Genomic DNA, 72,089 nt, shown 5'->3' on the forward strand with positions numbered 1-72,089 from the left:
TTGCTGTATCATCAGGGTCGCCTTCCATCATCAGCACCATCACCACCACCACCAATTAACAACATCATCGTCATCATTGCTGTCACAGGCGTCATTATCATGGATTCGGCAAAATGGTGAAAATTATCTCGACGTGAATCTAGCGACTTTCTCTCTTTACCACTCCTGACCCTGACCCGAACCATCAAAGCTAACCCTAACCATGCCCTTAGCCCTGACCCTAACCCTAACCCTGCCCTTAACCCTGACCCTATCCATGACTCTAACCCTGATTCGAACTCTGACCCTGAAAGTGGAATCTACCGAGGCGCGCCTGTTGCTCCGCTCACACGCGGCAGCTCGGCTGAAGGGACATCTGATCGGGAATTAACTCTTTAATCAATCTGGCTCTCCGCGATCAATGAGTCCATTAGTGATAACGCGACAACGAGCAAGCTTAATTCCGAAGTAATTAATTGATGGTTTGTAGCTTTGTGAGGGTAAAAAAGAATAGCGCCCTCGATTTAATATCACGGTAATTCTTCTATATCACGGATAAATACCGTAAGAGAATGGATTTGCACACAAACAATAACCAACGGTGATTTGTTTCCATTGAGTGTGTTAATCATTGCACTGGGGGTGCAGTATATGATGACAAATGCTTCACTGTGTATTGAAAGAGACATACGGATGCCTTCCACTTTTTATGATCAGCTGACAACTCTTGGGTTTACATAACAATTAAACGAAACATTTTACTGACGAGAGGGCGATTGAAGAAAAACAAACCTCAAAAATATCATGTCAACTTGTAACACGCCGCCGCTGCACAATATTCGCCCGCTCTCTAAGACAGAGGGCGCCACGGTGGCTCGGAGATGTCAACTCCCTCGCCTGGTATACAGGAAGTCGTGGGTTTGATTCCGATACTGACGCCTCCATATTTTGAGTTTGCATGTCTCTCCCCGTGGTGGCGTCCTCCGCCCCCCCCCCCTACATTTAGAATCAACCTGATTAGAGTATTTGGCTGCTATAAATTTACACATGATAAGCCATCTTCGTTGAGCTATCATTTGTGGCCAGGCCGCTTCTGAAAAAGAGCCACATAGCTCAGTGGGCCTTATCTGGTGGAATACAAAACAGTAGTAATAGTACAAGAGAACGAGGCGGGGATGCAAGGAGGAACCATCGACGACCAGAATCGGAATCTTTATTCATTCTGGAGGAATCCGATGAGCTATGAAGCCAGGCGGTGAGCTGGCGTCAACAAGTCACTGGATTACAAGCAGCCGCGTGCAGCGTAGCCACCACCCAGCTAAATCCTTCCAGCATATAATCGGGTTTTTGAAAATGGGATTTTTATATGATTATGTAAAGAACATTTTTTAACTGCACGTAAAATTAATACGGGAGGAACACGCGGCAGAGACAGCGTTTGGGATCCAAGAAAAACAAAGGAAATACAAACTTTACACATGTTTAATAATGACAGTCACTTACAAATTAACAGCATGGCAAGAATTCTTCTCCTCTGTTGCAAGGGTTGTACCGGTCCACCAGGTGACCCGGATTATGGTTTATAATTTTATTTATTTATACATTTTCAATCGGAAAAACCAATCCTGCCCGTTATTCATTCAGTCGGAGTGAAATCATTTGCCGGCTGATTGAAGCTGAGATTTCAGCTGGGCCAGTGCTGCGATGGCCCAGCCCGCGGGTCTGGCTTCCCAGGGAACAATTCCCGGCTGCCGGATGGCGACCACCTCGTTTTGCCTGCTTCCCGGCCCCGGATGAGAACTCCCACGCGCGGCCTGAAACGTCGTCTCCGCTGGGGTGAGAATCCGCTCAATTCCAGCCATCCCTCCAAGCCGCGATGAACCGTGAAATTATAACTGGGGGCGGGGGGGGACACAACCCAAAACTCTCGCAGCTCTCCTCACAGTAGCTCCACACCCAGGGAGTGTGTGAGGCCGGGCGTGATGCTCGCTAACAGCACTTGTCCCAGCAGTCTGGTACAGGCTATACGGGGATATTTGTCTTTGTTTGGTGCTGGCCATCCACCTCCTCGTGTGCCGTGCCCGCCTGCATAGGCGTTTACTAACAGCACTTGCCCTAACAGTCTCTGAAGGCTATACGGGGGATATTTGTCTTTGTTCTGGCCGGTTGTGGGGAACGTCTGAGTAGTGCTTAATGCACTGCGCTTACGAACCCGGCCACCCGAGTTCTCTCCCCGCTCACGATCCATAACGGTAGTGAATATTTGAACCAGTGCTGGGCCTCCCCATAGGTCGGCTCAGCCTCAAATGAGTACCCGGTGTGGTGTTTAAATATCAGCACTGGGGAGACAAAGGCGGCCGGGCGTGGTGTTGGCGACCCCACCCACTCGTGTGCCGTGCCGGCCTTCATATGCGCTCGTTTACAGCACTCACCCCAACATTTGCCCCACCATAGGAATGTGGAGTTTCAAACACTGCCTTGTAATCTGTAAACAGGGGATGGGCACCAATGTCTCAATGATAATTTGAGGAATTCATTTTTGCTTAACTCTCACCCTGGGGTTGGTTAAAGACCACCATCTCGTATCCACGACCACCACCACCACCACAGTGCATTGCGACTCTTGAAATAGACGATATCTCCTCGTGCTGCAAAGTCATGAACTTATTTCACACCATACGCAGCCAGCCGTCCGAATCGGAGGTGCGGGGGAAGGACAACTAAACAGAAAAATCAGCTCTAAAGAAATGAGTTTGTCAATCTCGATTATTTAAAAGTGCGTAGCTCCAATGGCTTTCTAACATTGGAAGGAAGAGCGCTCCCGACGACCGCGTCTGAAAGGGCGCAATCACTGGCGGAGCAAGTGGGGGTGGGGTGGCACGTGCCCCCCCCCAATGATCCGATCGAAATCCCTAATTTCGATCGGATCATTGGGGTTTATTAGTAATAAATCGGCATTTTGCGACCCCCACTGCCACTGTGTAGCATATTATTACGTGCCAGGGACTCTATGAGATGATAGGACAATCTGAGCCAATAATTGGCAATAAGTAGCGGCAAAGCAGTTATAAGTGACTTACAGAATTGTGCGCAGTTGCGTATCCAGTACACGACTTCCCTGAAGGAATTCACCTTCAGCGAGTGCGATGCCGATCACACAACACGGTTCGAATTCAACCCTTCGATCGATGGCTGCGCCATCGCCGCACATGCGTCGAATAAAAATCAAGGGACAAGTCCTTACTTACTAACAACTCCTTACTTACTAACAACTCCTTACTTACAAACAACTCCTTACTAACAACTCCTTACTTACTAACAACTCCTTACTTACTAACAACTCCTTACTCAATAACAACTCCTTACTCACCAACAACTCCTTACTTACTAACAACTCCTTCTTTACTAACAACTCCTTCTTTACTAACAACTCCTTACTTACTAACAACTCCTTACTCACTAACAACTCCTTACTTACTAACAACTCCTTACTTACTAACAACTCCTTACTCACTAACAACTCCTTACTTACTAACAACTCCTTACTCACTAACACCTCCTTACTTACTAACAACTCCTTACTTACTAACAACTCCTTACTCACTAACAATTCCTTACTTACTAACAACTCCTTATTTACTAACAACTCCTTACTCACTAACAACTCCTTACTCACTAACAACTCCTTACTTACTAACAACTCCTTACTTACTAACAACTCCTTACTCACTAACACCTCCTTACTTACTAACAACTCCTTGCTCACTAACAACTCCTTACTCACTAACAACTCCTTATTTACTAACAACTCCTTACTTACTAACAACTCCTTATTTACTAACAACTCCTTACTTACTAACAACTCCTTACTCACTAACAACTCCTTACTCACTAACAACTCCTTACTTACTAACAACTCCTTACTCACTAACAACTCCTTACTTACTAACAACTCCTTACTCACTAACAACTCCTTACTTACTAACAACTCCTTACTTACTAACAACTCCTTACTCACTAACAACTCCTTACTCACTAACAACTCCTTACTCACTAACAACTCCTTACTTACTAACAACTCCTTACTTACTAACAACTCCTTACTTACTAACAACTCCTTACTTACTAACAACTCCTTACTTACTAACAACTCCTTACTTACTAACAACTCCTTACTCACTAACAACTCCTTACTTACTAACAACTCCTTACTTACTAACAACTCCTTACTCACTAACAACTCCTTACTTACTAACAACTCCTTACTTACTAACAACTCCTTACTCACTAACAACTCCTTACTTACTAACAACTCCTTACTTACTAACAACTCCTTACTCACTAACAACTCCTTACTTACTAACAACTCCTTACTCACTAACAACTCCTTACTCACTAACAACTCCTTACTTACTAACAACTCCTTACTTACTAACAACTCCTTACTCACTAACAACTCCTTACTTACTAACAACTCCTTACTCACTAACAACTCCTTACTCACTAACAACTCCTTACTCACTAACAACTCCTTACTCACTAACAACTCCTTACTTACTAACAACTCCTTACTCACTAACAACTCCTTACTAACTAACAACTCCTTACTTACTAACAACTCCTTACTTACTAACAACTCCTTACTAACAACTCCTTACTTACTAACAACTCCTTACTTACTAACAACTCCTTACTAACAACTCCTTACTTACTAACAACTCCTTACTCACTAACAACTCCTTACTTACTAACAACTCCTTACTTACTAACAACTCCTTACTAACAACTCCTTACTCACTAACAACTCCTTACTAACTAACAACTCCTTACTAACTAACAACTCCTTATTTACTAACAACTCCTTATTTACTAACAACTCCTTACTAACAACTCCTTACTTACTAACAACTCCTTACTCACTAACAACTCCTTACTAACTAACAACTCCTTACTAACTAACAACTCCTTATTTACTAACAACTCCTTACTCACTAACAACTCCTTACTAACTAACAACTCCTTATTTACTAACAACTCCTTACTCACTAACAACTCCTTATTTACTAACAACTCCTTACTAACTAACAACTCCTTATTTACTAACAACTCCTTACTCACTAACAACTCCTTACTCACTAACAACTCCTTACTAACTAACAACTCCTTACTCACTAACAACTCCTTACTAACTAACAACTCCTTACTCACTAACAACTCCTTACTCACTAACAACTCCTTATTTACTAACAACTCCTTACTAACTAACAACTCCTTACTCACTAACAACTCCTTACTCACTAACAACTCCTTATTTACTAACAACTCCTTACTAACTAACAACTCCTTACTCACTAACAACTCCTTACTAACTAACAACTCCTTACTCACTAACAACTCCTTATTTACTAACAACTCCTTACTCACTAACAACTCCTTATTTACTAACAACTCCTTACTAACTAACAACTCCTTATTTACTAACAACTCCTTACTCACTAACAACTCCTTACTCACTAACAACTCCTTACTAACTAACAACTCCTTACTCACTAACAACTCCTTACTAACTAACAACTCCTTACTCACTAACAACTCCTTACTCACTAACAACTCCTTATTTACTAACAACTCCTTACTAACTAACAACTCCTTACTCACTAACAACTCCTTACTCACTAACAACTCCTTACTAACTAACAACTCCTTACTCACTAACAACTCCTTACTAACTAACAACTCCTTACTCACTAACAACTCCTTACTCACTAACAACTCCTTACTTACTAACAACTCCTTATTTACTAACAACTCCTTACTCACTAACAACTCCTTACTAACTAACAACTCCTTACTAACTAACAACTCCTTTTTTACTAACAACTCCTTACTCACTAACAACTCCTTACTTACTAACAACTCCTTACTTACTAACAACTCCTTACTAACTAACAACTCCTTATTTACTAACAACTCCTTACTTACTAACAACTCCTTACTTACTAACAACTCCTTACTCACTAACAACTCCTTATTTACTAACAACTCCTTACTAACTAACAACTCCTTACTTACTAACAACTCCTTTTTTACTAACAACTCCTTACTTACTAACAACTCCTTACTCACTAACAACTCCTTACTAACTAACAACTCCTTACTAACTAACAACTCCTTTTTTACTAACAACTCCTTACTTACTAACAACTCCTTACTTACTAACAACTCCTTACTCACTAACAACTCCTTTTTTACTAACAACTCCTTATTTACTAACAACTCCTTACTAACTAACAACTCCTTACTAACTAACAACTCCTTACTTACTAACAACTCCTTACTAACTAACAACTCCTTACTCACTAACAACTCCTTTTTTACTAACAACTCCTTATTTACTAACAACTCCTTACTAACTAACAACTCCTTACTTACTAACAACTCCTTACTTACTAACAACTCCTTACTAACTAACAACTCCTTACTTACTAACAACTCCTTTTTTACTAACAACTCCTTATTTACTAACAACTCCTTATTTACTAACAACTCCTTACTCACTAACAACTCCTTACTAACTAACAACTCCTTACTAACTAACAACTCCTTACTCACTAACAACTCCTTACTCACTAACAACTCCTTACTCACTAACAACTCCTTACTCACCAACAACTCCTTACTCACTAACAACTCCTTACTTAGTAACAACTCCTTATTTAGTAACAACTCCTTATTTAGTAACAACTCCTTATTTAGTAACAACTCCTTACTAACAACTCCTCACTCACCAACAACTCCCTACTCACTAACAACTCCTTACATACTAACTTCTTACTAACAACTCCTTACTCACTAACAACTCCTTACTCACTAACTCCTTACTTACTATCAACTCCTTACTTACTAACAACTCCTTACTTACTAACAACTCCTTACTTACTAACAACTCCTTACTTACTAACAACTCCTCTATAATTTTTCATTGCTGGAGAGGTTTCCCCCCCCCCTACCTGAAAATCCTGGCTCCGCCATGGGGCGCAATGCGGTTACCACCGTCTTTGTTCGATGGTTAGCTAACACCCATTGCGCGGATGGATTTCGCGTGATGGTTGACGCTCCTTGATGAGTTCAGCGAGGTATTTTGGTTCATTTGTGGCAAGCACTTTGTGTGTAATGAGTGTGACCTTATTAGGCATTCGTTCGGCAACCAGAAGCCAATGCAGCTCGGATCTTGCAGTACCCGTCACGAGGCGTGCCAGAGATATTTGGCACGTCATGTGGGGGGGGGGGGGGGACAGGTGGGGGGGGGGGGGACCGGTAGGGGGGGGGGACAAGTGGGGGGGGGGACAGGTGGGGGGGGACAGGTGGGGGGGGACAGGTAGGGGGGTGGAACAGGTGGGGGGGGGGGGGGGACAGGTGGGGGGGGGGCAAGTTGGAGGGGGAGGCTCTCTTCCTCTTCCCGGCCACGTGGTCTCTGCACCACCGTCCATTAGTGGCATCGCTCCACACGTGGGGCGTTGCACTTGTTTCTCCTCCGGTGGCCAGGACGGAGAGACACCGTGATGATGGGTACAGCTCAAGGATGCTCACGTGCTTCTTTGTGTGTAGAGTTTAATCACTCATGGCTTGGCTTCGCGAACGAAGATCTAGGAAGGACATCCACGTCTTCAGCAGGCACGCTGGTGGCTGACGAGGCCTCTGCGGGACAAGCAGGTCCTGCCACAACGGCTGCAAGTATAGGTCTGATCTGGGATAGGTGCTGAGGGATCATGGTTCTTCCTTCTCCTTTTGTCCTCCATACGGGCCCTGCGGGTATCTTCGAAGAAGGAGGTGGCCTGGTGGACTGTGTGCTGCCAGGAGTTGCGATCAGCTGCTTGTGTTGCCCACTGACGGTGATCGATGCAGAAAGCAGTGAGGGACTTCTTCAGGGAGTCTTTGTATCGCTTTCGTGGTGCCCCTATGTCGCGATGGCCAGAGGACAGTTCCCCATACAGCACAATCTTAGGTAAGCGGTGGTTCTCCATCTCTGTGAGTGTCAGTCTCTTTGAGTCTGTCTCTGTGAGTCTGTCTGTCTCTGTGAGTGAGTCTCTGTGAGTCTGTCTCTGTGAGTCTGTCTCTGTGAGTCTGTCTTTGTGAAGATGCCTCGGGCACTGCTTGCTGCTCACGTGCCGAACCGCACGAGCACAGCGAGACACACTTCCCGGCTCCGCAAATAGCGATGTCCCCAGTCTATTGCCAAAGCAGTCCCTTCGTATCCATAATAAAGGTTTTTATTTGGGTCAGATCGCGTAAATGTGTCATGAACCCACCACCACCCGACATAGCCAATTAGTAAGGGGAGCACAACAAAGACAAAGAACCCTCCCCTGGCCCCGCTCCTTTAGCCTTAACAGATATTACGGGGCAAGTGCTGGTCGCGAGTAGCGCCTACGAAGGCCGGACACTAAACTGGAAACTAAACTATATATTTTTCCACCAGCTAAGGCCCACTGAGCTATGTGGCTCTTTTTCAGAAGCGACCTGGCCACTAAAGTGGCTTATCTTGAAATATGTATAGCAGCCAAATACTCTAAACGCATGTTTCTAAATATCGAGGAAAAATCCCGGAGACAAATCCACGTGACAAAATGGGGAGAACATGCAAACTCAAAATATACAGCAGGCGTGACGGTCGGGATCGAACCCATGACCAACCTGTAAACTAGGCGAGGGAGTTAACATCTCGCCAACGTAGCACACGTGGAGAGGTGGGTGGACAGCACCACGCGCAGCCGCCTTGTTTCCCCAGTGGCGATGTTTACAAACCGCACAAAGTACGTACTCACTCAAGGCTGAGTCGGCCTTAATGGAGGCCGAGGACCCGTTCAGATTGAGCGTCAACGTTGTTGATTGTCATGAGCGGGAATCAAACCCGGGTCGCCAGGTTGCTAACGCACTGGCACTAATCATTGCGCCACTGCTCCCTCCAGACCACACAGACACGCGCACGCGCGTGAGCTTGTTCCAGCGTGTTTATGTACATTTTGTTTTTACATAAAAACCGGCTCCAAACACAATAAACAACGGACGAAAAGTTTGGGCATTCACGGTTCACACTATCAATCATACAAAACGGCACGCGCAGATCAAACGACAACATTTGTTTTAAAAGTCGAGTTAAAAGGATAAAAAATGGCCACCACCACACGGGCCACAAAGACTCTCGAGCCAAGACACCCGACCTCCAACCCGCCACAAAAAACCTGCCACAAGGCCGCCACGGTGCTGAGACCTCGTCCGGGGCAGCCGGCGTCCAGGGGATATGGCGTTTAGAAAGTTGTATTGGCCACTCCGGCTCGCCGACCTGCACGGACGGATTCCGTTGGGACGGTGGACACGGCAGACGCGTTCCTTGGCAGAGCCAATGGCAGGAAAAGTCCCGACGGTGCCTCCCGTTGAGCCGGCCATGGCCGGCAGGGTACAGCAGTACGAGGGCGGAGCCTGGCATGGTCCTGTCACTGTCCCTCCTCTTCCTCCGCCACCGCCACCACCGCGGGTTTGGGTGGCAACCGCCTTCTTCGTCTTGGGGGCTCGGTAATCAAGAGGGGCGTGAGAATCGACCGTGGGAGGTGGAGACGTCGCTCGACAGCGGGGGCACCGGGTGAGAAGGGAGAGGTGGGTGTAGCGGAGGGGTGTGCTGGGTGGTCGGCAGAGCGCATCGCGGTTTTAGCATCGCGTGATGTCCGGCGACGACGAGTCGGGCCGACCCCTGATCCAGCGTCACGGGCAGCCACGGGTCGCGATCGCTCCGTGGGCGAGAAGCAGACAACAGGTGAGTGATGGGGGGAGATAGAGGCAGCGGACATCTCCCAGCTCCAGCCTTTACACCGTGCGGGAACTACCGCAAGCTGCAGCGGCTGCCGACGAGTCGGGGGGGGGGGCAGCTCTGGTCCTGTTCGCCGACGCCCTCCCCACACGGTGAGGAGGAGCGTGCCGGACAGCCGGTTGGCTGGGAAGGGCGGGGAAACCCGGAGGGCCAGGAGGGCCGGGAGGGCAGCTGTAGCAGGCAAGCAGGAGGCTGTCCCAAATCCGTCTCAGTAGATGACCTCGTACAGGGTGGCCTTCTTGTCCCCAGAGCCCGTCACGATGTACTTGTCATCCAGGGAGATGTCGCAGCTCAGCACGGACGATGTTTCCTTGGACTGAAACGAAAACGACGACAATGACGGCGGTGAGAGGCTCGGGTCTGGACTGGTGTCGGGGTGTGCTGGACAGAAGGACAGATGGACAGGTGGAAAGGTGGAGATGCAGGCGGGTGGTTCGGTGGTTGAATGAGAAGGTTGGTGAGGTGGGCAGTGAAAATAAGCAGTGGGTGGGTGTGATTTTATTTGTGTGTGCGGTAACCAGGCGACCCAAGTTTGGTTCCCGCTCACGACCAATAAGTCACAAATAAATGAAACGGTCATGACCCTCCCATAGGTCGACTCAGCCTTAAATGAATAGCTGGCGTGGTGTGTAAATATCACCACTAGGGAGACAAAGGCGGACGTGTGTGGTGCTGATCACCCACCCCTTCGTGTGCCCTGCTGGCCTTTTTAGGTTTTTGCTAACAGCACTTGCCCCAAAAGTATGGTGAGGCTATATGGGGGAGAAGCACGGGCGAGGGGGGGGGCACGGGCGAGGGGGAGCACGGGCGGGGGGGCACAGGCGAGGGGGGGCACGGGCGAGGGGGGGGCACGGGTGAGGGGGAGCACGGGCGAGGGGGGGGGCACGGGGGAGGGGGGGGGCACGGGGGAGGGGGAGCACGGGTGAAGGGGGGGGGTCATGGGTGAGGGGGAGGCACGGACGAGGGGGGTGACACGGGCGGGGGGGGGGGGGCATGGGCGAGGGGGGGGCACGGGCGAGGGGGGGGCACGGGCGAGGGGGGGGGGCACGGGCGAGGGTGCGGCACAGGCGAGGGGACGGTAAGGGTGAGGGGGCGGTATGGGCACTGCGTCGTCACCTGGAAGATGCTGGCTCCGTACGGAGTCCTCCACGCGTTCAGCATGTTGTCCTTCCCAGTGGTCAAGAACCACTTCCCTGGTGAGGAAGGGGGGGGGCGGTTGGGTGGTTGAGAGGTCAGAGCGTTGAGATCCTGATTTCAAATCCAGGCACCGTAATTAACTGTGATGAGGTTGATGGTCTCGGCCAAGTCATCCCACACCCCAAAGATTGTACACATGTAGTGGGTTTTATTGAGACGCACTCTTGAGTATGGAGGCAACACATTTTATTCACTAACACAACACAGGCAAGTCTACACTCAAAGGGATAACGACTAAGGGTGGTGACCACCCTGGATAGCTACATGACACTCACGGCGCCCCTGCCGGCTTCTCTGTCCCGGCTTATATCCGCTCCGGCGTGGCCGGGCTCTGCCCCTGGCCGGGCTCTGCCCCTGGCCATACCCCATTCCAGATTCTTCTCGAGGGCTCTAGTTCCCCATCACGTGTCCCTCTCGCCCCCCTTGGGGGGTACCCCCTTCCACCTCATCCGGTCACGTGTCCACCCGAGTTCATCCAAAGGCCACGTCCTCAGGCGCTCTGTCACCGTTGCCAGGGCCATGCCCCTACAGCACACCCATCACTGGGTACTATGGCTGCCCTCTAGTGACGTCTAGTATGTCACTACATCACCCCCCCCCCCCTTCGTAAAATACAACCGTCCCAGCTGTCACCATCTGCAAAAAGATAAGAGTGTGCCTCCCAACAACAATTAAGAACAACCGACGAGCGAACAACAATAAATAACCACAATACACACAATAATCACAAATCCGAATAACAACAAAGCAAGGGAAAGTTAGCAATATACAAGGCCCGGTTCACACCCCCTCCCACTTCCAGCATGACCCTACGCCCGCATATGTGGCAACACCCATGAGCAGACGAAGAAGCAGGTTCAGCCAATGAATCCCCTGACTCGTGAGTATGGCAAAAAGCAGGCGGTGCAGGGGAAACAGTGGAGGAAAGTAATTTGAACCGGTTAGTCTTTGAACGAGTTCCCGTTGCCGGGTCCCCAAGTGACGTGGGCTTGAGCTCCTTGGAGGGCCCGGGGGAAAGTGAAGAATGGCCTAATGGGCGTGGCCCCTCCCGGGAATAAATGACGGCAGCAGGAGGACGAGTGGGCGATGGTTGCATCCCCCTTGGTGGTCCATCCACGGCCGGCGCAATCGGCGACGGCAAGGGCATCAGGTGCTTTGATCCTGGGGGTGGAATCACAGAACTTTCCTGAGGCACAACCTCAGCGGATGCCCACCCCAGCTCGTCAGACACACTAGACACTTGACACTTGAAAGGTGAAGATGAAGGGAACGCGCGAGGCACAACAAATGGTTTTAGGCATGACGGGTGTACGAACCAGCGTCGATGACCGAACTGAATCTGCACACATTGTGGCCTGTTAGCTTGTATCACATCGACCGGGCCTCGCCATGGCTTGTATAACTTTGGGGACGTACCCACTGGTGCCTGAGGACAGTGCAACCAGGCTCTGTCCCCCGGGGTCCACTCTGTCCCCTGCACACGTAGCCCCCTTAACCTCTCATTTCCCGATTGTTGTCAGGCCGAATTCTCTCTGGAAACTTCTCGTGCTTCCGACACACGCTGAAGGTTAAGGCGCATCGGGTCAGACATATTACTCTTTGACTTAGACCGTCCCGTCTCAAGCTGAACAACAATCGGAGGATCCTGTTCCCTCCCGTACATAAAAAAAAATGGCGAAAAGCCGGTGGAAGCGTGAGGAGCCATTCGATAGGCTGCGAGAACCCCTGGGACATGCAAGTCCCAATCACATTGTGATCCGTCAACCTGCTGACTCAACATAGACATCAGGGTCCTGTTTAGACTTTCCACCATCCCGTCAGTCTGGGAGTGATAGGGCGACATGTGAACCTTTTTAGTGCCCAAAAGATCGCACATTTTCTTCAGTAATTTGGACGAAAATGTTTTGCCCTGATCCGTCAAGAGGCGATCCGAAGCCCCCTTATCCAGTACATATCCATTAAAGAATGCCTCAGTAACAGCCGTAGCTGACCCCCACCAATAAGTACTGATTACCTCGCGGTGTGGTTGGAAACGGTCCCAGGACGTCATGCGCAACGAGTTCGTTTATGTGGGACACAGAGATCTATTGCAATGGTGGACAGCCCAATTCCGGAGGGGGTTTCCGATGTGCGCATTGCACACACCCTTTCAGCACGTTGTATACATCCCCCGACATGCCAGGCCAGAAGAAATCGAGCTTAACGGTCGCAAGCATTTTCTGCATGCCAAGGTGCATGAGCCATTCGTGCACCGTCTAAATTACTCTGCCCCTCAGGACATAATATTGTAGCGACGCAACCCGCCGTCCCAGTGCATCAACAGACCCCCTTTCAGGATCACCAGGACCACCCCGCGTCGGTCCACACCCTCAACAGCGTTTGTGACCCGTCACCTTAGCCTCAACAAGGAGGAATCCTCCACCTGGAGGCGTCCCCTTTCTGCACTGGTTAACCCCAGGGTGGTATCACCCGCGTCCGACATGGCGGAACCATCAGGGGGTAGAGCGTCCACCGACGCCACGACAGGGGTAATCCTGCATCCGCCAACTTACAGCGCCCCGCGCCCATGAGACATGCACACCCGATACCCGGCGGCAAGCATGACAAAGCATCGGCATTTACATGACGAAGACCCTTTCGATATGACACTTCAAACAAATAATCTTGAAGGACTTCCAGCCACCGAGAGAGCTAGCCAGACGGCTGATCGACACGCAGCGCATATTGGAGGGTTGCATGGTCAGTGCATACCTCAAAGCTCCGACCATAGAGGTACGGGCGGTATTGTTGGACAAAAACCACAATAGCCAACAACTCCCAGCGTGTCACACAGTAACACTGTTCGGCCGGCGACAACACTCTGCTTCCGTAGGCCACGACGCTCTCCACGCCCTCCACGACCTGGGACAACACGGTGCCAATACCGGTGTTGCTGGCGTCTGTGTCCAGAATGGAAAAATCGGGATATCGAAGGGGAGGTACATTTACAAGACCGTCCCTAAGTGTGACAAAAGCGGCCTCCTCCTCCGCCCCCCATCAAAACTTTTGCCCCTTGGCCATCAGAGCGTGAAGAGGTTTCGCGGTAGTGGTGAACCCGGGCAAGAAACGGCAATAGTAAGAGGCGAATCCAATAAAGCTACGCACGTCCCCCACCGACTTGGGTTTGGGCCAAGTGCGCACACACGCCGTATTTTTCGGGTCCATCGCTCTCCCTGACGCACTGACGATGTATCCCAAGTATCGCACCGATCATTGGAGCAGGTGGCATTTCTGCGGCTTAAATTTCAAGTTCGCGTCCCGCATCTTTAGCAAAACTGCACGCAACCATTGCAAATTCTCTTTGAATGTATGGCCAAAAACGATCATCTAGGTAAATCAAACAGCAGTCCCACTGGAGCCCCGCCAACACCAGCTCCATAAGCCTCTGGAATGTGGCTGGCGTGGAGTGGAGCCCCATCGGAAGCTGGTTAAATTCTAAGAAGCCACTCGATGTCCAGAACGCGGTTTTAGGTTTCAAATTATCATCCAACGGTAATTGCCAAAATCCCGACAACAAGTCAACGGTAGAGAAAAACCGCGCCCCAGACAGAGAATCTAAGGAATCATCCATACGCGGGAGTGGGTATGCATCAGCAACAGAGACCTTAATTCAGTTTGCGAAAGTCAATGCAAAATCGCAGACAGACTGTTCAATGGTGAAATAATGTCAGCGGCCAACATTTCGTCGACCGCCTGACAGACATGGTCTTTCTCTTTAGGACTTAATCTGTAAGGGTTCTGATGGATGGGGGCGGCATCTCCTGTATGGATGTGGTGGCACAGGAGAGTCGTGTGGTCAATGTCGTATTTCCCTTTACTAAAAACGTCAGAAAATTCCTTCAAGAGGGAGGCAATTAGGTTCTCTGAGTGTCTGATAGATCGGGGTTTTCGGAACAGAATGTCCATCCAACTCTCATCACACGACGCACCTTGCTCCGAAGCCGAAGTGACCCCTACCTCACCAATAATATTTTCGTCACAACTCGTAGCAGACGCATGTGCTAACACAGTCCCTGCCTGTGTAACGGACGTGACCAACCCAGTCTTGAGGACCTGAATAAAGGGTTCCTGGTCACAGGACACCAAGGTTTGGGTCCCCGCTAGTGTTAACCCCCGACTCACTTTATTTGAGGGTCCCAGTAGGATCCCTTCAGCGGTTGCTACACGATCGAGTTGCTTCCGTAGTTTCAGGGGCACTAGCATCTGCGCCCCGGGTAGAATTTTTACAGTCTTACTCGCCACAGCCTAGAGTGTGGCGTTAGTTGTGCGCAATCGAGTTGTGGAAGAAAGAAAAGCCAATTGGCGGCCCGATGGCAACTTGATGCAGCCCTGATCTATAAGGATTTTCAGGGACAATTTTCCTAAGAACCAGTAGGCAGGGCACGGCCTAGGATTTCGAAATTAGCACCGGTCCGGTCAACTGGAAGTCACCGATACCGATATATACTGTCATGGTAATTTGACCGGTGATCTTTAGGGATCCCCCCGTTCGCTGTGAAACACGGAACGGCGACAGGCTGAAGAACGCAAGAGTGTTTGGGCAAGATGTTAAAAATCAACTCAGAGATAATAGTAGCGGACACTCTGGTGTCGATGAGCACTCTAACCTTGGACTGTTCCTACACTCACCGATGAGCCTGCCGCCGCGGCGACAACCTTGATGTGCCTACTCCGACCATTGACGAGGTCGATGCGGCCAAGTATTAAACGGCAATCCCGGATGCCCACGCTCTTTGACCCGATCTAAGCCGACACCGCGTGAACCCGCACCGACGTTCGAATTAGATGAATGAGGTGGCGTCACGACTTGCCTGGGGGCCCGGTAGAGAGGAGGACGACCGGGTGGAGGACGATGGTGGTCCAGGGAGTCCTCCTCGCACAGAGAGGCATCCCTTCACGATGTGCTCCGGCAGGCCGCAGTCGAAGCAGATGACGGGGCTGCTCCTTGGGCGAAAGAAGGTCCCTCTCCGCTGGTCTCACCCTGTTCATTGCCCCGCGTCGACCCTCCATCGGTCATCATTGCTCGACGTGCATACTTGAGAATCTTCCACATCTTCGGGTGCATCCAGAAAGAACCGGTGCATGCCGCCACCCCCCACTCGGCGTTGAAGGCTAAGATGTGCTTGGAGGCATCGTGTAATATAAATAGAAGATCAATTTACGTCCTCTGTAACTGGCAGAACAACATGAAGTTCCTGAGCCAATGCCAGCAAGTGCTCCAGCACTAGTGAGTCCAACCCGTCCTGTTCCATTCTTGGAAATGCCGCCTGTGCCAATGATAGCAAAGCGCTGCAGAACGCGAGAGGCGTCTCCGATTCCCCTAGAGAATTTCTGACGAACGTTGGATGATGGATAAAAAATCACTGCCATCTGCATGAAGGCCCGCAGCAACGTGTCCCTGTCGGCGGATAGAATGGCATAGAACGCCGCCAAGGCGTTGTCATCTAGTGCGGTGGGGAGCGCAGGGAGCGCCTCCACCTCCGTCCAACCCGCCAACTCACAGTTCGTCATGAAGCGCCTCCTGAACGCTTCCCTGTCGCCATCTGACGCCATAAACTCTTTGATGAATGGATGTCGTCGCCGGAGAGGTGGAACCGCAATCGTCGCCGGTTGTGGAGATTCAGAGATGGCGGGAAGATCTTCCTGCCCGACCGCCAAAATGGCGGTGGCGCACGTGGGCTGCTCGTCCAAAGATTCCCACGCGTGGGAAATGGCGGCTCCGGCGTCAACCCCTCTCAGCTTCGGCGCTCCAGTCTCTGGTGGCGGCTCCTCGTAGCCCAGCTCAAAGACCAACACTGCCACAGTCTCTCCCCGACGGCGGCAAAGCTGCGGCGTAAAACTCTTGCCGCTGCTCCGCCGGCAGCACCGCCTCACTCTCTCTCTTTTCTGCAATATTTTGCTGTCTTTTCTTGGATTTTCTATTTGCACTTAGTCACATATTCACTTTAAGATGTTTTTTGTTCATGTTTTTGTTTTTTGTTTGTTGCGGTTGCACCCGATTGAAGAGCCGAATGGCTCACAGGGTTATAGCTAATAAATGAACTTGAACTCTCTAGGGCTGCAACAGCATGGGCTGTCTGGGGAATGATCCTTTCTTCATCCTCTTTATCTGACGAAGTCTTCGTGCATTGTCGTCTATGAGTAAACATTTTCTCCTCGTCTAAAACTATCACTTAGTATGGTTAGCCACTTCTGAAACCAAATGTAGTGGGTTCTATTGAGATGCACTTTTGAGTATGGAGGCAACACGTTTTATTCACTAAAACAACACAAGTAAGTCTACACTCAACGGGATAACGACTAAAGGTGGTGACCACCCTGGATAGCTACATAACACTCATGGGAGCACTATATAACCTGCCGGGGCAGCTAACACGTTGCCCGGATCTTGACGACTACTCTCATGCCCGAAGACCGAGGATCCAAGACTTGGCGGGCGGGTCCCATCTCTCTTCAACAGCACTCCAACGATGGCGCCCCTGCCGGCTTCTCCGTCCCGGCTTATATCCGCTCCGTCGTGGCCAGGTGCTTTGCCCCTGGCCACGCCCCATTCCAGATTCTTCTCGAGGGCTCTGGTTCCCCATCACGTGTCCCTCTCGCCTCCCTTGGGGGGTAACCCTTTCCACCTCGTCCGGTCACGTGTTCTCCCGAGTTCATCCAAAGGCCAGATCCTCATGCGCTCTCTCACCTTTGCCAGGGCCATGCTCCGACAGCACCCCCATCACTGGGTACTATGGCTGCCATCTAGGGACGTCTCGTATGTCACTACACACACGTAAAAAACCCGACCAAACAATATTTGGTGCTGAAATAAATTTTGTCAAATTCCAGCTCTCATCCCAAATAAACGATTCTTGGATGAGACGAATAAGTAAACAAGACAACAAAAAAGACGAAAGAAGTCAGGGATAGCGATGATAGCGACGACGACGCTCACCGCAGTGGGCAAACTTGAGAGACAGCACGCAGCTCTCGTGCAGGTGCAGCTGGTACTTGTCAGGCTTGCTGTTGTGCAGCACCTCCACGCTGCTGCTCTCCATGCCCACGGCCAGCCACTCGCCCGTCGGGCAGTAGCCCAGCGAGAAGATCTGCCAAGGGGTGGCCGGTGCCGGCGTGAGAGATTGACCGGGGCGGAGCGGCTGTGCCAGCTGTCTGAAAACTTACCGACTCTGCCGCTAAAACATTAGCAAACATCCGGCTGGGTGATGCCCCAAGGTTAAAGTGAGTGGGTGAGCAAATGGGTGAGTGAGTGAATGAGTAAACGGGCGAGTGAGCAAATGAGTGGGCCAGGGAGTGGGCAGGTTAGTGGGTAGATGAGTCAGTGGGTAAGCAAGCGGGCCAGTGAGTGTGTGGGTGGCTGGGCGAATGAGTGGCCGGGTGAGCGATTAGCCAAGTGAGTGTGAAAATTACCGAGTGAGTGAGTGGGCAGTCGACCATGACCCCGGTTGCCCCTCGTTACCCCGGCTGTCTTGGTTACCCCTAGATACCCTGGTTACCCTTGTCCATGGTTACCAAAGTTGTCCCTAGTTACCCTTGTTGTCCGTGGCTACCCTGATTTCCCTAGTTATTACTCATTACGATTGTCCCATTTACACTGGTTAACATGGTAACCCTGATTACTCCTGTTACTCCTGTTACCATGTGCAACCCAGTTATCCTGGTTGTCCCAGGTAACGCCGGTTACGATGGTCACACTCCGTCCCTACCACAATTACCCCCAGTTACAGTGGCTCCGGTTGCCACGGCGACCCCCCCCCCCCCTGCCCCGCCCTGCGGGCGCACCTGCGAGGTGAAGTCGTGCTGCTGCAGCTGCCGTCCCTCGCGCAGGTCCCAAGATCGCACCGTGTTGTCCAGGCCGCCCGTCCACAGCTTGGCGCCGTCGTGCGAGATGTCGATGCAGCTGGCGCCATCCGTGTGGCCCTGGAACTGCCTGCGGGGGACGGGCCGGAGGAAGCGGCAACAGGTGTCCGTGCGGACGTGACGGTCGTTTCGGCTGGTGTGTGGGGAGGGGATAGCGATGAGGATTCTGGCACAGAGCTATCACCACCATGGGGGTGGGGGGGGGGGTGCCTGACCCAACAACAAAACGAGTGAGGATCGTTTTCAGAATTTGGTTTCCGGTTTTTCAAAAGTCGGGAAAGCCCGAAATGGATTGAGGAGGAACGTTCGTAAGGAACGCAACCTCGAGACCCAGGAGCCTTCAAACGGTTCGTTGTTTCCCTTTGCGGGCGATGGGACACCAGGTTGAATCAGGGCGACTCAAGCGCGGTGGTGGCGAGATGTTAACTCCCTCACCTAGTATACAGGAGGTCGTGGGTTCGATCGCAACCCTGATGCCTGCTGTATATTCGGATTTTGTATATCTCTCTCTCCCCACGGTGGCGTGGATTTTTCTTCGGATCCTCCGTTTTTTCCCTCCACATTTTGGAATTAAATTCATTTAGAGTATTTGGCTGCCGCTATAAATTTCCACGCGATAAGCCACTTCGTTGAGCTATTATTTGTGGCCAGGTTTTCTTCTGAAAAAGAGCTACATAGCTCAGTAGGCCTCACCTAGTAAAAATAAAAATATTTTAGTTCATAGTTTAGTTCATAGTTTAGTTTTACCCGGTGGTGATGAAGGAGTCACACGCGCGGTCGCACTAGAACCAAGTTAGACCGTGAATCCTACCCTCTTTAGTTTGTTGTCGTCACCCCACACTTCCGATTAGCGCGGTTGGCTACATGCGGTGCGAAATAAGTTCAATATGCATACGTATTGCCCACGTATGCATGCATGTTGTGGGGTCGCGGGGGTTAGAGGTCATAGGTGGGAGCGGTGGGACAAACCTGACGAGTGTGTGGTTGTGCAGGTTCCACACACCGAGGTGGGGGAGGGGGGTGGGGTTGGGGTGGGGGGGTGGTCCTGGTCGCGAGAGGGGGGTGGGCAGAGTTGGGGGGCGGGGGGGGTTGCGGGGCCGGGGCGGGGGACAGAGGTCACGGGTGGGCGGCGGTGGGAGCGGTAAGACGAACCTGACAAGCGTCTGGTTGTGCAGGTCCCACACTGCGACGTTGCCGTCGCTGCAGCAGGAGAAGCACACCTTGGAGTCGGGGCTGATGGCGAGCGCGTAGCACGCGGGCGCCGACGACGTGAGCTCCGCCTTGATGCGCGGCGTCGGCGCCGCCAGGTCCCAGATGGAGATGGTGCTCGCCTCGCCGCCCACGATCAGTGTGCGCCCGTCCGGCAGCAGCTTGCACGAGCGGATGTAGTTGTCACGGTTCTGTGCGGCGGCCGGACGCAGTCCAGATTAGCGACACGTTCGCACCAGAATCGGGAATGATTTGGCCAATATTCGTGACTGATTTGGCCCAGATTGCTAACCGATTTGGCCAAGATTAGTGATGGATTTGGCGCAGATTACTAACTGATTTGGCCAAGATTAGTAACTGACTTGGTCCATATTAGCACAAATTCGACCAAGATTATAGCGAGCGAGGTTCAGTGAGCGGTCAGTTGGAATGGGGCTGTGGGTAGTAGTGGTGAGTGGGTAATGAGGGCAGCTCAGTAGCGAGTTGGGAATGTGGGCATGCGCGTGAGGAGTGGGTGAGCTGCTACAATGACGAGCGAGGGGGCACGAGGACAGGAGCGGTTGACTGGTGGACCAGTGATGCGGCCATGTTGGTGGAAACGAATGCCAGCACGTGGGTATTGGGGGGGGGGGTGGCAACAGGGCGGGTGTGAGAGTGAGTGGCGAGTGGTCACGCGGGCGGGGCGAGCGGGCGCGCACCAGGCAGTCGAGCTGCGACACGGGCGCTGCCTTGCCCCCGTGGTGCTGCTGCTGGGCCACGTCCCAGATCTTAACGCAGCCCTTGCCGCCGGTGAAGACGCTGCGTGCGGCGCTGCCGATGGTGACGGCGCACACCACCTCGCCGTGCGGCAGGGCGCTCACGAGCCGCACGCGCCGTGGCACGCTGGGGCCCGCCAACGCGTCCCCGGAGAACGCCACTGGCTGCATCTGCCCGTCGGTGCTTACGTGGAATGAGTAGGCCCTGCTGGTACCAGCAGGGAGTGGGTGGGTGGAGGGGGCAGAGGGCAGGAGGAGGGGGAAAGGGGGTGGAGGGCAAGGCAGCACATGTGTGGATCTAGAAATGTCTCAAGGCCGGGGGGTGGTGATTCATAAATATCAAATGAGTTGAGAGGGGAGATGTAGGAGGGGTGTAGAGTGAGATGAGAGGACAGAGGGAGGAGGGGAGTAGAGTGAGGGCAAGTCAATAGGATGGTGAGTGGAGTAAAACAAGGCTGCAGTGACCGGGCCGTGGCCATGGTGGAGGAGGAGTGGAGGAGGAGGAGGAGTGGAGGAGGAGGAGAAGTGGAGGAGGAGTGGAGGAGGAGAAGGAGTAGAGGAGGAGGAGTGGAGGAAGTGTGGAGGAGGAGTGGAGGAGAAGGAGTGGAGGAGGAGGAGTGGAGGAGGAGTGGAGGAGGAGTGGAGGAGAAGGAGTGGGGGAGGAGTGGAGGAGGAGGAGTGGAGGAAGAGTGGAGGAGGAGTGAAGGAGAAGGAGTGGAGGAGGAGGAGGAGTGGAGGAGGAGGAGAAGTGGAGGAGGAGGAGTGGAGGAGGAGTGGAGGAAGAGTGGAGGAGGAGTGGAGGAGAAGGAGTGGAGGAGGAGGAGTGGAGGAGGAGTGGAGGAGAAGGAGTGGAGGAGGAGGAGTGGAGGAAGAGTGGTGGAGGAGTGGAGGAAGAGGAGTGGAGGAGGGGGTACGCACGGCTTGGTGGAAAGGCCAGCAGTGAGGCCCGGGGTGGCCGCCGCGTGGACCCTCATGTGTGCGTGCGGATCAAACCCCATCTGCGTGCGACAAACGGGAGACGAGCACCAACGAGAGTCCGCGAGGGACCGCGCACCGCTCGGTCGCTCGCGACGACGACCTCGTACAACCGGCCCTCTGCCCCTCCCCGGGACACCGACCCCGCTGCTCACGTGGCCTATGGACGTGCTTGACGTTGGTGAATTTAAACGGCCGTGAGACAGACAAGGGAGGCCGGATCCGTCCGCCGTATGGACCGCCCCGCGACCGAGAGCGGAGGAATCGTCAGCGTGTGGTGGAGCTATGCGTGGGGCGAGGAAAAAGCTGCACACACGCACGCACACACACGCACGTGAACGCACGTCTAGACATGAGCTGGATAGATGGCGGGGTGGCCGCGGGAAGGGGGGGGGGGGGCGTCCTACGCCCCCAAAACTACACACCGCTCAAATACAGCAAGCAAAGCAAAGCTCCCCCGTATAGCCTCAACATGATGTTGGGGCAAGTGCTGTTAGCGAGCACAACACACGACGGGGTGGGCGGCCAGCACCACTCCCGAACGCCGCATTTGTCTTGCCAGTGCTGATGTCTTTACGCAGCACACCAGGTGCATTTTAAGACTGAATTGACCAAAGAGAGGCCTTGAACCGGTTCAATTATTCGTCGCTGATACAGGCTGTAAGCGGGAATCAAACTTGGGTGGGTGAGTTCGTAGCGCAGTGCGCTAACCACCGTGCCACTGCTGCACACACAAAAAAAGACAAAGATACCCCCTATAGCCTTAACATACTGTTGGGGCAAGTGCATGTGCACGCACACACAAACACACACACGAGCACCACCCCACATGCACACAGCAGCACACTCGAATGCACGCACGCTCAGACACCCGCACGCACGCACAAACGCCTGGGGTGCGATTTTTAATCTCACGCCTCGCCGATCAATTACAGCCTCACGCTCGGGAGACCTAAACCATCGTCTCCACCGCGTGCCCCCGCCCCCTCCCTCCCCCGGCCCCTCCTCCCCCCCATACCCCCACCCCACCAGAAAACCCATCGGTGCCGCGAGAATAACCACCGCTCGGCCTTGCGGGTGGAAACAGCGTGTTGTGCGATAAGACTCCTAATCGCACCGCCACGGGGGTGAGGGGTGGGCGCGGGGGGAGGGGGGGGCACCAAATAAATTATTCACCTCCTTAATTACCGGCTTCCAAGCCGGCGCTCTGGTACCGGCGGCACACGGAAAGAGGCGCGACGACGCGACGGTGGTGAAATTGCGCGGAAGGTGCCGGTCTCACCACGGGCGAGCGGCCGTAGGTGCCGGCCGTGGCGGCGGCGAGGGCGCTTGTGTGTGGGGCGAGGCCGTGCAGATGGACGCCGGGCGGTCCATAATGGCCGGGCCCCGGCACGCCCAGCTCCCCGTTGGCGCCCGGGTGGGGAGCAATCCCGAAGGGGGCGCCGACGCCACCGCCCCCGACGAAGGGGGGGCCGCCCCCCCCCGCACCTCCTCCTCCGCCCGCCAGGGGGACCCGGAAGCCGCAGCCAGCTGGGGAGGGGGCAGGAGGGCACGTGGGTCAGGGTCAAGAGGTCGTCACGGCCACTGCTGGCGTAAAAAATGCCCTGTGGTGAACACAAGTAGGTAGGTCCTTAATGAAGAAGGTCACGAAGGAGCGGCCCTTAAAGAGCCACCGCACGTGGCTCCGAAGCCGCAGGTTGCCGACCTCTGGGCTACGCCATTTGGCCACGTGCTGACACTGATGCGCAGCAGGCGTGCGATATTCAAGGTGTGCTCGTGCAGAATCGCACACTTGCATATTCACGAAGTGAATGACGGCACTGATTTCATAATGAATAATTAACGCAGTTATTTATTTATTCAGGGAAAAGACTCGCCGGAGTTTAATGATTGTTTTTTTTCAGGTGGGTCCTGCTTGAATTTCACCGATCATCTAGTTGTGAGCGACACGTGGCAACTTAGATGTTAACTTCCTCGCCTGGTATACAGGAGGTCGTGGGTTCGATCCCGACCGTGATGCCTGTATATTTGGAGTTTGCATGTCTCTCTCCTCATGGTCATGTGGATTTTTCTCTGCAGTCTCCAGTTTTTCCATCTATATTTAGAGTCAACATCACTCGTTTAGAGTATTTGGCTGAAATAAATTTCCACGTAAAAAGCCACTTCGTTGAGCTATCATTTGTGATAGCCAGGTCGCTTCTGACAAAATGCTATACAGCTCAGTGGACCTTACCTGGTTAAATAAAAATAGCTTAGTTTAGTTTCAGTGGTAAGTTTTAAATATTTTTTTATACCAGGTGAGAACTCAAAGAGACAAGGAGATAGTCTCATGTGCACTAGAGTGATCCGGGTCACTGAAACGACATATAGATCCAAATTTACACAGAGGAATACACAGAGATACAGAAAGAACCACAAACACTAAGAGGAATACACAGACTTTAAAATTGATTTTGTTGAACCAGGTGGGTCACCAAAAATGACAAAAGTAAAATAAAAGAAACAAGAACAGTAGAATACGATGATGACGTAAACATAGAAATCGGCACAACTGTATCACACGAGAAATCGAAAATATTGGACAAACATAAATTAACGTTGAATAACAATATTCCCTGCAGTGCAAGTCGGCTCAGGCAGATTAAGGTTAGACTGATCACAGCACAATTAGACTAATTGAGAGAGACATTCAAACAGACACGGGGCGACTGTGGCACTAACACATAAGCGGACACGGATATATGATGCCAAATGATGTTAGCGCAAAGAATCGACAGCTCGGCATTAAATTGTAACTGAGATGGGAGAGTAAACAATCCGCAAGTGGGCCAATCAGAGGGAATATTGGGCACTGGCCAGAACAGTGTAGACCAACACACATTCCCCCAACCGTATCTAATTTCACTTTATATTTATAGAGCGCCTTCACCGGAGGCGCTTAACACAGCTTAAAAGAAATGGCGAATAATTTAGACGGCAGGGGCGTGCAAGGATTGAGGAATGAGCGATCGAGCGGTAGTTAGAGGTCACGAAAGGGCTACAGAGGAGGGACGGGTTGGCGTGGAGGGGCGAGGGGAGGGAAGAGGATGGGCGAAGTGTGCCAGCCACCATTCGCCGTGTGCACTACCAAGCGGGGACTCAACGTCAAACTCCGCCGGGAGATCAGTGGTGGGGGGGAGGGGGGATGAGGTGGGCACAGCGGGGGTCTTGGTAGGGGCGGCCACGGCCCTTACCGAGGGGGATGGCGCCAGGCGGTTTCCCCAGGAGAGGCCTCAAGCTGACAGCGCCTCCTCCTCCGCCGGCGCCGGCGACCCCAAGGGAGTCGCCCAGCGCCGACACCGGCGTGATGGCCTTCTCCACCTGCCGGCGACGACGACAAAGCAGCCGCGGCCGAGGTTAACGCCATCGTGGGTAACGACATCATTGTCATCGTCACCATCACTGTCATCGTCGACGGCTCACATCCGGACTGCACCCGGAATGTAGCAAACGTCTCAGGGAGCAGAGACAACGCAAGAACCGGGAGGAAACCGGGAGGGAGCGAGCGCGGCAAGGAGAGAAAAAGGGATAAATCAAAGTTGTGGATGAAGAGGCCTAGTGATAGATAGATGACCAGAACGTTTCCTTTATCAACCCACACTGACCAGAATGGTCAGGTATGGTCAAACAAACCCCATGACCTCCATGACTGACAGGAAATGGCGAATTAATGGAGAGAATAGTGAGATAGGTGGGGGGTGGCGTGGTAGCGGGCGGCACCTGGCCAGCATCTTTGCAGCGTGACGAAGGGGTGCTGCTGCTGGATGCCACCGAAGCGGGGCTTTGGGGGGGCCCCCCGCCGCCACCGCTGCCACCGCCGCCCCCCTCCTTCCGGCCCCCGGGAAGCCGATCGAGGCCGTTCTCCTGCGGAGGTGCCACACTGACACCGATGCTGCCGGGTCCCGGGCTCCCCACCCGGGGAGAAGCAGCCTCCTGAATGGGCCGCAATCATGACGTCGCCACAACGTCGCCACAACGTCGCCACAACGTTCCCGGGCCCAGAGATGGAGTCAAGTTATTTTGGCGTAAGGTCTGGTTTAATGTGTGGTCCGGTCCTGGGCTTTGCTTTATGGGGAGGTGACGGAGGGGAGCACGGGAGGTGAGGAGGGTACCAGTATGGGAGGGGGCTACGGGGAGGTGGGGCATGGGGAGGCATCAGCTCACTTGGGCTGCATCCAACACCAAACCCCGCTGCTTCTCCACAATGGAATGTTACAAATTCAATGTCCACCGTGTGGATTTTGATCTCAAAACGGACTGTTCCATTAACATATTTTCGTGGGTCAGTGTTGAAACAAACCAGGCAGGTGTGTGTCCGGGTGGGTGCATGTGTGTTTTTGAGTTGGTTGAGTAAGTGGCTGTGTGGTTGGATGGTTGGCTGTGCAGTTAGGCGAATGACGAGGCAGGTGTGTGTTTGGGTGGTTGGGTAGGTGTGTATTCATAAGAGTGAGATTGGGTGAATGGCCAGGTGTTTGGGTGAGTGGCTTGGTGGTTGGGTGAGTGGCTTGGTGGTTGGGTGAGTGGCTTGGTGGTTGGGTGAGTGGCTTGGTGGTTGGGTGAGTGGCTTGGTGGTTGGGTGAGTTGCTTGGTGGGTAGGTGAGTGGCTTGGTGGTTGGGTGAGTGGATTGGTGGTTGGGTGAGTGTCTTGGTGGTTGGGTGAGTGGCTTGGTGGTCGGGTGAGTGGATTGGTGGTTGGGTGAGTGGCTTGGTGGTTGGGTGAGGGGCTTGGTGGATGGGTGAGTGGCTTGGTGGTTGGGTGAGTGGCTTGGTGGTTAGGTGAGTGGCTTGGTGGTTGGGTGAGTGGCTTGGTGGTTGGGTGAGTGGCCCGTCCCCACGCAGTGCCTCACCTCGTTAGAGATGTCCACCACGAGGTTGTCGTCACTCCTGGCCGCGTCACTGTCCTGAAATACACAGTGGTGGTCGCTCAACAACCACTACAACCGCTATTCGCCACTAATTGGTGGTGACATCCCCACGGCGCTTGTGCCAGGCTATGTGCTCGTTAAGGCGACATGAAGCGTCGAGCGCCCGCTGGCAGAAGGTCACAGTACAGACTCAGGTGCCTTGCGTCAACTGACCGAGATGACAGGCTGATGCACCACCTGTGTCCCCTACTGTGCCACACACGCACACACACACGTGCTCACACCCACGGACGTGCTCGCCATTCATCTTCCCGCCCAACACCCATACAGGGTAAAGGCGCAGCCCTGCAATTGCTTTCTCACGCCGCTGCACCTGGCAGAAAGGCTTCCACTCGAGAAGAAAGAAAGACTTTGGAGCCCCATGCAGACAGTATTTTGCCTACTCTTCCAAGCCGGTCAGACGCCTTGGAACTGTTGAAAGTTACCAACGCTTTACCCCACCGCACGCAACCTGCTGATCGCCTGCGCGTGCCGAGGCTCGTGAATGATGGTACCCACGTGACCGACCGTGCCGCGCTTCGGTGAGTGCGACCGATCGCCCGGGGGACGTTTGAACAAATCATCCGCTCTAAATTATTCTCTTTGTTTTTCGTGCGGGTGGAGGCAGCCCCCCGAGGTGCCGTGGAAAAAGCCAAGCACGGGACAGGCGCAACTATACTGAACTCCCCACAAGAAAACGGCCCATGTGGAGCCCCCCCCGGCCCTGCCCCCCGCACCACCCCTCACCCCCCTCAGCACCTCATCCCCTCCACTCCTCACCCCCCCCAGCACCTCACTCCCCTACTCCTCACCCCCCGCCCCTCACCGACCACCACCCCTGCCCAGTGCGCGGCAAGAAATTGGAAAGCGCGCCGCGTGGAAGCGCGAGCTGCGGGGGGGGGGTAATGGCACTAAGGGGGCGGGGGGTTGTAGGAAGGGGGGGGGGGGTTGCAGCCACTGGGTCAAGTTCCTGCCGCTTGTCACTGGGGTGACATTTTCACAGAGGATACGTTGAGATGTTCATCGCGAGCGAAGCGGCTTCAGCGGTGGCTGCCAAACTCAGCGAGGGGTGAGTTGGGGGCTCGCAAACTCACGGCCGAGCCGACGTCGAATCGTGCGCTCCGTAAACAACGACGATAGCAACAACAACAACACACAATCAACAATGACAACAAACATCAACAAGAATGCCGATGAATGACAACCGAACGACAACAACCATGATGACATCATCATCACCAATAAAAATTACGATTCATAATTCGTTTATTTAAAGTTAGATCAGAGTGAAGGTATAATGGCAATCTTTCAGCTGTACCCTCCAGCACCAGACGGAGTCAATCAAATTAATTGGAGGTGCCATGGTGGCGAGATGTTAACTACCTCACCTGGAATACAGGAGGTCGTGGGTTCGATCCTGGAGCTGTCTCTCTCCCCGTGGTCGTGTGGATTTTTCTCCGGTTTTTCCCCTCCACATTTAGAATCAACGTGCGTTTTGAGTATTTGGCTGCTATAAATTTCCACACAATAAGCCACTTTGTTGAGCTCTCATTTCTGGCTATGTCACTTCTGAAAAAGAACTATGAAGCTCAGTGGGCCTTACCTGGTAAATTAAAAAAGAATATACATCCATAAGAGGTTTTTTGGGTTAGATCGCGTAAATAAATAAATGTGTCATTAAAACCCGCCACCACCCGACAGCCAATAAGTAAGGTTTGGTCACGTAAACAGAACGTGGCCAATTCGTCACTAGTACAGCACTAACCGGTGTGTTGGAGAGCCAAGCCACAACATTTACAATCTGAGTACGACGTTTCGCCAGTAATTACAACCAGCTTCATCAGGCGACAGCCAGATTTGTGGAGAAGTTAACCAATTTCGTTCCTTAAATAGAGGCGTAGAAGCCTATCTGTTAAAACAAAAAAATATTATTTCGTTGGCGATGACGCCCAGCGTCACCGGGTGTTCACGGCAGTTCGGCTCTCGCCTTTTCACAAGGACAACAACAAAACAACAATATCAACAACAATGTCCTCAAGGGAACATGACCGCGGGTGGGCGGGCGACTCACATAATGGTTGGCCGCCGGGTCCTTGACGTCCACGCGGTGCTTCTTGGCCTCGCTGCCGTAGTCGGCCGAGAGCCGAAACTTCTCCGCGTCCCTCAGACTGCCCGACGGCGAGATGGATTTGCTCTGAGACGTAAACAAAAAGAACGCATGCACACGGACACAAAGACAAACACACGCACAAATAATTAAAACTCCAGTCTGCTTTCGTCGCGTCAATCGGGGCGGCTTGCCCTTCACGCCTGCGTCTCCCACGCTCCACGACGATTGGCCAGTGAATGAGTTGCCTCTGGGTATTAAGAGTTGCCTCTGGGTAATAAGAGTTGTCTCTGGGCATTAAGAGTTGCCTCTGATACGGGGTGAGAGTGTTGGCGCCGCCACGCGTGACTGCGAGTGAGGAGCGAGCGGTGTGCGACTCTCACCACGCGCATCTCCCGGTCGCTGTCGCCTTCAGCGGATGTCAGAGGCAGCGGCGATGCGGCAAGGGTGGGGGTGGGGGGATGGGGGGCAGAAAAAACAGTGGACAGGGTATAGACAGAATAGAACCACCCACACCATCACCTTGTCCATGCTGGAAGCCAAGGCTCAAGCTCCCCTGTCATCATCACACTCGGTCCACCCTTTCTCCCCCTGTTCAACTTTGTTTTTTAGCTGAGCAAATACAGTGACGTCATCACTTTAAATGCGTGCGTCCCCGTGCGTCCGACACGACCGTTTGGGGGATTCGAATTCACGACCTCGCCCCAGTTGGCTCGCCGATCACTTTGACTCCAGAACGGTCCTCGGATTTCCGACGGCGATCGCTGCCCACCCCCACGCCCCTCCCCCTCACCCCCCCTTTCATACTTCGTTTGTACCTCACGTAGCCAACCATGCTAATTAAATCCTGACTGCGGATCGATTGATGCGGCTCTGCCAGCTGATGTCCCCCCTCCCTCTCCTCCTCCGATTCCCCTCCAAATGTTTAATGCCATTTTACCGAGCTGCAATATATGGCAATGACTCTCCGTAAATATAGATGGACTCAAGTGTCATACTCCTATTATATTATACATATAATATCTAATTATATAAATAATCGATGCCTCGAGTTCACTAGCTGGCTTCTGGCTGGGCTCCTGTGACTCCGTTGTTGTTAGTGGCTGCTGGCGGGGCCGTTACCAGTGATGCCTGCTGGTCACCTGACGAAAGGAAATCGGCGGAAGAAGTTTGGAAGACGTATAATTGATTAAGTCTATTATGATTTGTTATGTGGATGAGCACCTGTTTAGCCAGTTGCCCGGCAGCAAGGGAGTCGACCGACATTGCCGAGGCAATAAACAGCATCACCGATTGGCACGGTTGACATCGCTACACCATTTCAATTTGTGCTCCTATCCATGTAATTATTTCACCAGAATATTCTTTAAATCCCTCAGAATATATATTTATAAACCCTCACAATGCATATCACCTTGGCATGTTATTGTGACGTAACCGAGTGGATTACTGTTCGTGCTCTGAGTTTAGGAGGGTCTCGTGAGAATCAGAATAAAAATATTTACTCATACTGGAGGAATCCTATGGGCTACAAAGCTCTTTTTCACAGATGTCCAGCAGAGCACAAACACGACAGCCGTGCCTTTGGATGCAGAGCAACAACGCAATCTCTACTCGTTGATATATTAAAAAAAGACTAGATACTTCGTTCCGATTATCTTCCCCCGCACAGGCCCCCCCCCTCCCACCACTGCAAGCGTTACCACCGTGCCACCGTCCTGCCGCCCGTCAAGGGTTATTTAAATGGCGCTGTCGCCCGATTCGACTTTATCCGCTAACTGAAGATGTTGCTCCAGCCTCAGGTGGCAACAAGGTCAGGATTGGGCCGGGCGCCCACAGACTAAATCCTCGGGTTTGGGAGCTCCTGTTCTCACGCTCGCGGCTTGAGTCCCATCTCGCTAGTCTTTAGCTTCCAAATCATACCTCGCTGGCCACGCTCTCCTTGCTGTTGCTGCTGCTGGTGGTGGTGCTGCTGTAGGTGGAGCTGTCCCTGCAGGAGGCCATGGTGGCCCTTGTCGGCAGGTAGCTGGTGCAACAACGAGGCTCCTAGCGGGCCCGACAGCACCATCAGTCCACCTCCGCCCCCGCCGCCACTTCCGGTACCGTTGGCGCCGGTGGGTGGCGTGGGCATCGCCGGGGGCGGCAGCGGCGACGCGTGGTGCTGCGGGAGAGCGATGGCGCCGTGGGCGTGGACCAGGTGCTGCGCCTGCAGCTGCTGGTGCTGCGGGGAGGGCGGGGTGGGGGAGGAGCCTCTTGAGAAAGAGCCTTGAGACTCAGTGGAGGCTTTCCTGGGCAAATAAACGACATCGTTACGACCAATTACTACCGCTGCGGTGAAAGGTGCTAGGTGAACGATGGCGGTGGAGATGGCGGTGGCAGGAACTGTGCGGTGGCAGTGGTGTTGGTGGTTGCGGCGGCACGGTCAGCAGTAGTGGTGGTGATGGCGGTAAGGGCGCTGATATTGATGGTGGCAGAGACAATGCGAGTGCAGGTGGCTAGGAGGCAGCGGCGGATGTTGCAATCGGCTTGGTGGTGTTGTTGGGTGTTGGTTGTAGGGGCAATTGCAGTAGTTGTGATGGGGTTGATGGCAGTGGTGGTGATGGTGGCGGTGGCGGGGATGATAGTAGTGGTTGTGATGAGGTTGACATTATGTGGTGACAGTGGTGGTGGTGATAGCAGGGACAATGGTGCTGTTTGTGTGCCGGGGTTGAAGGCAGTGGTGGCGATGGTGGTGGTGGTGTGTGCTAAGGGGGCGTGCGGGGAGCTGGGCACGTACTCCGATGGCGGTGTTCAGCTCCGCCATGGTCACTTGCTTGGCCCTGTCCACCGCCTGCAGCACCTGCTGCTGGTGCTGAACAACGCACACGCGCACACATCAGTACAAAGATCCACCAGTGTAGCCTTAACAGACAGCTGGGACAAGTGCTACTAAGCAAGTAGGCCCGGCCACCTTTGTCCACTCAGAGGAGATGTTTACATCCTGCACCAGTTACTCATTTGAGGCTGAGTCGACCTAGGGGAGGCCTAGGACCGGTTTAGATAATCGTCACTGGTGTTTGCTGTGCGCGTGCACACATGTGGATGCACGTAAATGCACACACACACAGAATCATCATGTCCCCATTATGGTCTGTGGTTTTCGTATGTCCATGGTCTGTTTGTAAACAGCAGTTCACGCCATGGCAGGTGCTGAATGCTCTGTGTGTGGTTCGTGCTGCTTGCCGTGTAAACTTTTCCACAATAGTCGGCTGGCCAAGTAAAAGGCTATTATAATTATGTATCAACTAATCAATATAAAAAAGACAAAAATCCCCGTATAGCCAACACTGGCTTTTGGGTCAAGTGCTGTTAATGAGCACTGATGAAGCCAAGAATGGCGCAACAAGGGGTTTGTGTGGTCAGTATCGTGCCCGGCCACCTTTGTCTCCCTAGTGCTGTTGTTTACACATTTTTAAGGTCGAGTCGACCTAGGGGAGGCCTGCGACCGGTTCAAATTTTTGTTGGCGATGTTGGCCTTGACCGGGAGTCGAACGCGGGTCGCTGGGTTTGAAGCGCAATGCACTAATCACTGTGCCGCCGCTCCTCACTACACACGCGTCGTGGAGGCAACCCCCACACACTTTCTGGTGCGGTGCACCAACTCCCTGCGCCTTCTCTCCACCTTCTAGCAGCAGACAGAGGCTCTCGCCTGTCCGAGGTGTTTAATGGGTGACAAAGAGCTGAGGGTGTTTGTGACCCATGAGGGGACTTGGGGGAAGGGCCTCTCTCCACAGGTCCTCACGAGAACTCGGCACTGGCGCGGTCCTGGCACAACAACAACCGCCATTCGCCACTAAGTGGCGGAGACGTCACCACGGTGCTTGTGCCAGGCTATGTGCCACGTGAAGTGTCGAACGCCCGCCAGCAGGAGGTCACGGGGCAGACCCAGGTGCCATGGATCGACTAACTGAGATGACTGGCCGATGCACCACCTGTGTCCCCTACTGTGCCACCTTGCTGTGTTTTAGCCGCCCAGCACTCTGCTCGTTGTTGTGAGCATTGCTCCTCTGCCCTCCGTTGTTGTTGGAGGGCGACTGCCTCCAATTGCCCAGGAGCATCCTTCACGAGCCTCCTCTACAGAGGCCGATCTTGACACCGCTGGTACCAGTTATTGGCAAGTCCACTCAGCTCCACCGCCACTTGTACCACATCACTCCACTGATGGGAACGGGTCCAGATCTTTCAAGGATTTGTGAGCTCCTCACACAATCCAGCCTGGTTAAACCCAGGATGGGTTGTAGGCAGGCCAGCCTGAATTTTCTCACCGGCGAAGATGTTCCATTAGGGGGGTCCACGTTTCACAAGCATAGAGAAGGGAGGGCATGACCGTGGCCGAGAAGACCCGAAGCTTCGTGTTGAGCGACAGACCAAGTAGCTTCCACACAGCATTGTGCAGCCGATGAAAAGATATTGCCACTCGACTGATTCTGAGTGAGACTTCTGCTCTCAAACTGGAGCTGGTCATAAGCACACTGGCGCGCACACGCACGCATGCATGTGTGTGCGTGCATGCACACACATGCACGCGCACCCACACACACGCTCACACGAACGAACACGCATGCACGAGCGCACACACACACGCACACACACAAAAACAGGCTGAGCAACCCACCCATCCCGTCGCTTGTGCCGCTGCCAATACCAGGGGCCCGACCCCCCGCTTCCCGCTTGTCAGAGGGAAAGCACTTACTTCTGGAGCGAGGAACGGCATTATCTGCGCACATATCGCGTTGAGCCTCTTCACGATCTCCATCTGAAAGAGACGGAGGAGGCGAGGCTGGCGTGAGTGCTCACGCGAGGCGACACACGACTGCCGGGGGAGGGCGGGGGGGGGTTCGTTTGTTTAACCAGCAGAAGGAGGATGATGATGATGATGCCGGGACTCAGGGAAGTAATGAGGTTGGCGTGACCCGTGCCGTGGCAAGCAAAGCCCCCCGCCCGCTCTCCACTCGTGATGACGTCCCTCGGGGATGGCTCGCCACCGCCGCTGCCGTGCCGTCGGGGTCATCACCGCGCACGTCGCGAAGCGACGACGGCTCGCCAAATTCCGCTCCGTGCTCTGGAGGCGTCTTATAGGAGATGAATAGGGTTTAAAAAAAATTGGCTCGGATCTAATCGGTTCACGAAAAAATTGTCGGCAGCAGTGCTCCGAAACGTCCGGGGCGTGCCGCGCGTCCCAACGAGGTGCGGTGTGACGGGAGAAAAAAAAAACCCCTAAACCTCTGCACGCCGGGGTCCGTAATGTGCGCCAGTGTGGAGGAGCCTAGGAGTGAGTCTGCGAGCACCAGCGAGGGGCGTAGCACTTAAGAGTGAGATTTCACTCTGAAATATCACTCCACCGCCCCACTTAACCACTTTTTGCTATACTACTGCCTTGCCACTTCACCCTATAAATGCCTTTTTTTGTATAACCCACACAAGACGATCGCGGAAACTATATTTGACCAATCGCGTGTTTTTCTATGCACGAAATGTTAATGACAACCGAGGATAAACCTACTGCCCGAAACAAACCCTAGGGGACCCACTCACCCCTCTTAGCGGGGAGACACCGACACCCACCCCACAGCCCCCACCCCCACAGTCCCCAGCCCTACTCACCTGCTTGTGCATTTCGATGTTGAGGCCGTAAGACATCTCGTAGTACTACCAAATAAAACACAAACACACACAAAGACAAAGATTCCCGGTGAAGCCTTAACAGACTGTAGGAGCAAGTGCTGTTAGCGAGTAGCACCTATCAAGGCCGGCACTGCACACGAGGGGGTGGGTGGCCAGCACCACTCCCGGCCGCGTTTGTCTTCCCAGTGGCGAGGTTTATACACCGCACCAGGTACTCAATTGAGGCCGGGCGGACCTAGGGTAGGCCCAAGACCAGTCCAGATAACCGTCACCGGTGTTGGCCATGAGCGGAAATTGAACCCGGGTCACTGGGTTCGTAGCACGAACCCTCCCCACACACACGCGCACACGCACACACACACGCGCGCGTTTGGCACACAAGGGGGGATGTTGCGGGCATCCCTGCAGGTGGCTGACACGGCCCCGGCCCCCTGAACTCACCCCAGACCCATGTCCTGTTTGCGACGCTCGCTCGCTCGCTCGTCTCCCGACACGGGACTCACGCTCCCTTCCTGCTTTGGCAGCAGAAATCGGTGCCGAAGTCAAAGGGAGCGCAGAGCGCACGCACCCCCCCCCCCCGCAGAGGACGGTGAAGCAAATAGGCGAATCAGCGTATCGCTATTTAACCGGCTGGGAGGAGTTCGTGCGAAGCTGGTTTCACTCACCGGCTGGAAGCCGGGCGGCCCATCAGTACCATCACAACCTCACCGCGCTTTACTTTTTGAAGATAATCATCATTTGAGCGCATTTTCATCGCAGCGGTTGATTCTGAGGAGGGGTTGCCATTCCCAAGGCCTTATGAAATAAATCACGCGATTTTATTTCACGTGGTGGTGAACGGTTTGGTCAAATCGTGCTGTGTCACATTTACCGCCCGTACCTTCACCGTGCCCATCTTGTTGTTTCACTGTGGAGCTGTCAATACTTTTTTTTCATCAAAATGCTAATTGCAATTGTTCAGCATTTTGAGACGTATACTGCACAACCGACACCAGAGTATTAAAAAAAACGTAATTATTCGCACGTAAAGAGTTTTTGTTTATTTTGCCTTTGCGAATAAAAGGGAACGGTTCATAATGGGCAGCAGCAGCAGCGGAGTGGCGCTGCTGCTGCTGCGCCGTGTGATAGCAGATACATCTCCGGCTCCAGGTCGACTCTAACGGCGGGTGACGACCCACAGGGTCAGGGCTAAGCTGTCCTGGATCAGTGTCAAAAGTTACAAATGGTCAGGAGCTGAATGCCAATGTCGAGGTCTGCTGGCCACCAGAGAGCTTCGGGAGAGACTTCGTGCAGTTTTGCCATTCCTCCTCCGTTTAAGGAGTGTAGGCTACAGTGATTTACTGTGCGGTCCACAGTTTGGGTTGTACGGTTAAAGTAGCACCGCTGTGGCTGGTCTTAATTTTTGCATTTTATTTATGAAGCGGATGTGGGCAGCGACCTGTTGATGTTCTGATGCGGTTGATGGTTCCACCACCGGAGTCTTCGAGCAGAAATGCAAGGCCCGGAGGTGCGATGTGTGGATATCGAATGAGGTGTTTATTCGGGACCTCCGCGTTATTCCGCGTTGTTCGCCAGCCTTCTTCCAGATCTGGGTTGAGATTCTAGGATGGTGACAGCAGCGCGATGCCAGCAGGGGGGTCGTGAGGTGTACAGTCAGTCCTCTTTGCGTTCCTGAAAGTGTCGCGTTGCGTGAACACGCGACGACTTGGCCTGAGCCTGAACATAATGGATTGATGAGCATCGTGCCGATTAGGCGTATGAGAGAAACGGCATCTGGTGATTTTTTGACAACTTCAGCAGTAGGCCACGACGATCAAACGGAGTCGTAGGCAGCAGAGGGCAATCGCTGCTGTTGCCAATCTTCTGTTTGTGACGCAGGAAACCAGTTTCTGAGGGTGGCGAAGGCAGCCATCCGTTTGCAGCAGCTATGGGCAATTGGGAATCTGGCTTGTTCGGGAGGCAGTTTCATCAGCTTGGAGGTGGAGGACCAGAGGGATATCGTGACCCTGTAGCTGGAGTGCAAGTCTTGTGGCTTTCTGCGTTTCAGAATTACGATGCCTTTGGCTTGCTTCCGGTAATAAAATAACATAAGAACTATATAAGCGCCAGAACCAACTATTGTGGCCGTGGCTTTGTGTGTCCTACGCTGCTGTAAGCTCACGTGAACACACGACAAGAGCCCTACAGCCAAGTGTTTACATTTCCTGAACTAGGCTCCTCCAAGTTGCACGCCGGCTTCAGGAAATACGTGTGAGCTGTTCTCCAACACGAAGGGTTGCTACCGCTCATCGAGAGATACGAAAGGATGCTTATGTCTTGTCACGTGATGGCGACGGTTCGATCGGGATTTAATTTGAGGAAGGGGGGTCGGGGGGGGGGGGAAGGTAAAAAAATAAAACGAGAATGTGCAGGGCTGGGCGATGGCACCCGCTCAGCGCGTGGCTCCGCGGTCTCTTGAACTCACGCTACAGCGACTATCCGAGCGCCGCCAATCTAAACTAGAAACTAAACTATGTTTTTATTTTACCAGGTAAGGCCCACTGAGCTGAATAGCTCATTTTCAGAAGCAAACCTGCTTATCACAAATGATAGCTCGACGAAGTGGCTTATCGCGTGGAAATGTATAGCAGCCAAATACTCTAAACGCCTGACATTGATTCTAAATGTGGAGAGATAGACCGGAAGACCCGGAGAAAAATCCACGTGACCACGAGGAGAGAGACACGCAAACTCCAAATATACAGCAGGGGTCAGGGTCAGGATCGAACCCACGACCTCCTGCATACCTGGCGAGGTAGTCAACATCTACCACGACCTCCTGCATACCAGGCGAGGTAGTCAACATCTCACTGGATAGAGAGACCCACGACCTCCCGCACACCAGGCGAGGCAGTCAACATCTCCTAGCCACCGCGGTGCCCAATCTCTCCGCATCCTGGCAGAACGCGACGCCGATCACGGCTGGATGTGGAACGCGTGCGTGGCGGTGGCGGCGGGGTTTGGAATCGTTTCTTCGTGCGACCCCACCGTGACGGCGAGAGCCGGAGGCACGACGGTTTGGGGGGGGGGGACGACGTCGACGGCGTGGAGACCGCGGCGGCGGTGGCAGCGGCGCCGGCGTGTTTGAAGGCGAACGTTGCCGCCTGAGCACACACGCTTAACGGAGCGTCATCTCGAGTCAACCCGCCCCAGCAAACACTCGCGGACGCCTTCAAAGTGCCCCTCGGGTCAACCCTCGACAAATGTTTCAAAAGGCAAACGGCGAGAACCGACCGCGACCCGTTGCAAATCTGAGTAAAATTTACGGGATAACGGCGACGCTGTTCAAGATACGCACGGCCAGCCTTCCTGGGGCACAAACAACAAAGATCGATTGGATACCAATAGAGGCGCTGCCACGCAGTCTTCTTTTGTTATGTCGGGTGTGGGGGGGGGTTGGTGGAGAGGGAAATAAAGCGGAGAGCAGCTCACGAACCTCACGTCGCCCTTGCAAAAAGGGGGCGGCGTGTCATGGGCCTGAGTGTTTAAGCTGATGTTGACTCGTTACGCAGGTGACGATCCCGTTTAACCGGTTGCCCGGCTGTGATTCGTTGGAGATCCGTGGTGCAGCAACAACAAAAACAAAACACATCGACGTTGCAGAGAATGGGCCTGTCATTTCATCTTCTGGTAAAGTATTGAGCACCACTACTACTTGTTGATATTTATTTTACTTTAACCGCATTTCAACCCAAGGGTTCGTTTACTCTACTGTGACAACAGTGTCCTATTAAACCAGGGGTTGTGAACCTTCACTTTACTGAGGCGGCCGAATAGGATATTTTAAAACCAATGGGGAGCCACACAAAGTCAGTCACTGCACGACGCTGCGCTTTTAGATACGCTTCTGTGGCCGTCTGGAACACTCTTCCTTCAGATATTTGGAAGTGACTGGGAACTATGCACTTTTAAATAATCTAGATTGAAAACTAATTTCTTTTGAACTGATTTTAGTTTGTTGTCCCCCCACTGCACCTCCGATAAGCATGTTTGGCTACGTACGGTGCGAAAGAAGTTCAACACACATACGCATATTAGTTGACACAAAAGTTTAAACCAGGTGGGGATTCGCATGCATTCACCGTGAGTGCACCACAACTGGGAACACGAGAGCTGACTGAGCGCAGCGCTGTCAACATGTCAAAAAATATTCCCCACCAGTGCCCGATTAGTGCGGCAAAGATGTGGTGATGGATAAATATAATTCTCGAGCCGTTTCAAATTGGATGGCCTCACGTGGCTGCGGGCCACGTGAAAGAAATTCGCGGTCCGCGTGAAATTCATTTGCGGTCTGCGTTAAAGGAATTTGTAGTCCATATGAAATGAATTTGCAGTCCATGTGCATGTGAAAATGAATTTTGGGGCCCACGTGAAATAAAATTGTGGGCCACGTGAGACGAAGTCACAGACCAGATGTGGCCCACGGTCCATAGGGTCCCCCCCCGCCACAACTCCGAACGCCCACACGTGGCCCAATGCGTTTGTAATCGGTCGCCATCCACAGAGCAGCGAGTTAGGCGTGGCGGTGGCAATGACGAGCCTCACGCAAGGGTTCACTGTTGGGTAGACGCCACGCGGGGTTGTGTGGATTGACGCTCTCACCATCACGTAGTGCCTCTGAATCTCCGTCTTCTCATTGCTGAGCTTCTCGCATTCGAGCTTGAGACTGCAGGAAGGACGCGGTCGGCAGGGGTGGGGGTGGGTCGGGAGGGGGGGTGGAGGGGGGTGCAGGACAGAGTGTAACCCCCCACACACACAATCACCGAGGCCACCAACATCGATCAGCATCCTCCGCCACGCGAGCGTCACCGCGCCCGCCGCCTTTAATTAAAATTAAGTGATTACGCGCCGTCCTGCCCATGCGTCTCTCTGGCACGCGGCTGTGCCGAGAATCTTAAACGGGTGGAGCCGCGGCAGCGCCCGAGCATGACCGACCCCACAGGGTGGCACAGGGTGGAACAGGGTGGCACAGGGTGGAACAGGGCCGCACAGGGTGAAACAGGGTGGAACAGGGCCGCACAGGGTGGAACAGGGTGGCACAAGGTGGAACAGGGTGGCACAGGGTGGCACAAGGTGGAACAGGGTGGCACAGGGTGGCACAGGGTGGAACAGGGTGGAACAGGGTGGAACAGGGCCGCACAGGGTGGCACAGGGTGGCACAGGGTGGAACAGGGTGGCACAGGGTGGAACAGGGTGGAACAGGGTGGCACAGGGTGGAACAGGGTGGCACAGGGTGGCACAGGGTGGAACGGGGTGGCACAAGGTGGAACGGGGTGGCACAGGGTGGAACAGGGTGGCACAGGGTGGAACAGGGTGGCACAAGGTGGAACAGGGTGGAACAGGGCCGCACAGGGTGGAACAGGGTGGCACAGGGTGGCACAGGGTAGAACAGGGTGGCACAGGGTGGAACAGGGTGGCACAGGGTGGCACAGGGTGGAACAGGGTGGCACAGGGTGGAACAGGGTGGCACAGGGTGGCACAGGGTGGCACAGGGTGGAACAGGGTGGCACAGGGTGGAACAGGGTGGCACAGGGTGGCACAGGGTGGCACAGGGTAGAACAGGGTGGCACAGGGTGGAACAGGGTGGCACAGGGTGGCACAGGGTGGAACAGGGTAGAACAGGGTGGCACAGGGTGGAACAGGGTGGAACAGGGTGGAACAGGGTGGCACAGGGTGGCACAGGGTGGAACAGGGTAGCACAGGGTGGAACAGGGTGCCACAGGGTGGAACAGGGTGGCACAGGGTGGCACAGGGTGGCACAGGGTGGAACAGGGTGGAATAGGGCCGCACAGGGCCGCACAGGGTGGCACAGGGCCGCACAAGGCGCACAGCAGCGCACGCGAAGCTAACGATCACACGTGTGGAGTTGTGTGCAGCCGGCCACTGAAGGGGGAGGGGGGTGTTGTTTTCCAATGGTGGGGACCCCCCCTCTGTTTTGTCTCCTTTGTACTTCATGCTTTGTTTATTTTGTGCTCCCACTCCCACCACAACCCCCGGGTTTGTGTATTTTTTCCCGGTCTTATAGGACACTATGCTGCTCGTGGTGCAATTACATGAAGAAAAACGTCCATACTGAACACTTGAGAATGGCCGACAAAAGTAGATATCACAGAACCACTTCTGAAAACCCGTCAGGTGACCTCTTATCCACATTCCTCACCTCTTGAATGGCAGTCAAACCGATATATTTTTACAACTCTCAGAACTTGTAATTTTGGCCAAGAAAGTGAAAAAACTAATTTAGGATGATGGTTTTCTTTTGGAGCTGATGGCCATCAACTCACTCCACAAAATCCGGTGCAATCACAGGCTTAGACCTGGACTCGAGCCCATTGTCTCAGTGGTGCCGGCTCAGCGTTTTATGAATTGGAGCCACTCGCTCATCTCGTGCTCTTTAATGTATTTAAAAAAAAAGAACATACGGTGATATGGTTGGCGCCATGCTGACAAGGCTAATGAGGCTGCCTCACATGGACACTGTGCTCGCCAAAAAGTTCACCCACGTACCGCGCCTCCCCTGGGCCAGCACGGTGGCGCAGTGGTCAGCGCCTTACACCACGAACCCCAGCGGTCCGAGTTTGATTGCAGGCCTCGGCAAACACCAGTGGCCAGGGCCGGATTAATATTTTGTAGGCCCCTGGGCTACAGCTACTGTGAGGCCCCCAGCAATATTTTCAAAAGGAAAACAAAGTAAAAGAAAATGTATTTTTACAAGGCTAACAACAAATGAAATTCAGCATTCACAAATGAAAAAACTCTTCACTTAATCTCTGCCAGCGGCGTGTGACCTCTGAACCGGTCCAGGACACCCTACACCCCTTCACCAACCCGCACTGACAAGGCCTGGGTGAGGTATGGCTAAACAAACCCCATGACCGCAAGGCGTGGCGATGATTAGACGTCCATGTACGATGCACGTCTTGGGTAATGTCGTATGTGGAGACACCGCGGTGGCTCGGAGATGTTAACTACCTCGCCTTGTATACAGGAGGTCATGGGTTCGATCCCAACCCTGACGGCTGTATATTTGGAGTTTTCAGGTTCTCCCTGTGATAGCGTGGACATTTCTTTGGGTTTCCTCTCCACATTTAGAATTAATAAACGGTTAGGGCATTTGGCTGCAATGAGATAAGGCACTTCGTTGAGCTATCATTTGTGGCCAGGTTTGCTTCTGAAAAAAAGAGCTAAAAAGCTCAGTGGGGGCCTTACCTGGTCAAATAAAAATGTGTACGTCGCGATTGCCCACGCGGTAGGAAGCCCACGATCCAGCCCTCCGTCTCCGCTATTTGGCGGAAATGTTCTAGAGATTGTTACAACTCACACTGCCAGGAAAGTGTCTGCCCATTATTATTTTAGAAAATGAACCCCCCACTGACATTAAAATATTCGCTGTAACATGACGAATAATGAGACTTTTCTTAAGTAAGGCACGAACAAAACAATTGCAAACACAGCCCCAATTTTCCTTTCAATAATGCCGATGAATATTAATTATTAGCGCGTGACCTATTTGCGTTTGGGATTATTCTGTGCATGTGAATTCTGGCGAGGCCGCGCTAATGCCATCTCCCCGGTTGAGAATATGTGTCTCGGGCAACTCCCGCTCGGGTATCGTACGTGTCAACAACCAGTAAGGGTTCAAACACAGTGAGACTCCGACTGAAAACCCTTGGGGAAAATCCCAATAAACTGAGGTAGAAATCCAAGAAACCAGAAAGGAAAACCAATAAACCGAGCGGGAACCTCTAGAAACTGAGAAGGAAACATAATACACCGAAGGAACCCAAATTAACTGAGAGGGAAACCCAAAATAGAGGGAAACCCAAATAACTTATAGGGAAATCCCAAGAAACTGGGAAGGAAACCCAATAAAACGAAGTTAACCAAAAGAAGCTGAGAAGGAAATCCAACACATCTCAGAGGAAAAACCAAATAACTGACGCACAGAAATGTTTAACTTTGATGCAGTAGGCTCTTTAAAAAAAACGAGATTGTGCACCAATAGGGGGCTAATATCCACCACTTAGTGAACATTCCCACGCGAAATTAAATAATAATAAGACAACCCTTGGATAGTTACTCTTTGGTTATTTCGGTAAAGTCACGTAGAAAGAAAAGAAATTAAATAACAGAATACGACGTTTCGATTCCAACACAAGCAATCGTCATCAGGTAGAAAACAAACCTAGTAAACTTAGAAATATAATGTAATGCAACACAGAGAGTCGGTTAATACACAGTTAACGAATGGCCTGGTTGATTACGTTCTTCCTAAGATTGCTCAATTAGAAGTTAAGTGTGATATTTTACTAAGTTTGTTTTCTCAAACTTCCTATTTCTCTCTCTAAAATTGACCAGACTTCGAAAGGTCCATTTGCTCTTTCTCTCCCCCGGCCGCTATGGGGTGGATTTCCACACAACTCTCTCATTGAAATGTTAATTTCTCTACTCCCCCCCCTCTCTCTCTGCCCCACCTCCCCTCTCTCTATTTAAGGCCTCGACACAGAGGCGTTGTTTCTCTATGTGTTGTCTCCTCTTTGCTTGTGTGTGTGTCTGTCTATGTGTCTCCGTGTATGTGTTTTGTCTCTCTCTCAAATTTAGCAATCTTTGGAAGAACGTAATCAGCCAGGTAGGGTGTTGACTGTTGTGTTAGCCAACTCTCTGTGTTGTATTGCATTATATTTATAAGTTTACTAGGTTTGTTTTCTACCTGATGACGATTGCTTGTGTTGCAATCGAAACGTCGTATTCTGTTATTTATTTTCTTTCTACGGGACTTTACCGAAAGAACCAAAGAGTAATTCCTGCAGTCACGAAAGCTTCAAATTATCCTTGGATAGTTGTCATTAGTTTCCTGCTGTTTCCTTTTGGAGCCGACCCTCACAAGATAAGACCAGAACCACGGTCGGCAGCAGCTGGCCGTGCACCGCTGAGTGTTCGTCAGGTAAAAAACTATTTCCGGGTAAACAACAATTGTCAGCATCTACATCATTAAACCTCCTTTGCCAGTACCAAAATATAATAATAGGGTTTCCCCCCTTTTTTTGGCAACAAAACTGAAACCTTTTTACAAGGAATCATGTCTGCATTAACCACAATACTTGTGGTCAAAATGCAAAAAAAACACACTCTGATAATATATGCATTGTCCTTGAAACTGATTGGTCCACACCAGAGACGGCTTTTTGAGCCTCGTCTCAATTGGTGCTCGACCAGAGGACGCCAAAAGTAATTCAGGCTCGGGATAACCCCGAGCCCTCCTCTGGTCTAGCACCAATTGAGACGAGGTTCAAAAGAAAGCCGTCTCTGGTGTGGACCAATCAGTTTCAAGTCAAGGACAATGCCATATACTATCAGAGTGTGTTTTTTGTTCGCATTTTGACCACAAGTATTGTGGTTAATGCAGACATGATTCCTTGTAACAAGGTTTCAGTTTTGTTGCCAGAAAAAAAGGAGAAAAACCCTATTATAACAATTGTCAGGTAAACAACAATTGTAAAGTAAACAATAATTGTCAAGTGGCCAAGTAAACAATTGTCAGGTAAACAACAATCATCAAGTAAATAATTGTCAAGTAAACAATTGTCAGGTAAACAACAATCGTAAAGTAAACAACAATCGTCAGGTAAACATAAACATGAAAATCCATGGCGCGGCCGCGAGACAACTTGGCACCGTCAGAGCCAAGCGTGGAATCGTTGGTGAGACGCGACGACGCGTGGGAGGGGAGTCGGTGGATCATCGCGCGCTACCTGCGCCGTCAACACCAACCCGCCAAGACCCCGAGCGCCAAGCTGAGCGAGCGAAAGTAGCGCGGAGGTTCGTGGTTCAAGCGCACGGCCACCCCTGGTTAATACTACGGGCGTATTAACCGTAAATACTACTACGCCGTTGGCATCAGTGGACATTATCAAATCCCGAAAATTACTCGGTTGTAATCCCGAGTTTACCGACCAATGCCCACTATTTAGGCCAGTGCTGCATCACATCTTGCCACACAGGGACAGCTGCCATACGCTTGGGGGTCCCCGAGGATCAATCGAGAGAAAAACTACAGTTGGGGCATTGAATGATCTAGATAGTCAGTTCTGCTATAATGCTGCGTGTTGTTTTTATAACGCGAATTGGATATAATGAAATTTTTCCATAACGTGTATTCTTCGGGAATGCAAACTATTGCGCCATAGGGGAGCTGACTGTATTTAATAAACGCTTTCGCACAAATGCCAATCCTTATTCCCCAACTCCTTATCTATCGCGACCTCGTACCGTAAGCGCTCACCCCGCATATACCAGCAACGGCTGTTGACGCCCTCGCTGGAACCAAGTTGAATAAGCGCCATTGGTGTTCAACATTGCAGGCACATTTACTGACTTGACGGGTAAGAACTTACAATATGGGTCTAAGCCATCAGCATGAAGGGGGGGTGGGCTTAAGTGCATCGAGGACCCCTCTCCCCACCCCTTATTTCCGAAACCCCGGAGATGTGAGGCCACACCAAGTCGTGGGTGGTACGGGTAGCTCATGCCACGCCGGTCACTGGGAAGGGCCTTGCGCAGGTCGACCGCCCGAGCGAGACGAATCCGGCCAATGGGTCGGCACCTGGTGGGGGTGCCCCCGGCAGGTCACCTGGGCGTGGGCTCTCACCTGTGGTACTGCGCCTGCAGGAACTGGAACTCCTCTTTGATGCGGTCGCAGGCCTCGTTGATCGCCGCCTTGAAGGGGGGCGCGCTCTGCGGGGGCACCTGCGGAGAGCGTCAACAATAACTCTCAGCATCGGACCTTGCCTGGCCGCGTCGGTGAAAGTCGATCGAGGCTCGCAAACGAGATTACATTTAACGACGCGCTCGGGTGTACAGCAGTGCACGTGGTGTGTAAAAACCCTCGGCCTTATCCAGACCACCAGCTCAAAAAGGACTGAACGTGCGGCAATTTTGTCGTTTAGACCATCGCGTGGCCATCATTGATTGCACTGTAGTGATGAGTCCGAATGAGGATGAAACCGGTCTACATTTGTGTCTTCGTTTCACCGGTTGCCTGTCACGCTGGCATCTAAACGCTGTTATTAAATACCTCAATCATTCAACGTTAACCACGCTACGCCACTGGCCGGCGACAGTCCACTTCACGGCGACAGAAGAAGCTGAGGGACCGAGGCGGGGATGGCATTGCCGGGCGGTAGCGCGTCTGCAACCTGTTGCAGAGGTTTGCGGCTCGAACCCAGTGCCCACTCTGGTCATCGCTGCGGTGCGCATTAACCTAAAATAAACAACACCAGCCGTCCGCTTCACGGTGGAGGTTTGAGATCCCACGTGCGTGGGCCTCGTGTGCCAACGCCAAGGTCAACATTCGGCACTTTTGAAAAACCACCTTGCAAGTTTTTTCACTGGGTCAAGCTACGTACCGAATCGTCGTTTCCCCGACCGTAAAGGCTTTTGGCGGATGGTTACAAACGTCTGTGAAACAGCAAACAGCGCCACCGTGACGATAGCCTCGCGCTATAGGAATGGCGCGAATACCAGCCGTACCAAATAATAATAATTGTTGTTGTTATTGTGCGAGCCTCCAGGGCAACAGCACAGAGAGCTCGGGGGGTGAGTTCACGACCCCTGGTGAGCCGGCCATTGTGTTCTCGCTTAGCGCGGCCGCACGCATCGGGGCACACGCACAAAGGGGAATTAAACCCCGATTGTGCGGGTGTCAAGAAGGGACTTAGTTTGCGTTTTTTTCCCCAATCCTTCCTGAATGAGAATTTCTAGATTTTCAACGAGCATGCATGCACGCGTGTGCCCGTACAAGCGTGTGCGGAAAGCGGCAGCGCAGTGGATTGCGAACCCGGCGACTCGAGTTCGATTCCCGCTCACGACCAATAACAGTGGGCCTCCCATAGGTCGACTCAGCCTTACATGAATACCTGGTGACGGTGTGTAAACATCAGCACTGGGGAAACAAAGGTGGCTGGGTGTGACGTGGCGGCCTCGATGGTGCTTTCTGTGGCAGATTTGTGTCAGAACAGCGCCACGTGTTTAAGCAAAATAAATAACATTGACTTGACTTCATAGGCTCTGGCTAACGACACTTGCACGAGCAGTCTGTTAAAGGTCTGGCCGGGGGATCTTTGTCTTTGCATGACGAGTGAGTGTGTGTGTGAGTGTGTGTGCGAGGGTGTGTGCGAGGGTGTGTGCGAGGGTGTGTGAGTGTGTGTGAGAGGGTGTGTGTGTGAGTGTGTCTGCGAGTGTGAGTGAGTGTGAGGGTGTGTGAGTGAGTGTGAGGGTGTGTGTGTGTGAGAGGGTGTGTGTGAGTGTATGTGTGAGTGTGTGTGCGAGGGTGTGTGAGTGTGTGTCAGTGAGTGTGAGAGGGTGTGTGTGTGTGTGTGCGAGTGTGAGTGAGTGTGTGTGAGAGGGTGTGTGTGAGAGGGTGTGTGTGAGTGAGTGTGTGTGTGAGTGTGTGTGCGAGTGTGTGTGAGTGTGTGAGTGTGTGTTAGTGTGTGTGAGTGAGTGTGAGTGTGTGTGAGTTGGTGTGTGCGAGTGTGTGTGAGTGAGTGAGTGTGAGAGTGTGTGAGGGTGTGAGTGTGAGAGTGTGTGAGGGTGTGAGTGTGTGTGTGAGTGTGTGAGTGTGTGTTTGAGTTAGTGTGTGCGAGTGTGTGTGAGTGAGTGAGTGTGAGTGTGTGAGAGTGTGTGTGAGTGTGTGTGAGTGAGTGTGAGTGAGTGTGTGTGTGCGAGTGTGTGTGAGTGAGTGTGAGAGTGTGTGAGGGTGTAAGTGTGAGAGTGTGTGAGTGTGAGAGTGTGTGTGTGAGTGTGTGAGTGTGTGTTTGAGTTAGTGTGTGCGAGTGTGTGTGAGTGAGTGTGAGTGAGGGTGTGAGTGTGAGAGGGTGTGAGTGAGTGTGTGTGAGTGTGTGTGTGAGTTAGTGTGTGCGAGTGTGTGTGAGTGAGTGTGTGTGAGTGTGAGAGTGTGATATCTGGCGAGATTTGCACTTCTCAAGTCCCTGAGTGAGCAAAACATCGAACCGGAAAGAAGCGAGGGCTGAGCGCGCCAGACGTAAACAAGCCTTCGCCCTCTCGACTTTCTTTCAGGAAACCGACATCGATTTCCTAACGATCGGTCTTCTTCAGTCTGGGTCCAACGACATCCGTCAATCTTTACTCAGCACGTGGGGCCGTTTAGGGGGTGAAGTCTACGAAGAGACAGCAGTAAAATAAACGCCGGAGAGAGCGGAAGGTAAACAAACATGAAACAAGTCGGTGGTCGCATTCACAGCGGACGTTGGCGAATGGAAAAGTGGCGAGCAGCCTTTGGGAGCTCCCGGAGGGGTTCGCGAGTCGTGCCGCGTTGCTCTCCGGCCTCGGTGAACGAGACGTCAAGAGGTCGTCGCGGAGCCTTGCCGGCGATGCCGTCACACAGCTTGGCCATTGCTTCCTTCTTGCTGCTAGATCCTTTCGTTGATGTTGCAAAGTTGGCACTCTGACCTCAGGAGGACGGCTCTTCGCAGTTTCATCATCACCACCGTCTGCCTGGCTTTGGGTGACACTCTGCTGCTGATGTCCAATTCACCCTTGAAGAAGCGTTCTATAGCTCAACGGGCTTCACTCGGGAAGTAAACTTCTGATTCTGCGGTCTTCTCCCATGGTCACCAACCTCTGGGTGCCACTCCGATGCCCGTATCGACAAAACCTGCCCTGTCTTCACCATGCACACCACGCGTCCCACCAATCACCCTCCACACCACGCGTCCCACCAATCACCCTCCACACCACGCGTCCCACCAATCACCCTCCACGCCACGTGTCCCACCAATTACCCTCCACGCCACGTGTCCCACCAATCACCCTCCACGCCACGTGTCCCACCAATCACCCTCCACGCCACGTGTCCCACCAATCACCCTCCACACCACGCGTCCCACCAATCACCCTCCACGCCACGTGTCCCACCAATCACCCTCCACGCCACGTGTCCCACCAATTACCCTCCACACCACGTGTCCCACCAATCACCCTCCACACCACGTGTCCCACCAATCACCCTCCACACTACGTGTCCCACCAATCACTCTCCACGTCACGTGTCACACCACTCACCCTCCACACCACGCGTCCCACCAATCACCCTCCACACCACGTGTCCCACCAACCACCCTCCACACCACGTATCACACCACTCACCCTCCACACCACGCGTCCCACCACTCACCCTCCACACCACGTGTTCCACCAATCACCCTCCACACCACGTGTCCTACCTATCGCAAATACCTCCGTCTCCCCCCATTTACAACTCCAACCCTTTCGAGTTGCGTTCCAATCACGGCTCCACCCAAGTTTCTTACCCTCTTACCCTTCCCGAGAAGTTTCCCAGCCGCCTCTCCGCATGCAAATTAGATGGAGCTCATTCGGCACTGCGGGCGAACGCGGCCCCCAGCGCTGGAAAATTCAGCCGAGCGCCGCCGCTCCCCCCCATCATCACCATTCACACAACCAAGCGCGATCCATTGATCACGCGGCTGTCCTTCAACCCGCAGAGGGTGAGAGCCCTTACCCTTTAGATTTGAAGCTTTCGTGACTGCAAGGAATCATCTTCTTAGGTTTTTTCGGTAAAGTCACGTAGAAAGTAAAATAAAATAAAAACAAAAATCACGACGTTTCGGAGGCAACACAATGACGGAGACTTGTGTTGCCTCCGAAACGTCGTGATTTTTGTTTTTATTTTACTTTCTACGTGACTTTACCGAAAAAACCTAAGAAGATGAGCCCTTACCCTCTATTGCAACAGCGGTTTGTCCGACGGACGCGATCGCCTCCCCCCCCCCCCGCATATGAACGTGGAATTTACACCACCACTGTGGCCAAGATGCTGTGAACGCCGACGCATCGAAGCTCACGTGAGCCTGGAAAATAACGTTTCGACTTTGCAACGGAGACGCCGGATGACGGAGCATCCGTTCATGTCGATCGTGAAATTAATGAGCACCGAAACTGCACTGATGTTAGTAGTAGTGCGGTACAAACTGAAATAAACGAATCTATTTTTTCTATTTTACCAGCTGAGGCTCACTGAGCTATGTAGCTCTTTTTCAGAAGCGACCTGGCTATCACAAATGTTAACGAAGTTGCTTATCATGTGTAACTGTAAAGTAGCAGCCAAAGACTCTAAACGCGTGATGTTAATTCTAAATGTGTTGGGAACACCCGGAGGACCCGGAGAAAAATCCACGCAACCACGAGGAGAGATAAAAACACGCAGACTCCTAATGTACAGCAGGCGTCAGGGTCGGGATCGAAGCCACGACCTCCTCTGCATACCAGGCTCGCTTTGTCGCTCGCTTTCCCCAAGGCACGCGGAGCGAAACTCGAACGCCGTGGCTTCCTCGCTTCTGAGCGAAAGCTCTGGCAGGATGTCATGATCTTCGTTCACCGACCGATTGAGTGCCCACTGAGAATACGCGTTTTTTTGCAAGAGGCTGATGGGAATGTGATAATAAATACATTTTAAAACACCCCACCACCTTTGTTAAACTACCTCAAACATTAGTCAACTTCATAGTATCCCATCACAAAGCAACATAAATAAATACTGCCCAAACATATGAAAAATTATTGGCTTTACCCTTTCAATGCCGGAGAGGGTAAGGACCAAATATTGTGTCACCATAGAGAGTACTACTGCCCAAGCAGTCACTCACACTTGTTGACAAGTGATGTGACAGTACGTACAGGCGATCCACTTACAGACACCCCACTACACTCACACACTGTAGCACAGTATCCACAACAGCTGCAGGCCTCCCGTAAACCACCGCGACTCCTCGTGTGGCCACTCCCAGTCTCAATCCCTGCCCTCTCCCCGCCGCCCGCTGTGAAAACAGACGACGCTCCATGACGCATCGAGGCCCTGATGTTGAACTTTTTTTCGCACCGTGCTAATCGGAGGTGCGGATGCAGCCTCTTCCTTCCGATCCTCGTCTCTCCTGGCTCGTTGGTCCCGTTTTTCAATTCCTTTAACATCCTTTTCCTCTCGTTTCCCATTCCTCCTCTACTCCCTTCCCCTTCCCGTTCATTGTTCTTCCTCACTAAATGACATCCTCGGCTCTGCACACAATCCCGCGGTGTGGTACAACGGGGTGCAACGTTTTCTCTTTTGATAAATGACCGTCGAGAAAAAGCAGCGTGTTTACTCGGAGCCTCTGCCAATCTCAACACACGTGCACACCACGTCCTCTGTGAGAAATTGGAGCCACCACTTTCACAGCGTTCAATCACCTGCTGAGGTCGTTGGACATCGGTGGGGTATCTGTAAATTGATCGCCGTGCACATTTGCAGTTGTAATTCAGGCCGTGCTCATGAAGCCATTCAGTCAGCGGCGACTTCCTCCTCAAATGAGTACTGCCATTGAGACATCGGTGCTCGCCTGTTAACAACTCTGAGCCAGTGGTGGGAAATCCACGTCACTATGGCGGGAACGAGTCTCCCCATGAGACAACCGTGGATCACGTCGCTGCAATATCAAACCTCTCAACCCACGCGGTTTACCCCGGATTCTGGTACAGGGAAATAGAGTTTTCAGGTCCATACGGCGTACAGCCGTTTCATCTATACGGGCAACAAAATATTAATTGTCTATTTGGGTGTGTGTCTCCCTTGTGATGGGACTTTGTAGGATGAATGCTGAGATTTATAAGGGCACGGGGTGACCAATAAGGTCTGAATTGGTCTGTAATCAGGTAGGGCACTGATAAGGGGTTGACAGGAATGCAATAGTGGCACTCATTGTAACGACCTCGAAGCGATGATGGGGCCGAGTTAATCCTCTCAACCGGGATTTGAATTCGTAACTTTCTGATTGGCTCCACAACTGGCGGACATGGCGACGTGAGGTCAACGTTGGCACGTGCTTGGAACCGTTGGAACAATGTTGCACCAACGTTGTTCCAACGTTTACAGGGCCGCTGAGTCCACCGTGCTCATTAAGGTATGGAGGTGGAGTAGGGTCGCCACATGCCCGGGTGCCACCAGCAAAGTCCGTGAATTGGCATCCGTTTGCGTTGGGTGACACGACTTGATTTGTACCCAGATCTGGGAATCGTGATTGCTTGGAACTCCATTCCCACAGCAGACGGCGGAGTGACGTTTGATGCCTGGCCGAGCTGTGGACCGAGGAGCACGTCCCCCGGGTTCGCTCCGCGGGAAGGGGGCGGCGACCCTTGCGCGGATGAATGAGTGAACGAGTAGTTACGTAACTGAGTATGTGAAGGACTGAATGAGTTAATAAATGAGTGCATACGAAGAGTACATGGCTACGTAAATGAGTGAGTGAATTAGTACGTGACTGAGTACGTGAATGACTGAATACATAAATGAGTGAATGAATTAATCAGTGATCTGGACCCCAGCTTAGGTGGACCCCAGCTTAGGTGAACCCCGGCGTGCCGGTGCGATACTCACGGGGTGTCGACCCTGCGAGAACATCCTCCGACTCCTCCACCACCTCCACCTCCTTGTCCACCGCCTTCTCCACCACCTCCAACTCCTTGTCCACCTCCAACTCCTCCAACTCCTCCACCTCCAACACCTTGTCCACCGCCTTCTCCACCACCACCAACTCCACCACCGCCGCCGCGCACTCGCGCCGCCCACACAGCTCCGCGTTGTTCAGCAGGAGACAGAAACTCCAGACGGAGACCAACAAACAAACTCCGCGGCGTCGTCAGCGACTTCGCACGGCGGCGCCAGCGGTGACGACGACGGCGGCAGCAGCAGCAGCCATCACCATCCGTGCCTGTGAAGCAGCCAGCCACCGCTGTCAGTCACCCTCCTCCGCGTGTCACCCTCCTCCGCGTGTCGCCCTCCTCTCCGTGTCGCCCTCCTCCCGGTGTCACCCTCCTCCGCGTGTCACCCTCCGCCCGTCACTGGCGCGCGCGCACGAGGAGTCGGTGGGGCGCCGTGGCCCCGGAGATGACGAGTCGACGAGACGAGGTCGACTGGAAAGAGATGATGGTGATGATGGAGGAGGAGGTTGACTGGACAGAGATGATGTTGATGATGATGATGAAGGAGGAGGTTGGGTGTGTGGGGAACGCGCCGCGGGCTCTCGATCGGCTCCTCTGCCGCTCTCCGTGCCGACAACGCAGACGCCCCCCCCGCCCCCCTCCGTGTAGCCCACAGCAGGACTGGGTGGGGGCAAGCGCTGTTAGCGAGCACCTGGTAAGGTCGGCACACACAAACACACACTCAGCACACACACCAACACACACACTCGCAGCACACACACCAACACACACACTCACAACACTCACACACACAAACACACTCTCACACAGACACTCACACACACACACTAAGCACACACACCAACACACAGTACACACACACCAACACACACACTGGCAGCAGACACACACTCACACACTGTCAGCACGCACAAACACACACTCACACACTCACCCGCAGCAAACACACCAACACACACACTGGCAGCACACACACACACTCGAAGCACACACACACACACTGGCAGCACACACACACACTGGCAGCACACACACACCAACACACAAACACACTGGCAGCACACACACACTCACACACTGGCAGCACGCACAAACACACACACACCAACACACACAAACACACTGGCAGCACACACACACTGGCAGCACGCACGGGCAGCGTGCTGCTGCTGCTCTCCGTGTGTCCAAGACGCCTCCTCGCACGCAGCGCGCGCTGCGCAGTGTGGGCAAGACGAGGAGGATTCAAGTCCCGGGCCAATGGGAGATGCATACGGGGTGGGGATGGCTGGGGGGGGGGTCCTCCGCCCCCCCCGCCCAAACGACACCCCCCTCAAATACCCACCACGGGTCACACACACAAAGACCCCCCCCCGTATCTTCTTGGCAAGACTGTTTCGGCAAGCAAGTTGCGCCTATGACGGCGGGTGCTGCGCACGAGGGGCTGCGTGGCCAGCACCACGCCCGGCCGCCTTTGTCTCCCTGAGTGGCGATGTTTACACACGGCGCCACGTGTTTACTCATTTGAGACCCGTCAGTGGGTTCGGATAATCGCCACTGGTGGTGGCCATCAGCGGGAATCGAAGTCGTGTCGCTTGGTTCGTAGCGCAGTGCGCTAACCATTGCACCACCGCTCCCCCACTATATACTGTGTACAGTACCTCTTATCACACACCCGAACGACGCACTGCCACTGCACGTATCATGCTACGTACTGTACCCCAAGCACACGTCAACGAATTCCACTTCACACCCCAACCCCCGATCACACACACCCCCAATCACAACCACAACCCCGATCAAACAATTCAATTATGTACCAACCACACCCCCTCGATCACACACCCCCCCAATCACCACCGCAACCACCAACAACCCCAGCCACGATCACCACCCCAACCACACCACCAATCACCACCCCAACCACACCCCCAACCACCACCCCAACCACAAACTACCCCCCCTAACCACACCCCTAACCACAGACCCCCACACCCCCCCAACTACAACTCCCACCGCTCTCCAGCGCTGAGCGGTGCACGTGGGGACGTGATGTCACGGCAGGCACCAGCCAATCGGCGAGCGGCGTTTGAGCCCCGGCACTGTGTCCCGCCCCTCGGCACGTCAATCAAAGTAACGTGGCGGCGGCTCTGTCGCGTGAGCCCGCGCCGCTCTAATTGGTGGTAATTGCCCCCCCCTCGCTCATCCCGAGTGGGGTGGGGGCTGCGGATCTGTCGTGCGGCCGCGCGCAGTGGCGGTTGACTGGTTTACTAGTTGGTGTACTAGTTAGTGGTAGTGGTGTGCTAGTTAGTGGTAGTTAGTGCACGTGGCTAGGTGGGTAGGGTTAGGGTTAGTGGGTGTGGCTAGGTGGGTAGGGGTAGGGTTAGTGGGAGTGGCTAGGTGGGTAGGGGTAGGGTTAGTGGGTGTGGCTAGGTGGGTAGGGGTAGGGTTAGTGGGTGTGGCTAGGTGGGTAGGGTTAGTGGGTGTGGCTAGGTGGGGAGGGTTAGTGGGTGTGGCTAGGTGAGTAGGGGTAGGGTTAGTGGGAGTGGCTAGGTGGGTAGGGGTAGGGTTAGTGGGTGTGGCTAGGTGGGTAGGGGTAGGGTTAGTGGGTGTGGCTAGGTGGGTAGGGTTAGTGGGTGTGGCTAGGTGGGGAGGGTTAGTGGGTGTGGCTAGGTGGGTAGGGGTAGGGTTAGTGGGAGTGGCTAGGTGGGTAGGGGTAGGGTTAGTGGGTGTGGCTAGGTGGGTAGGGGTAGGGTTAGTGGGTGTGGCTAGGTGGGTAGGGTTAGTGGGTGTGGCTAGGTGGGGAGGGTTAGTGGGTGTGGCTAGGTGAGTAGGGGTAGGGTTAGTGGGTGTGGCTAGGTGGGTAGGGGTAGGGTTAGTGGGTGTGGCTAGGTGGGTAGGGGTAGGGTTAGTGGGTGTGGCTAGGTGAGTAGGGGTAGGGTTAGTGGGTGCGGCTAGGTGGGTAGGGGTAGGGTTAGTGGGTGTGGCTAGGTGGGTAGGGGTAGTGGGTGTGGCTAGATGGGTAGGGGTAGGGTTAGTGGATGTGGCTAGGTGGGTAGGGGTAGGGTTAGTGGGTGTGGCTAGGTGGGTAGGGTTAGTGGGTGTGGCTAGGTGAGTAGGGGTAGGGTTAGTGGGTGTGGCTAGGTGGGTAGGGGTAGGGTTAGTGGGTGTGGCTAGATGGGTAGGGGTAGGGTTAGTGGGTGTGGTTAGGTGGGTAGAAGTAGGGTTAGTGGGTGTGGCTAGGTGAGTAGGGGTAGGGTTAGTGGGTGTGGCTAGGTGAGTAGGGGTAGGGTTAGTGGGTGTGGCTAGGTGGGTAGGGGTAGAGTTAGTGGGTGTGGCTAGGTGAGTAGGGTTAGTGGGTGTGGCTAGGTGGGTAGGGTTAGTGGGTGTGGCTAGGTGGGTAGGGGTAGGATTAGTGGGTGTGGCTAGGTGAGTAGGCGTAGGGTTAATAGGCGTGGCTAGGTGGGTAGGGTTAGTGGGTGTGGCTAGGTGGGTAGGGGTAGGGTTAGTGGGTGTGGCTAGGTGAGTAGGGGTAGGGTTAGTGGGTGTGGCTAGGTGGGTAGGGGTAGGGTTAGTGGGTGTGGCTAGGTGGGTAGGGGTTGTATTCGACTCGCCAATCTGTTTGTCCCGCAGATTGCTCGCCTCTCATCTCGCACGTCACTCAAACCAGGAGTTCCGGATTCCAAGAGCAGAAATTAAGAACAACATCGAGTACACGGGAGTCTCATAGGAAGGGCACTGGTTGTCCGAACGTGGCTGAGTTCAGGCTGAGACCCAGATTTGAACCCAAGACCCCAATAGGTTAACTTCCTCGCCTGGTATATACAAGAGAACGGGGGTTCGATCCCCAATCCTGACGCCTGCTGTATATTTGGAGTTTGCGTCTCTCTCTCCGTGGTCGCGTGGATTTTTCTCCGGGTTCTCGGGGGTTTCCCTCCACATTTAGAGTCAACCCCACGCGTTTTTAGTTATTTGGCTGCAATGTTTCCACGCGATGATAAACCACTTCGTTGAGCTATCATTTGTGATAGCCAGGTCGCTTAAAGAAAAAGAGGTCTTAAGCTCAGTGGGCGTAATCCGGTAAATTAAATAAGTCGTGGTGGCGGCTCGGTGCTGATGACACCTCAATGGTCCCCCTTGAGCTACCGGGCCCAACTCTCCCCTTCATCTTGAGACGAGGCAATTCCCACGCATGCGGAAAGCTTCCCCCCCCCCCACTTTGCTCGGCACGATGTTCCCCCCACCGCCCCGCCCCCACTCCTTGCACAATTAAGTTCCATTTCTGCCAATCTCGCCGTGTCCTCGGCACAAGGCAATCGGCGCTCGCTCGAGAATGCTCAGCCCGCTGGACTCCTACGAGAGGCGGGCGTTGGTATCCACAGCCAGCGCCTCAGTGCAGCCTGCATGGCCTTGAATCCTTAAAACGAGGTTTCAATTTCTCTCACTTGCTGCTCCACCATTAGAATTCGCCTCCCATCGTCTTTCTCGTATTTTTCTTTCGCGAGTTCCCGCAACTAAAGCCCCCTGGTGGCCTTTAGTTGCGGCCCCCCGACAACACAAAAATGTGAATACACCCCCCCCCCCCCCATCATCATGCTGTGGTTACTACCCCGCAATTGTTTCAAATGTGTAGCGGCCCCTCATGCTGATGATGGCTTATCGGCGAAAGTGGGCCCTCCCCTCCTCTGAAAATTAGTGAACAACACTGCCTGATAACCTTACTCGAGTCAAGAAACGTATTAACTATTCGGTTGTTTTTTTGCTATCAATCCCTCCACAGTGCTGTTTTTTGCTGCCTACTTGGTGTTTTGGGCCTGCGTCTCAGCAACCGTGGACATGTCAACAGGGACCGGCCCAAGTTATTAATTGAGATCATCTCTCGCTGGCCCTGCGCAGAGTGTACGGATACAGTCATTGCGGGGGTGATTAGAACGGACAGTTGTTTGGCTCCAAAGTGAGCGCTTGACATGGATCGTGTTTTGGTTTTGTGTGTTGTGTGTGTTTCTGTGTAATGTGCGTGTTTGTGTGTGTTGTGTGTGTTTGTTGGGCAATGGTTAGCGCGCTGCTCTACGAACCCGGCCACCCGAGTTCGATTCACGGCCAACACCAGTGGCGATTATCTGAACCGGTCCTGGGCCTCCTTTAGGTCGACTCAGCCTCAAATGAGTCCTGGCGCGGTGTGTAAACATCGCCACTGGAGAGACAAAGGCGGTCGGGCGTGGTGCTGGCCACCCGCCCCTTCGTGTATCGTTCCGGCTGTCATAGGTGCTCGCTAACAGCACTTGCCCCCAATAGTCTGTTCAGGCTATATGGGGGATCTTTATCTTTGTGTTTGTGTGCTTGTGTTGTTTGTGTGTTTTTCTCCACAAAGTGCAAGATGCAATCGCACGTTGCTAAGTGCGTGTGTACGTGCTCGCTAACAGTACTTTCCCAATCAGCCTCTTTTAAGGCTATACGAGAGGATCGTTGTCTTTGTCCTGTGTGTGTGTGGAGTTTTCACATCAAGGCGAGCAGTGGTGGGCGACAACCACCCAGCGACCAGAGTTCACTTCCCGCTAGGCCTCGGTAAGGTAAGGTAAAAGGTCAAAACAACGAGCCTACCTTTACCCTACCCTTTACCACAATACAATCACTCTACCATTACCTTTTACCCTTTAGCAAGGAAAGGTTAAAGGTCAAAAGCAACGAGCCTACCTTTACCCTACCCTTTACCCTTACCCCATACAAATTACCCGATTACAGGGTAATTACTGGGGTACTACATATGAAAACGGTTTATAACAGGTACATGTTAGGTAGAGCGCTTTATTCAAATAGAATACTCTCGATGATTCAAATTTTAAATGGAGATCATGGACTGTGCCATGGAGCTTTTAGCGAGCGGTAAACAAGGTATTTACCGGGTAACACTTCATGCTACCTTTACCCTACCAGGTAACTCTTCCACGCTACCTTTACCCTACCCTTTACCTTACCCCTTGGCATGTCGACACCTTTACCCTTTACCCTTTTACCCGGTAAAAATGATAAATTACCTTACCTTGCCGAGGCCTACTTCCCGCTCGCGATCAATAACAGTGGTGAATATTTGAACCGGTCGCTGGGCCTCACCTAGGTTGACTCAGTCGTAAATTATGCGGTGGGTTGTGTCTACATCAGCAATGGGGAGACAAAGGTGTCCCAGCGTGGCGTTGGCCCATACCACCCCCTTCATGCGCGCCGTGCCGACCTTCAAAAGGTGCTCGCTAACAGCACTTCCCCCAAAAGTCTGTTTAGGCTATACGGGGGATTTTTGTCTTTGGAGTTTTCACCCAAAGGCGACGGTTTAATATGTAACCGTGGCAGCTGGCTTAATGAGCCGCATTTTAGAGCCGCATGTTTTTTTCACATTCTAAAAATCATCCCAACAATTCAACTTTTTTATCAGCAGATTCTTCACAAGTTTTTCCTCCACTCACAATTTTCTGAGAGCAAACTCGGACTTTGCTAATGTATAAAAGATATCGCGGTGATAGTATATCTATATCGGTAAACAAAATAATAATACCCCCCCACCTCCCACGGAGTCATTAATTTGGCCCGGCACGATTTCGTTTTTTACATTGAGTGACCGAGGCCACGTTGGGACCAGGGTGCAGGCAATGAGGGCAGAGTCTCGAGGCCACGACCACCAATTCACATAGCCCCCCCCACCACTCCCCTCCCCCGCCCCCCCATCGTTGAAGACAATCACTGACAATCTATCACAGCGCCAGGAACGTGAAGGGGCTCTCATCGAGATAATTGGTAAGCCATCAATCAAGGCGCCAAGGCGGGCGCAATTTATATTTTGTCCTCCGTGTTGGTCCGAGGTAGCCTGAGATTGGTGGCCAGAAACCATTCACACCTACCCGCCGGGGGGTGGGGGAGGGAGGCTGGGGGATAGGGGCGTATGAGAGCCTGTGAAGAGAACTCAAGCAGATCTGGGGGAAAAAAATGCGGAAAGGTTTTTTTTTGGTCTCTCTGGATTTCAGAAAAAATGAGAAGGTGGCAAGCGACGAAGACAGAGAAGTGACTTGCCATGTGTGTGTGTGGTGTCGGTGAGGGGCACGTGGTGTCTTCACTGTCGGTGAGGGTCGTGTGATGCCTTTATTGTGGGTGAGGGTCGCGTGGTGACTTTATGGGGGCTGACGCCCACCTCCTCCTCTCCCCCCTCTTCCTCGGCCACTTCTCGCCGGGCCCCTGCCGATCGGGTGTTCGAGAAAAAATATGCTGGAAGGTGACACTGACGGCTGCTCTGTGCTTCCAGTGTTCAAATGCCTGCCTAAGGCGCGGCTCCGGCTGGAGCACGCACATATGTCGGTGATGTGCACGTTTTCTTCGAACACTGGGGAGCCGGAAAAGCCCTCTGTACCAGCGTGGACGGCACCCTCGTGTTCACCTTCTGAAGCGCTCGCTCGTCACCGTGGCGTGTGCGATGTCAACCACAACCACGTGACTTTTCTTTAATGTTGTGCGCGGTGCTTTTAGCGCCACAGCGCGTGGATTTGTAGCGTTTATTTTCATTTGTTTGCTGGTGACTGTGTATTTCATATCGAAATCGCCTCCAGTGCTTTTGCTGCTGGCGGCAATAAAACTTGTGTAAAGTCTCTCTCTGAGGGACATGGCTAAATGGCTGGCTCACCACCACCCGGAGTTATCCCACACATTCCCCACGTACACCACCACTCATGCGGAGGTGGCTGCGTCCACGCGCGTCCCCACGTAGGCGCACCACAGCTCGCGCTAAAAATAGCCGTATGAATATGCTCGCACCCCTCCCCTTCCTGTGGGTCGGCCTTAATCAGCTGCTGCTGCTGCTGGAGCGTGAGCACGCGTAAACAATGACGGCCGCAAATTTCGTAAGGCACATGCGTCCCACCGTTAAATGCTATTGTCGCTATGTAAACACACTGTGTAAAATGCGCTCGTGAACGGATTTTTATTCACCCCTCCCTCGCCCTATTAATCGCGCGGCTGCACGGACACAGGAGCCGTTAATGAATTACTGCCCGCGTGCCTCTCACACACGCTAGAATTATGCACCACGCCGACACTCTCCCACACACACAGAAATCACGCGGCACCGCTGCTCTGTGCTAAAGTTTATTAATGGCGTGTCTATAGCAAGCCTTGTGCGGCCCGGAGTAAATACCCAACGCGCAGCGCCTAGCCTACCCCTATTCAATCCCTGAGTGTACCCTCCCTCTACTTCTCACCTCACGGACGTACTCACTGGGTCGTACGGACGCGGTGGGGGTTGGAGGGACGAGAGGTCTCTGCCTGGGGTCGAGTTGTAGCAGCACCCGCCAGCGTCGCTCGGACGCTGCGAGCGGCTGGGAGTCAGACCGGGCAGCTGAACGGCTGGAGGAGAACTGCTGAACGTTTTTCCCCTCCCTCCTTTTATGCCCTTGGAATCCAAAGATCCAGGGTCACGTGGTGTTATCCTGCGCGGCCAATCGGGCGCCTACCTTTATCCATTGTCTATGCCCCTGTCCTCCCACCCGTCCCGCGGCTTTCGCAGTTGCAGTCAGTCCAGGAATTTTCCTCCCACCTCTTATGTGCTGCTCGCTGAGTGTTTGCCCTCGAGGCCCTATCCCCCTGTGCTGTGTCTCCTTGTGGTTAGCCTGGTGGGCTTCATCGTGCCCATACAATGTTAAGCTAATTCACGGGGGCCGCAATGCAATTTGGCCTTGGGGGGGGGGGGGGGGGTCGGCCAATCTCCTGGCACTGGGAAACCATAGGACATCCCCGCTAGGGGCCCCTCGGGTAAAAACCCATGGTACCAGGTGACCCCCCCACGAGACCCTACGTGGGTACGTGTGTGTGTTTAGTGGGGGTGTGCGTGTGTTCGGGTGGAGGGGTGCGAGGGGATGGCAGCGCCGGCGGACATGCTCTGTTGCTGTGGCACCACAACTTCACTGTTGGTGAGGGTCACGTGGTGACTTCACTGTCGGTGATGGTCGCGTGGTGACTTCTCTGTCAGTGAGGGTCACGTGGTGACTTCCCTGTCAGTGAGGGTTACGTGGTGACTTCCCTGTCAGTGAGGGTCACGTGTTGACTTCACTGTTGGTGTGTTCACGTGGGGACTTATCAGTGGCATAGTAACTGGATTAACAGTGGCATAGTAACTACATTATCAATTTCGCCATAACGACATTATCAGTGGCATAGTAACTACATTATCAGTGGCATAGTAACTACATTTTCAGTGGCGTAGTAACCAGAGGTGGGACAAAGTCATTGTTATGCAAGTCCAAGTCGAGTCGCAAGTCATCAAATTCATGACTCGAGTCTGACTCGAGTCCAAGTCACATGACTCGAGTCCACATCTCATAGGTGGGACAAAGTCATTGTTATGCAAGTCCAAGTCGAGTCGCAAGTCATCAAATTCATGACTCGAGTCTGACTCGAGTCCAAGTCACATGACTCGAGTCCACACCTCTGGTAGTAACTACATTACCAGTGGCGTAGTAATGACATCATCAGTGATTTATGAACAACATTAGAAGTTGCAGAGTAACTACATTTTGAGCGTTGTGGTAACTATAGTACCAGTAGTATAGTAAATACGTGATCAGTGGCGACATAACTACATTATCAGTGGTGTAGTAACTACATTATTAGTGGCGAAGTAATGACATAATTAGTGACGCAGTTAGTACATTATCCGTTGCGTAATAACTAAATTATTAGTTACGTAGAAACGACATCAGTGGTGTAATAACATTGCTAGTGGCATAGTAACTTCATTTATAGTGGCATAGTAACTATATTATCAGTGGCGTAGTAACTACATTATCAGTGGCGTAGTAACGACATTATCAGTGGCATAGTAACTACATTATGAGTGGCGTAGTAACAAAATTATCAGTGGTGTAGTAATAACATAGGTGCGGGAGTAACTACATTATCATTGGTGTAGTGTCTATATTATGAGTGGCGTAGTAACTACATTATCAGTTGCATAGTAACGACATCTGAGGGGTAGTAATGACATTACCAGTGGTGTAGTAACTACATTATCAGTAGTATAGTAACTACATTACCAGTGGCGTAGTAACTACATTACCAGTTGTGTAGTAACTACATTACCAGTGGCGTAGTAACTACATTATCAGTTGCGTAGTAACGAGATTTGTAGTGGTGTCGTAACTACATTATTAGTGGTGTAGTAACTGTATCGTCAGTGGTGTAGTAACGACATTCAGCTTAGTTATAACACCATTATCAGTCGCGTAGTAACTACATTACCAGTGGCGGAACAAGTACATTATATGTGGCAACGGAACTAATGACATTATCATTGGTGTATTATCTACATTATCAGTGGCATAGTAACTATATTATCAGTTGTATAGCATCGACATCAGAGGGGTAGAAATGACATTACCAGTGGCGTAGTAACGACATTATCAGTGGCGAAGTAACTACATGATCAGTGGGGAAGTATCTACATTATTAGTGGTGTAATAACTACATTGCCAGTGGCATAGTCACTACATTATCTGTGGTGTAATAACTACATTATCAGTGGCGTAGTAACTACTTTATCAGTGGTGTAGTAACGACATTATCAGTGGCGTTATAACGCCATTATCTGTGGCGTAGTAACTACATTATCATTGGCATAGTAAATACATTATCAGTAGCTTCACAATTAAATTATCATTGGCGTAGTAACTACATTACACTGGTCAACAAAAAATAATAATTCTGGCCTGGACTTTTGCGGTTGTTTTAGACTAATTTCAGGGTGCTGATTCCAAATCTGATCTCAGATTTGCTCTATCACATCTCATTTTTATGCTATCGGCATACCCCATTTTCATTGATTTTACCCGAAATTAACTCTGTCACTTATGATTGCAAGTTGTTGCGAGTCAGTGACTGCTTTAGTGTTAAAATATGGTGCTGTATTTTTAGGATAGTGTGTTTATAATATAGTTTTATGTAGATATTCACATTTATTTAATATTTTTCTTCTGCAGGGCGTGATCTAACAATGGCTACATCATCCGAAAGAAGGAAATGCAGTAATGACCCAGATATATTCTGCTACATCTGTGGCAGCTTCACTTTGCAGGATCAAAGGCGCAAGCAGGTTTATCTTGCCTACTTTAAAGTACGACTTGGAGACCAAGACAAAAATTGGGCTCCTCACAAAGTGTGTAACACCTGTGTTTGAAACTTTGCGATCATGGTCTAAAGGAAAGAATGCTCAGCTGAAGTTTGGTGTGCCAATGGTGTGATGCCGCCGCCACGAAGCTGTTCGGCAGGCGCCCCATCTGCGACCTCGCCACCACCAAGCGACGGAGCCGATCCCGCATCCCCCTCACCTCACCTCACATGAACACACCCGCACGCATTTCCCCCCCCCCGTAGAGCTGGGAGGGAAGGTCACCCGATCGACCGGTTTTTATCCGAGAAACCCTTATCGGGATTAACTCTCACGGTTTCCGGCGATCAGGGAATTGGACGACCTCCCCCGACGCTACTTTGCACCGCGGCGCTGCGACCGGCCTTAAGATGGTATGGCCGCGGCGAAGGGCATTCGGCCACCGCGGTTGAAACGCATCCCCCACACACACCCCCCACGTGTCGACGAGGCAAGCAGGGGAGGGACGGGATGGCATGAGTAGCAGGACCGCAGGGGCTCTTGCGCATAGTCACGGATGGTTAGGATAATTACGCTTGAGCGCGCAGGCACCATTGTTAGGGAAGTTAAATGATTAAGCTGAAAGTATGAATAGATCGGGAGAGGGGAGACGCGCGGGGAGCCCATACTCAGGTTCCCACGGCGAGCCTTTGTGATGGACTCCGCCGCATAATCTGCAATAAAAAGGGGGCGCAAAGGGGAAATCTTTCTCTTACTCCAGCGCCAGGCGACAAGACGCAGCTCCAGCCCAGCGACCCGGACGTCCGTGAGACGCTCCGAGGTACGCTGCGAGCATGGGATCAACGGACCGCCGTGAGCACCTAACAGTGAGTAAGGAGGTGAATTAGAATCATAGCAGATAAATCAGGAATAGGCATAAAGGTATCAGCGGAGGCCAGCCTCGTCGACTCACTGATTTAACACCTAGTTCCAGGTAGCGGACAATAAATCATTAATAGCGAATCGTGGCCTCGTGTGATCTCGTGGAGAGGTGTGAACGTGTGTGGTGCTGCGTACACAGTGGTTCGCCACGTGAGTGAGCGCTGCACAGAGCTGCGCGTGTGGGTGCGCGTGTGTTCACTACATGTATGATACAGGTGCGCGATCACAACGTGAGTATTCAGTGGTGAGTGAGTGCCGCGGGGAGCTGTGTGCGTGAGTGCGCGTATGTTTGCTACGTGTCGGATACGGGTGCGCATTGGTAACGTGGTTATTCGACGTGGAGGCGAGTGCCGCACAGGGCTGTAGACGGGCACACGCTCGCAGCGTGCGAGAGCTGTACGTACCAGTGTAAAGAGGGGGAGTATGGCGTTTGATTGATGATGCCGTGCGCACGTATGCTTGCGGGGGAGCGCTGCGTGAAGCCGTATGGGTAGGGGCGTCGCGTTCGAAGGCCGGCGAAACCCTAGCGGGTATTAGGGTGGTGGGGTAACATAAACTGAATAGGGGATGCAGGCGGGAGAGACCCCGGGGGCCAACGGCCCCCACATATTGGTGTCAGAAATGGGACGATCCCCCGCGCCCCCAAGGGAGAGAGGCCCCCCGACCCAAGTAAAAGTAAAAGGCACATTTACGGGCAAAGGGATTCCATCATGGAAATCGTTTGCCCGCAGCATCAAGGGGGCTAAAAATATTATTGGGTGGTCAGATGCGGAGGCGTTGCAGCAGTTAGAGTTACATTTAGATGGGCGGGCAGCTGACTTTGTGGAAGCTTTGCCCGCAAGCGCTCAAACTCATTGGGAGGAACTAATGTGCCAACTCGAAGAGTGCTTCGGCAAGTATGACGAGGAGGAGGCGCAGGCGGCATTAGAGGCACGCCGCCGCCAACCCGGCGAGGATCTGCGAGATTACGCCGAGGACGTACGCACGCTGACCCAGCTCGCGTACCCGGAGTATGAGTCGAAAATAATTGAGGGCCTCGCCGCCGGGAAGGTCCAGCGATATTTGGCACAAACCCCGTGGTGGCAGCCAAATGTCGACGGTGCACGCCTCTCCTTTGACACCCTCGTCAAGCGCGCGCGCAAATGCGAGAAACTCTCGGGTGAGCGCGCAGCCTCGAGGGAGGGGACGAGAGTGCGCCATAGCGAGCCTACTCTCCGACGAGGAGGAAGAACTCGCCATCGCAGTAAGGGGACGGGCAAGGGATCCCCAGAGACCCAGCGAGAAGACCCCGGGGTGGGTAGCCGGGTTACAGACCGGCATGGGAGATATTGCTGGCCGGGTAGACCAAATGGACGGTAAGGTAACCCACGTAGGTGAGAATATGACCAAACTGCAATCCTCCGTTGAGACCATCCGATCCGAGATGGGGGAACTAGACTCCACGGTAGGAGGGCTAACTGGAAGGATAGCCCGACTAGAAGCAGAGTATGAGCAGCAGCGCACTGGGGGAGGAGGGAGTGGGAAGAGAGCCCACTACGGAGCCGCCACCCCTCCCCGGGCGTGTTATGTGTGCGATCGGCGAGGGCATCTCAGGAGGGACTGTCCTCAGGTCGCCCGAGCTAGACAAGAGCTAAGGTCAAACACTAAGGCCCCCCTAGAGAGGGGACCACCGGGGGGTGAACTCGACGTAGCCCCGACACAAACAAGCTGTAGTGATAATGGCGAGCGAGTGATCTCCACACAGGTTCCAGCAACAACGCCCCCAGAAACGGTGACTCCTGGCGACTGGCTACGGGAGCTGGTGGCGGGGATCACGGGGGCCACATCGCTGGTGGAAGGGGAGGTAAACGGAGTGCGTACCCGAATCCTGCTGGACACGGGGGCCTCGCTCGTGAGGGCAGCGCACTGCAGCGCGATCGGGGTCGACGTGCGTCACCTGCAGGCCCCGGACCGCGCGCTGCACACGGCGAACGGAGCCGGAATGGGGTTGCTGGGGAGAGCAACCTTAGAGGTCCGCATAGGCAGTCAGGTGTGCACCCAGGAGTTCTACGTGTCGAGTGCGTTGTGTCACGAGTGTATCGCAGGTACCGACCTCTTAGAACAGCTGGGACTCAACGTGCAACCCCGCCAGCGATGCGCCACCATGGAGAGCAACGGCGAGCGGATACCGTTCCTGGGACGAGAACCAACGCGTCCCCGCTTCGCACCTGTGGCCGCTATCCTGGCGACGGCAGTCACCATCGGCCCGCTCACCGAGATGCTGGTGCCGGTGGCAACGTCCCCCACCGACCCCGCGCTCCGACCATCAGGGGAGGTAATGCTAACTCCTCACCCAGAGTTGGCAAAATGGTATGGGGTCGTGGGATCCGCCACGTTGGTAAACGCAGATGGGGACCGATTGTTTATGCGGATGTTTAACCCCCACAGCACCCCAGCGATACTACGACGGCGCACCCCGATAGCTACCGTACACCCCCTGCACGCACGCCACTCTGACGACTCGGTGTTCGCACTCTGGGCTGAGGACCCCGGTCGTCCTGAGGGTGACCAGGACCTGGCCTGGCGAGTCGGCCCGACTCCCCGAGCCGAGGTCGTTCCCCTGCTCGACGCGTTACATGTGCCATGGGCGGATTTACCTAAGGGAGAGGCCGATCGGCTGCGCGAGTTATTGCAGGAGTATGCCGACGTGTTCAGTGAACACGACTCGGACGTGGGTCGGACCGACCTTGTTAAGCACCAAATTGACACCGGTGCAGCCAGACCCATAAAACTCCTTGCGTACCGAGTGGGCGCACCCGAATGCACACAGATCAAAGAGGCGGTTGGGGACATGCTTCGCGATAACATAATTCAGCCCTCGGCGAGCCCCTGGTCAGCCCCGGTGGTACTAGTAACGAAAAAGGATGGGTCAACCCGGTTCTGCGTTGATTACCGTAAATTGAACGCAGTCACGCTCGGCGACGCCTTCCCCATACCCCGCATTGACGACACTTTTGACAGCCGTGCCGGAGCGCGATATTTTTCCACCCTCGATCTCGCGTCCGGGTACTGGCAGGTGGAGATGGCGGAGGAGGATCGGCCGAAAACCGCATTCACCACCCCGATGGGGCTATTCGAGTTGAGTACTCCCGTTCGGACTCACCAATGCGCCCGCGACATTCCAGCGGCTGATGGAGTTGGTGATGCGGGGCTTGCAATGGGAACAGTGCCTGATTTACCTGGACGATGTGATAGTGTTCAGTAGATCTTTGTCTGAGCATTGGTCAAGGTTACGCTGTGCCCTATATCCCCGCACCAATCAGTCCCAATCAATTATTTCATCCCCCGCTTTGCTACTCGCTCCCAGGCCCCCAGCCTCACGTGACCATGTTATTGCCGCCAGGCCGGCGTCGGTCATGAACCACTCACCCTCCTGACCAATCACCGGCCTGCGTCCTCAGTCACCCCTAACACCTGTCGTGTCTCTTAACGACCCCCCCCCCCCCTTAATGCCACGACAACAACAACCGTGTCCTCAGATGCTTCCACTGTACTCTGCTCGCTTGCCTAGCAACAGAACGCGTGGCGCGTGATTTCAAGTCCTACAAATGTAAAAGGTTTCAATAAGAAAAATAAACAACACTTACAATACCCAGATATCCCATCTGCTAGACGACCAGTTGAGCACTGTGAGGAAATACCTGTGCCTGTATTTACTGAGCTACCAGATATTGATGTTGAATCCCTCAGTTTACCTGCTTCTACAGATGATGATGCTCAGATCGAATATACGCCATCTGTTTAATCAGCCTGAATTGAATGATCTTGCAAGAGATTTGTATTTGCCAAAGCAGTCTGCTGAATTGTTGGCTTCCAGGCTGCAAGAGAAAGGACTACTCAGACCTGGCACTAGTGTATCCTTTTATCGTAACAGAGAAGCAGCACCAACTTGTGTATTGTAATGATGTTGAAGGGCTTCTTCTCAATATGGGACTGCCCGCATATGATTCAAGTGAATGGAGACTTTTTATTGACAATAGTAAAAGGAGTTTGGAATGTGTGTTACTTCACAACAGAAATATATATGGTTCAATCCCAATAGGACACTCTGTAAAAATGAATGAAGAGTATGCCAACATCAAGATTGTTCTGGATAGATTGCAATACCATGTTCATGGGTGGCTAATTTGTGTTGATTTGAAAATGGTTTATTTTCTGCTGGGTCAGCAAGGAGGTCACACCAAATACCCTTGTTTCCTGTGCTACTAGGACAGTAGGGCTACATTAGAACACTGGGTTAAAAATAACTGGCCACCAAGAATCAATTTGACGCCTGGTGACAAGAACATCAAGAATGAGCCTCTGGTTGATAGGAATAAAATTGTATTTCCCCCACTGCACATAAAACTTGTGTTAATGAAGCAATTCTTCTTGGTTATTTCGGTAAAGTCACGCAGAAGGGAAGTAATAAAATAATAAAAATAAAACATAATAAAATCAAATAAATCTCACGACGTTTCGGCTACAACGCAAGCAGCCGTCTTCAGGTGAAGAATGAGACACTGTCAAGCTAGGAGCTTATATATAAGCTGAGTTGGAGGTGGAAGAAGAAGAGAGCCTTAACAAAAGAATGTGCATATCAAGAGGAATTTAGCATATTCATGGGAAAATGCGTAGGAGGTGGGCGGGGGGGTTTCAAAGTCAAATTATGCCCATGCATTATGCAGGATCAGCAGCACCAAAGGGAGGGGGGGTAGCATTAACAAAGGGAGGGCATGTTAATAATATGTAGAAGCAATGAAACATGTGAATGGGAGAACGGTGGCAGGAGACCCGCAGCGGAGCAAATAATGCATTCCCTGTGGAGAACACAAGATACACAGTTAATGCCAGTGAGTGGACTGCGGTCTGAAAGTCACCATAAACGTGAACAACAATCAGTTAAGATCCGAAGTGGTTTATTACGTCCTTCCAATGATTGCTGAGCCAGAATCCATCTTCTCGGTTGAAATTGTCTCTGTGTTTGTATATGTGGATCGCCTCATGAACGAATCTCTCATGGTAGCCAGATGGCTTGCAGAGAACCTCTGTCTTGGAGAAGTCAATGTCATGTGAGCCCACTGAATTGTAACAGTGATCTGCCACGGCTGAGGTGTTTGTCCTACCGTGTTTCAGGTCTGCTTTATGTTCACGGATGCGATCCGAGACATGTCGTTTGGTTTCTCCAATGTAACTGCTACCACAGAGGCAACTTAGTTTGTAGACGCCAGGGTACTGTATGTCTGGAACCACGTATTTTACAGACGGGACCAGATCACGGATTTTATGTACTGTGTTGAATCGTACCTGAATCTTGTGTTTAATCAGGATTTTGGAGATATTTTTTGTGACCCCAGCAATGTAGGGTAAGGTGATGGTTTTGAAAGGTTCCTCAGCAGGATCCTTCTTGACGGTTGGAGTGATATACAAACACAGAGAAAATTTCAACCGAGAAGATGGATTCTGGCTCAGCAATCATTGGAAGGACGTAATAAACCACTTCGGATCTTAACTGATTGTTGTTCACGTTTATGGTGACTTTCAGACCGCAGTCCACTCACTGGCATTAACTGTGTATCTTGTGTTCTCCACAGGGATTGCATTATTTGCTCCGCTGCGGGTCTCCTGCCACCGTTCTCCCATTCACATGTTTCATTGCTTCTACATATTATTAACATGCCCTCCCTTTGTTAATGCTACCCCCCCCTCCCTTTGGTGCTGCTGATCCTGCATAATGCATGGGCATAATATGACTTTGAAACCCCCCTGCCCACCTCCTACGCATTTTCCCATGAATATGCTAAATTCCTCTTGATATGCACATTCTTTTGTTAAGGCTCTCTTCTTCTTCCACCTCCAACTCAGCTTATATATAAGCTCCAAGCTTGACAGTGTCTCATTCTTTACCTGAAGACGGCTGCTTGCGTTGTAGCCGAAACGTCGTGAGAATTATTTGATTTTATTATGTTTTATTTTTATTATTTTATTACTTCCCTTCTACGTGACTTTACCGAAAGAACCAAGAAGATGAATCACTGCAGTCACGAAAGCTTTAAATCGAAATTTAACCGCCTCTACGGGGAGGGTTTCCACATAACTTTGAGATCCTTCAACAAGCTCCGGGATAAGAAGGCTCAGCTAATCGAGTCTCTCACCTTTCTGAAGAGATGCCGCGACTCTAAGGTAATACCAAACGCATTTACACTAACATCTGCTGCTGTAACTTCTTCTAATGCGAAACGAATTCTGTCTAGAACTAGCTTAGCTCTTATCTCAGAGAAAATCAGACTTACGCGCACCGAACTAGATCAGTTAGACAAGACACTCTACAAATCACACTTATCTTTGAGTGCAACAATGTCCACATCGGATTGGGAACATGTAGATAAAATGACTGCCTCTTCGGCTGCCGCTATGTCGACTAAATGTAAGGACAACTTGGTTTCCAAATTCAACCGCCTCTCAAACAAGAAACCGGACCCACACATTGAAAAGCTAGATGTTAACAAAGTCGTAATTAATCGCAGTAACAGTTCTATTTCTGAAGGTCTGAAATCCGTTTTAGCTAAAGGACTAAACTTTGCAGTCACACCTAGACACATACCAGTTAATGATATAATTGCTAGAGTAGATGTAGCTCTCAAGGGCCTGAGTCACATCGCTGTAGACGTAGCAAGATCTGAAATCTCTGCAACCCTCAAAAACGCTAAGATGCCAGCTAGTAACATCAGCAAAGATGAGCGTTTTGAATTAGCTCAAATAAAAAAGAGGGATGACATTGTCATCCTCTCAGCCGACAAAGGCAATGCCACTGTCATCATGGACAAAACAGAATACAACACCAAAATCCAAGAACTACTCAACGATGGCAGCTATACAAAAATAAAAAGAGACCCCACCAACAGCCTCGTCTCCAAAACCAAAAAAATAATTTCTGCTTCAACCGCATTAATTGATCAGACCAAACAGTTCTCGTTGAAACCTTCTGCAGCCAGGCCACCAATATTGTACGGCTTGCCAAAGATACATAAAGAAGATACACCTCTTCGTCCCATTGTCTCTACTATCAACTCCCCCACTTACAAACTGGCTCGTTTTTTGTCTGAAATCCTACGGCCTTTCACTGGAAAAACCACCTCTGCGGTCCTAAACTCTACTGACCTGGTATCGACAATCAAGGGGATTTCCCTGTCCCCAGACGACCTGCTTGTCAGTTTTGATGTGGTTTCCTTGTTCACCAAGGTTCCTGTGCCTGACACCATCGCAATCATTGAAGACTTGGTTCATCAAGGACTGAATACTGGGTACCCCCCCTGGTGAGACACTGCTTAACCAATACATACTTCACCTGGAATGGAACCTTCTACAAACAAACTGAGGGCACCCCAATGGGCTCCCCCCTATCTCCGGTTGTAGCCAACATTTTCATGGAGAAATTTGAGACTGACGCCATCCAGACTGCCACTCTACACCCGACCTTATGGAAGAGGTACGTAGATGACACTTTTGTCATCTGGCCACATGGCCGGCCTGCTCTAGACCAATTTTTCGATCACATCAATTCCATACACCCAGCCATCAGATTCACCATGGAAGTCGAAAAAGATGGCAAGCTACCCTTTTTGGATGTCCTAATTAAAAGGAGACCTGATGGTTCAATGAGCCATTCTGTCTACAGGAAAGCCACCCATACGGATGCCTACCTAAAACCGGATTCCCACCACCATCCATCCCAGAAGAACTCCCTCATCAAGACTCTATACCATAGAGCCCAATGCATCTCCGACCAGGAACACATTGCCAGTGAACTCAAACACGTACGCCAAGCTCTTAAGGATAATGGTTACTCCGACTACACAATCCGCAAGGCCATCACTCC

At 52.4% G+C, this 72,089-nt stretch overlaps 1 protein-coding gene across 6 annotated transcripts; it reads right to left on the bottom strand.

Moving 5' to 3' along the window:
• Positions 1-8,210: 8,210 nt before the first annotated feature.
• On the bottom strand, positions 8,211-53,473 carry LOC144945995 (transducin-like enhancer protein 4). 6 transcript variants are annotated; one of them, XM_078874712.1, is made up of 21 exons: positions 53,291-53,473; positions 52,073-52,828; positions 45,281-45,378; positions 39,235-39,298; positions 34,573-34,617; positions 33,584-33,724; positions 31,706-31,780; positions 30,853-31,150; positions 29,313-29,338; positions 28,894-29,016; positions 26,766-26,819; positions 25,639-25,782; positions 25,113-25,239; positions 23,162-23,409; positions 21,823-21,902; positions 20,848-21,112; positions 20,093-20,340; positions 18,863-19,010; positions 18,018-18,168; positions 10,961-11,037; positions 8,211-10,160 (listed from the first exon to the last, which is right to left on the bottom strand). In XM_078874712.1, the coding sequence occupies exons 2-21, from the start codon at positions 52,094-52,096 to the stop codon at positions 10,053-10,055; spliced, it is 2,544 nt and encodes an 847-aa protein (XP_078730838.1). In that variant the 5' UTR covers positions 52,097-52,828; positions 53,291-53,473; the 3' UTR covers positions 8,211-10,052. The 6 variants fall into 6 exon arrangements, with proteins under 6 accessions (XP_078730838.1, XP_078730835.1, XP_078730836.1 ...); XM_078874709.1 differs by having other exon boundaries at positions 25,639-25,851; positions 53,291-53,472; XM_078874713.1 differs by having other exon boundaries at positions 8,212-10,160; positions 25,639-25,851; positions 33,662-33,724; positions 53,291-53,472.
• Between the last annotated feature and the right edge of the window lie 18,616 nt (positions 53,474-72,089).

The sequence above is a fragment of the Lampetra fluviatilis genome, chromosome 39, assembly GCF_964198595.1.
Source record: "Lampetra fluviatilis chromosome 39, kcLamFluv1.1, whole genome shotgun sequence".
NCBI lineage: Eukaryota > Metazoa > Chordata > Hyperoartia > Petromyzontiformes > Petromyzontidae > Lampetra > Lampetra fluviatilis.

Coding starts and splice junctions, on each gene's coding strand:
- LOC144945995 (XM_078874709.1), bottom strand. CDS start 52,096: ATGTTCTCGCAGGGTCGACACCCC. Junction 25,852..26,765: donor TGGTGGACATCTCTAACGAG/GTGAGGCACTGC, acceptor CGGCCCATTCAG/GAGGCTGCTTCTCCCCGGGT. Junction 11,038..18,017: donor TCTCAAGTTTGCCCACTGCG/GTGAGCGTCGTC, acceptor CTTCCTCACCAG/GGAAGTGGTTCTTGACCACT.